Source organism: Mixophyes fleayi, chromosome 11 (genome assembly GCF_038048845.1).
Source record: "Mixophyes fleayi isolate aMixFle1 chromosome 11, aMixFle1.hap1, whole genome shotgun sequence".
Taxonomy (NCBI): Eukaryota; Metazoa; Chordata; class Amphibia; order Anura; family Limnodynastidae; genus Mixophyes; species Mixophyes fleayi.
Window position 1 is genome coordinate 97,436,597 of NC_134412.1, and position 61,703 is coordinate 97,498,299.

Genomic DNA, 61,703 nt, shown 5'->3' on the forward strand with positions numbered 1-61,703 from the left:
CGTGTGCCGCTGAGTCCTGCCGCTGTGGTCAGCGCTATCGTCCATCTCCTGCTGATCCACTCTCCACGCCTTCACGTGTTCCACTGGCCTCTACCCTCCTGTCAGCATTGGATTTGTATCTCTTCTACTACCCTCTGCTGGATCATCTCCATTCTCCTGGGTTTCCTATGAGTCCAGTTCCACGTGTTGCTGACTCCTGTGGATTCGTGTCCCTGTCGGTCTACTCACCTGTGCGCTGCACCTGCTAGACCGCTGCTTCACCTATCCAGGGGCTTCCTATCCAGTCGGTCTCCAGCCGCTCAGGTACCGCTGCAATCCCATCTGACTGCTACTGCTGAACCACGGTATGCATACTTCTCATTGACTGTGCTGTGTATTGCATATCTTGCTGGACTGTGTTTGGTTCTCTCTGGAGTTTGCTGTCCGCTGAGTCTATTGCCATCATTGACTGTGTTATCATTGTGCTGGACTACTTCAAGAGACTTTCTAGATTGCAGACCTGATCAGTCATTTATATATATGTATATCCATATTGTGCATATTACTGTGGATCGTGTATAAGGTGCCTGTGTATATCCTGTGTTGCAGTCTTCCCCCGTGCACCTCCTCACATATATATTCAGTGGTACAACTTGCTGATGTCAGACCACTGACTCCTGTTTACAGTTTCACCTGTTCCAGTATCCTCTCACATAGCAGTGGTACAACTTGCTAACGCAGACCACTGACTCCCCGGATACCTCCATTTGGATTCCATTCCTTCACTCAGACAGCGGTACAACTTGCTATCCGCAGACCGCTGACTCTCATCACCTCCTCGTTTCTGTTGGACATTCCTCCTCACTATAGCAGTGGTACAACTTGCTACCGCAGACCACTGACTACCTTCACGTGTCCTTGGTCCATACAGTTCCTCGTGTATTACTACCTCCATATTGCCAGTGCTGCTAGTCATAGACTTTCCTGAGCATCTCATCATCTGCTATTTCCTGTTCCGTGATCACCCTGCTACCAGAGTACCATATTACCACCTATACTGCTCTGGTAAGCCTATCATCTGGTGATCCCTGGGTAAAGACTCCTAGTGCCCGTGACAGTTAGGTAACATTTATGTTACATTAAAAGAGAAACAAGTGTACATGTACCATTACAATGCTTTTTATATAGGTTTCTCCATGCAAAGTATGGGAAGCTATCGGCGGTAACCCCTTGATGTATAGAGCAGAGCGATAAAAACCCTGATTACTGCAAAAAACAACTAGGAGGGAAAGTGCAAACCAATCATTAAAATCATAAGACGATGGGATCCCTATGTTTAAATATTGTTCCACCCACGATATGGCTCAACTTTGGTTTATAGTTGGTAGCAGAACAACCCTGAGCTTTCTTCCCAATTCACAAGGGTCCCTAAAGAAGAAACGCTTTGCCAGAGCATGCAATTGCTCAGTCACGAAACTTCATAGACAGCATAACCAACAGTGCCACTTTCAGATTAATCAAGGAAATGCCAAACTCCCTGCCATGAAGGAGCATCGTAACGTAACAGAACATGGCGTGGAAAGTGGGCACACTCACCTGAACATTCTGTATTACATAAGGTTATATCAAAGCTCTGTTTTATAGAGTTTAAAACACACTCACAACTCTTTACACAATTTTTACAGAATTGTTGGTGAACATCTCCAGTGCACAGAGAGGATCGGATTGCACAGGTGTTGTCAACCTCCCCCAGAGATTGTGGAAAAAGCCCAGGGGTACCAGTAATTACTGTGGAAGAGATGGTTAGAGGAGCTGAGGAATGACGTATTCCTGGGACACAATCTGCAGGAGCTGTAAGATGACGGAAAGCTGTATACTACATATAGGTCACTTTATTAGATCTATATATTGGTGGTAGTCAGCATATCGATGCGGGCTACCCCGACAACACTTACCCCGACATGATGACACCGAAGGGCTCCTTGCCGGCGAGAATCGATGACAACTGTTGTGTGAGCGAATGGAACCAATTCCGATGAAGCAACAATCCGGCATGACTTGATGACATCACTTACATCTACAACGCTGTTATCGCTGCTGTTATTATTATTATCTTTAATTTATAAGGCGCCACAAAGGGTCTACAGCGCCGGTGTCACGCTGTAGGCCTATGAAGGCTGAAGAGAAATAGACACTAACCGGTATTAGCGCAACTGGTCAAACAGGCGCGGAGTCTAACGTGCCCCTGGTGTTCACCAGGGACCCCCGCAAGGAGGTTTGGACTTCGCAGCAGAGAGCACGCAGGTCGCGGTCCTATTAGCCAGTTACCAGTGTAGCGTAGAGAGGTCAGACGGTTCCGGGTCACAGCAATCAGAGATATCAGGTACAAAAGGGAAATCCAGTAGAGTAGTCGCCAAGCCGAAGTCACGGTACAGAATGGGTCACACAGAGGAAGAGGGTGGTCGCCAAGCCGGAGTCACAACAGGAAGCAGGATACTCAGGGAACACAAGGGAGTGTGGAAGCCAGGAACACTGGTGGTGAACCTGTTACTCTGGCACCCTAATGGCGCCAGAGACAGGTTTAAATAGAGGGCTGACTGCAGTGATTGGCGGAGAGGAGGAGGCGTAACAGGAAGGAGAAGCGGCGTCCCATTGCCTAGCAACGGGACTGAGGACAGGGCGCATGCGCCCGAGTACCCGGAAGTGAGTCCCGCGGCAGCTGACAGAGAAGTCAGACGTCCGTTCCCCGTCTGACAGGGAATCAGCGGGGACGGCGTCTGACAGCCGGACATGACATATACAGAAAACAGTGACTCAACACACATGATACAGAAAGAACAGGAAATGAAGAACAAAAATATATAAACACACACACACAGGTAACATGGTAATACAAATCAAATTATTTCTGGGACAATGAGTGAAAGTGATGGTAGAAATCAGCGAGAAGTAGGCCGAGGCCTAAGAAAACAGGGCTAGGGAAGCAGGCCAAGAGGTACAGGGGGTGATGGAATAGTAGAAGGAGCACACAAGGAAAGAGGGCCCTGCTCCTGAGAGCTTATATCCTAAAGGAAAGGGGGAGACACAAAAAGGGTGGTACTGAGAGAGAGAGCCATGACAGGGTGTTAGGAGGAGGACTGATAGACTTGAATAAAGAAATGAGTGTTAAGGGCACACTTGAAGCCTTTGAAAGTAGATGCCATCCTGATGGAACGTGGAAGATTGTTCCACATCTGGGGAGCAATCCAGGCAAAGTCCTGGAGACGGGAGTGAGAAGAGGTGATCAGTGAAGTAGTTAAGGAGGTAATGTAAGTATGGGCCCATGTAGAATGTACTTTACAAAGCGTTGTACATTCTACATGGGTGCATACTTACATTACCCCCTTAACACCATCGAGAATAGCCTCGCGGTTGTGATGTCATCAAGTCGCGCCGATTGTTGCACTGGTTCCAGTCGCTTTCCACAACAGTCATCATTGATCCTCGTCGGCAAGGAGCCCTTCGGTGTCATCATGTCCGGGTAAGTGTTGTTGGATTAATCAGCATCATTATAGCGTACCCTACCCTTATATATCACGTGACAATATATCTAAGAATACATATATAAAGATAGAAAGTTATGGGTGGCGAGATATGGATTCTTTCTGAACAAATTTCAAATATCAGACTTCACTTATGAAGTTCGAATGGACCGCCCAGTGCGCATCAATGTGTCATATACTCTCCACTAGAAGGAGACACAAAGTGTGTCTATATGTGTGGAGAGGCGGAAATATCTCCACAGGCGCAGTGTGCAAAAGTGTAAAGGTCACATTAAAGTCCAGAAACTGCCAACCGATTCTACTCCATGTCAGCCACAACGCTCCATGTGGGAGAGACGCGGGACACTGGATGATGGACATTATGTCACTCATTCAGTGGTTTAGGTGTTCCACAACTATTGGCAACCACCTTTGTGTGACTAATGGCAGCACCGCCCTGCGTAAGGAGCAAATGGAAGCATAATTAGATTCCTAGTCTATTGGTGTTCTATAATGTCTGTTATGGCTGAAACATGGATATTTAGGACTCTATTACAACCGATGATTCCAGATGGCTTTGGAGAACAGTAAACTTTGAATTTCCCTTCTGGACGTCTGTCTCCTCCATGTTCAGACACCTCAGTGTGGAGAAGGATGTCCTGGTCCTCACTTACCCGTCTTTCACTGTTTGTCAAAGTGCTTAATTTCCTCATTATCTGCACATTCACCTCCTCCTCCATGTCCATGTGGTGGCCAGACAGCTCTTCTAACTACTAAGCATTAGTATTATAAGCTGGTCCTTGCAAATTCTCCAACCTCGGAACATTTTCCACACCCTTTACAACCTTCTATATTCTCTTTGTTTTAGCATTGATTCCCATCCTGTCCATTTCTTAAACCGTTAAGCTGCTCACCCAAAGTTGTTCTGGACAGCAAATCCCTCACCCCCCCAGCAGCCACTTGGCCTGGTCATGGCATCCTCCACCTACACTCCGGATTTTCTGGAGATGTCCTCTGGATTTCTGGCACCGATTAACAGACAGGTGCATTCAGCTGTTTTCTCAGTGCTATTAATCGTATTTTCCAACATCAGGTTTCCATCAGAAACTATTCCACGGTTTTTGTGAAAGCTGGCATTCTTCCACACATAAACACATGTTGTGGACATGGCACAGTCTACCGTGAAAACTGTATCCACAATAACCCATATGGTCAGCAAAACTTCTCAGATCCAGCCATCCTTTCGGACCATATACAAGTTATTAGTAAGAGATTCCAGCAAAACAAATATTCTGAATATACTACACAGAAGACATTGGTCAAGTTAATATTATAAAAAACAAACAAATGGACAAAATTCAAAAGTATAATGAAGGCCAAATGGGTATTAGGAAAACATTGGCCCAGCGCAGTAATGGATCAGGCGTTAAAGACTTTCTTACATGAAAAGTGCAATATTATTTTACATAGAGCAGAGGATGTGAAAAACACGCTTAGTCCAAGTGCTTTACTTGTGGTTCACTGCAACGCTACAATAACTAATATAAATCATTTTTTCAAATAACACACAATTTCCTGTAAACATAAGGTAAAATTGACAACATTTGTGCTCCACAATTCTGTTAATATTACAGAATATTTGTTTTTTATTCTGAATGTAATACTGTATAGCTTTTTTAAATAAAAAAAATAAAAACAAATGGTATCCACAAAATTATTGACACCCCAGACGTAATATTTGGTAGCGCAGCCTTTGGTCATAATAACTACAATCAGCGGCTTCCTATAGCCATGGATGAGCATCTTGTTCCTCTGTACTGACAATCTGCTCCACTCTTCTTGTGTAAACTGCTCCAGGTCTCCCAGATATGAAGGTGTCTTCTCCCAACTGCTGTTCTCAGATCTCTCCTCGGGTGTTATATGGGATTTAGATCTGGACACATTGCTGCCGCTATAGAGCAGTCCAGCGTCTTGTCTTACCTTCGATGGAGACCCAGCTTTCTGACACTGGGTTACACACTGCACTCCCAAATTACCTGGCAATGTCCAGATTTCATGAATCCCAGTGCCAGATGCAGTACGACAACCCCAAACATCATTGAACAGTCTCCACTTTAGACTGTAGGGAAGGTGTTCTTTACCAAAATGCTCTAATTTGGTCTCATCTGTCTAGAGGACATTCTCCCAAAAGGAATTTGTCTTGTTCAGGTGGGTTTAGGCAAACTCTGGTCAGGCTTTCATATGTCTCTGTCACCAGTGGGGCTCTCCTGGGCCTCCTGCCATATAACCTGCTGTCATTGAGTTGGTGATGATGGTGTGTGGTGAAACTGTTGTACCTTGTGTCTGAAGGTCGGCTTCAATCTGTTTGGCAATTGATCAAGGTGGTTTCCCCACCATTCAAGCAATGCTGCCCGGCAATCTTCATACAGGGTTTCTCTTTCCAGGGGGGTTGGCTACAGTGCCATGTGTCCTAAACTACCTAATAATATTACGTACAGAGGGTCCCTGGAGATTGTCCACAATCTCCTGTCTGAACCCCTCAGACAAATCTCTGTTTCTTCCTGCTCTCCATGCGGATATGCGGCCGCGCTGAGGACTCCAGTCCCCTCTAATCTTTTCTGTGAAGAGGGTTAGCATTGGGAGATAATGAGGGGGCCCCCTCATTATAAGGTGGGACCCCCTTATCTCCAAGCCCTGTAGCAGATTTACCCCCTCAACCCATGCTAGCTCCTCCACTGTAGTCAGCATAATACAATTATAGGCACAGTCCTGTGTATTATAATCACTTTGCTAATATTATATGCAGTATAATAATATTATATGCAGTATAACATTATAGGTGGTATAATAACAGTATAGTCAGTATGATAACAGTATAGTTGTTATAGTAACAGTATAGGCAGTAACATTATAGGCGGTATAATAGCAGTATAAACGGTATAACAGTACAGGCGGTATAACAACAGTACAGGCGGTATAACAACAGTATAGGTGGTATAATAACAGTATAGGTGGTATAATTACAGTATAGGTGGTATAACAACAGTACAGGCGGTATAATAACATTACAGACGGTATACTAACAGTATAAACGGTATAATAACAGTACATGCGGTATAACAACAGTATAGGTGGTATAATAGCAGTATAAACGGTATAACAGTACAGGCGGTATAACAACAGTATAGGTGGTATAATAACAGTATAGGTGGTATAATAACAGTATAGGTGGTATAATTACAGTATAGGTGGTATAACAACAGTACAGGCGGTATAATAACATTACAGACGGTATACTAACAGTATAAACGGTATAATAACAGTACATGCGGTATAACAACAGTATAGGTGGTATAATAACAGTATAGGTGGTATAAGAACAGTATAAACGGTATAACAACAGTACAGGCGGTATAATAACTGTACAGTCGGTATGATAACAGTACAGGCGGTATAATAACTGTACAGTCGGTATGATAACAGTATAGGCGGTATAATAACTGTACAGTCGGTATGATAACAGTACAGATGGCATGATAACAGTATAGGCAGTATAATAACTGTACAGTCGGTATGATAACAGTACAGGCGGTATAATAACTGTACAGTCGGTATGATAACAGTACAGATGGCATGATAACAGTATAGGCGGTATAATAACTGTACAGTCGGTATGATAACAGTACAGGCGATATAATAACATTATAGTCAGTATAATAACATTACAGACGGTATAATAATATTACAGGAGATATAATAACATTATAGGCAGCATGATAACATGATAGGCAGTATAGGCAGTAACAGTACAGGTGGTATAATAACAGTATATGTGGTATAATATAACAGGCAGTATGATATTATAGTCAGTATAGTAACATTACAGGCAGTATAATAACATGATAACATTATAGACGGTATAACATAGGCGGTATAATAACATTACAGGCAGTATAATAACATGATAACATTATTACAGTCCCCTGTATATAATATACTGGAAGCAGCATGTTCTGCACTGCATCTCACGTGGGCGTGGCGTCCTGTGCGATGGGCGTGGCGTCCTGTGCGATGGGCGTGGTCTCCCGCTGGCACAGACATGTCTCCCTGTGAGAGCCGCAGCTGAAGGGGCGGGGAAACCTGCGAGCCCGGCCCACAACAGCATTTTACCTGTCATGGGTGGGGCGTCGGTGGCTGGAGAGCTTGTGGTTGGAGCAGCGTGTAGTGGTGTGGGTGTGGCTGCGTGACGTCAGATCCGGATGGGCTGGCTGCTAGGCTGCAGGAGCGGAGAGCCGTCAGTATAGCGCTGGCTGCTGAGGAGAGAGGAGCTGAGACTATGGGGAGGTTCCCTGCTCTGTGCGTCGTACTGGCCGTGGTCATCGTGCCCAGCCTGGCCGGATACATCGAGGTATGTGACAGCTGGGGGATCAGTGGTGTATAGACTGCTGCTAATACAGTACAAGGTGTTCTCTATGGGGTGTTAATACAGTACAAGGTGTTCTCTATGGGGTGTTAATACAGTACAAGGTGTTCGCTATGGGGTGTTAATACAGTATAAGGTGTTCTCTATGGGGTGTTAATGTAGTACAAGGTGTGCTGTGCTCTCTGGGGTATTAATACAGTACAAAGTGTTCTCTGTGGGATATTAATGCTGTACAGACTGGTGCTAATGCAGTATAAGGTGTACTGTGCTCTGTGGGGTATTAATACAGTACAAGGTGTTCTCTATGTGGTATTAATGCTGTGTGGGGCTCCCCTGCGGGGCACCGGGGCTGTGTGGGGCTTCCCTGCGGGGCAGCGGGGCTGTGTGGGGCACCCCTGCGGGGCAGCGGGGCTGTGTGGGGCACCCCTGCGGGGCAGCGGGGCTGTGTGGGGCACCCCTGCGGGGCTGTGTGGGGCTCCCCTGCGGGGCACCGGGGCTGTGTGGGGCTCCCCTGCGGGGCACCGGGGCTGTGTGGGGCTCCCCTGCGGGGCACCGGGGCTGTGTGGGGCTCCCCTGCGGGGCACCGGGGCTGTGTGGGGCTCCCCTGCGGGGCACCGGGGTTGTGTGGGGCTCCCCTGCGGGGCACCTAGTCTATAGATTGGCACTGCTCTGTGTGCTGTGATATATGTGCTATTGGTGTTTATAGAGTGGTACTGCTCTGTATAGTGCTGTACAGTACTACAGGGTGTTAATGCTGTGGTATGGAGTACAGTATAGGGTATTAATGCTACATAGTATTGTGCAGGTGCTGTGGTTGCATTGCTCTAGTCTGCCATCTGCTGGGGGCACATGCTGGAGATATGTGGCCTCTAGGTCTTTATATGTAAATAAAGATGGGGAACCAGGTGCCTCCCCCCTCAGGTTATCCTCAGGCTGTGCGGCTGCTTGGGTGGTATCTTACCCCCTGGGCTGTCCTGCGGGTGCTTCCTGTTGTATAACATGAGATTTGTGCATTTTTATTGATCAGGGAAAGGGTTAAACGCTTGGGTGAATGAGGCTCCCGTATTAATGGTTATATGATCACAGGTGTATTGTTACCTGGCAATCCTTATTCTGTAAGAGTGAACAATGTAAATATAAGCGGTGTTTACATGTTCTCACTCCTGTATAGCTGCTGCTTAATGATGCAGACGGCCTATTTCTGACACAGATTACAGCTCCATGTGTAACCCCTGCCTTGCTGGTGTCTGTGTTCTATATAGTCCATGGCGTTTCTACAGCATATGGAATTTATCTTAGAGATGGACAACTTCACCATCGCTATTATTTATATTGCACCACCAATACTGCAGCACTGTATAAAGAATGTTTGTCACTCACATCAGTCCCTGGCCTACTGGAGCTTACACTCTAAATTACACACAGACAGACTAGTGTTAATTTTGTCATCAGCCAATTAACCTACTAGTATGTTTTTGCAGTGTGGGAGGAAACCCAAGCAAACACGGGGAGAACATACAAACTCCATACAGAGGCCATGTTTGAGAAGTGCTAATCACTAAGCCACTGTGCTGACCAGGCAAATCGTGGCTTTACAGTTGCTGTAGAACTACAAGTTCCAGCACAATCCTCCGCCATGTCTTGGTATTCTACAACAGCTAGAGAGGCCGAGGTTGCCCACCTCTGGTATAACCATTCTGCCGGCAGACTGGTCTGCTGGCCTGTGTGATTACAGGGGCGTCCGGTGAAGATATTTTAATGTAGTAAAACACCTTTTATATAGAGAATACTAACTGCCTGCTTAGTCTGTTTATTTCACCTTTTTATCACGTGTGGCATCTTCCGCTTGCCTGTTGGGGCTCATAACACACATGCTGGGGATATCTGGTGTGTTGACAGTGCACATTAACATATCGATAATAGGGCGTGCTGCTTCGTGACATTTTATGGTAGGAACGCTTATTTGTTTTTGAGTGGGCTTGATGACTAATTGATATCCACTCATTTTATTATTCCTGAATAAGTCCTCTGTATATCTGTGCTTCATACATTGTAGAGCGACATAGACGATGTTCCCTTCCCCCATGATCCTATTGTAATCGGTATTTAATAATTGATATGCTCCAGATTCGCCCAAGGTCGTACATGTCAGTATCCGCGTTTACATCATTCCACTTCAAAGCCTCCTACAGAGTCATTTGTCTGATCCCTCTGTCATCTTCCCGTCTTGCATTGTTCTGTGGGGTCATAATGCTCAGGTGTCTGGGTTGGGGTCCTGTTTCTGCACTGACCCCCTTTAGTCAGGGGGAAGGGGGTCTGGCATTCCACAGCCATTTACTTTGTTTGCTGTTGGAGACATGACCTCTGCATTTTTGTCATGCCACCAGTGTGATAACACTGCTTCTATCCCTGGTACTGAGCGGACAGAGGGCTCCATTTCATAAACTACAGCTAACGTCCAACTATTGTCCGTCGTTCCTCTGGGTGGTGATGGCTGCACATCTTCTCTGGCCCCAGAATTGTAGTAATTTAGTCCACACTTGCCCCAATCTGTGACGTGTCTGGTGTGAACCTTGTGGGGACTGAGCTCTATAATGCTGATAGGAGACTGTAAATGTGGTTTCTGAATTTACCTTTGGAACAAGAGTTAAATACGTTGGAAAGAGCCTAGTACCAGCAGCTTAGGCGTGTACACCTCCGTCATTCTGTGTTTACATTGGGTAATGGGCCTGACTGAGGGACAGGCCCACGTACATAAGAGAATTGAGCAAAACTTTGTTTATTTTCAGTCTTTTATTTTTTTTTTGTTGGTGCATAATTGTTTAACATGGAAACAAAATTAATTCTCATTTTTAAAAGTATATGTAGTAATACTGTTGATATAGTGTACATATTTGAGGCAGAAATATTCATCCTATGACATCACTACAGCATAGGCTGCGCTCTCACCAGTAAGTGCAGTCTCCGCTTGTATGTATGAGACGTACACTTTAATTCTGTTCTACAATAGATTTCCCTGTGTATTTGAGCAGCATCTTGCTGTATATGCAGGTAGCCATGTGCTGCATTGCTGATAACAGGACTGCCTGAGACTACAGGCCAGAGCTTTGTGCTGGGGCCCTCAGTGGCAGACATTTTGTGCTGTATGGCATCAGTCGGAGCTACCTAGTACTGCTGGATAGCACAGGCAGGCGTGGTGGTATTGATCAGATTCCTCTTCCTGGATGACTGCAGTATGGAGGATCAGATTCCTATAAACCACTTATGCTCCTCGCATAGGATAAGGCTGCTAAATGTTCCGTAACCACTGTCAGTAACTGTATAATGGCCTTTTATCTACGTGCGCTCCTGTCGCAGGCGGCTAATGATCCCTTCTGAGGGAGAGCTGTGCACAGTTCTATAATTATGTATCCACCTTGCACACATCTCATGCCAGACGCTTGGTATAGAGACAGATTTCCTCTGCTAGCGGCACTGAGGCAGTCGGCAGCGTTGTAGATGTGAGACGTAGTGCCGGCCACTATCGCTTTGGAGCAGAATAGCAATCTAATTATTTTCCCTTTCCTGCACGTAGTTATACAAATGGTGAGTTTGTTTGGGGTAACATGTCTGTGTTTGTGGAGTCCTGCGATGGACCAGTCCCTGGGCTGACTCAAACATGGATCTATACAGTGTCTGGATGTAACCCAGATTCTGACCAGATTTACACTGCCAGGAACAGGGTGATTCGGTCATGGAGTCTTTCTTCTTGTGACTAAACTGCCCAGACCCTGCTCTATGTATGAAGGTCCCTAACGACCGATACCGGCCTAGTCGGTTCATGCACACCGGACGAGGTAAATCCCAGTTACACCCTGTGCTCTGTCTCTGTGTCGGCTCTCTCCTGTATAGTCCGGACTACTGGGGACTATTTACCATCTGTTCCTGGCACTTACCTCTTGTATACATAACGTTCAGTGCTCTGCACCTCTATTCTTATTGTGGTACAGTAACCACATGACTGGGATTTCCTGTACGAGTATCAGTGTACAGCACCAAATGTTGGGATCCTGTTCTAATCTGTGGAATATGCTGGTCATTCGGGCTCTTTACTGTATGACTGAGCAATCGCTTTCTGGACATTGACCAGTGACTGTATCATAACTTACAATGTATATAACCACCTAGTTTCTGGCCTGTAAATGTTTCACTTCCCGTTTGCCCCCTCTGAACTTGTGGATACTTTCAGTCCAGGCGTGTTTAAGCGTTGACCAGCTCCAGCTCCTGCCGAACACAGGTAGGGCGTGTTGTATACATGTTTAATGTCCCCTGTTTCATTGCAGAGTGACTTACACAGTATTAATATCACAGCTTCGTCCTGGCCTCTGCCATTAGGACAATGTCCCTGCTGTATACATAAGTGGCTTTAAAAAGACATTGTTTTAAAATAGTCCTTTACCAGCTCTTTTGGGAATGTCCTAAAAAGGAAACGGGAACCAGTGTGTTATGACTTCAGGCCGAGCGGAAACGTCGTCGGCAAACGGTCCAGGGGTAATCTTAACCCTTTGTGTCTCTACGTCTCATGCTGCCTAATGGCTCGTGGGCTGTGCAGGTGAGATTGTCTGAAAATAGCGGCTTAAATCTAACATAATACATCAACGATAAAAAGCGTGCGTTAATATTGTTTTGAATGCACTGAGATAATTTATAGGTCAGGTAGGAATATATGGAAATAAAGTCCTACTTGCCGGTAGGACACAGATGTTTACTGCCTAATTTATCTAGGTTTACAGCGGACTGATGACTTGCAGCCTGGAGGTGGCCACTTTATGGGCTGACCGGATGCAGATGACGGTGCGTTTTACCTACTCACTAGGGACTAGTGTGTGTCTGGGCTTCAGCCCACTATACGGCTTCCTCTACGGGATGTACTTATCCTGCTGCATGAGGTTTACTCTGCTAAAAATGGGGCTGGTTGGCTTCCTCTAACTCACTTTCACTACTTTTAAAACTAGAATCTGTTTCAGTAGCGGAAGGTTTGGGCTGCGCTCGTCGCCGTGCGCGGTTCTCTGCGCTCGTCGCCGTGCGCGTTTCTCTGCGCATTCATTTCACTACTTTTCTGAAGTTATTTAAACAGTGTCATCCATACATCAATGTAACATTGGATCCCATGATTTTGCTTTTCACTTGAAGGAGCACTAATTTCCGTACAAGCTGATATATGTATGCACTTGTTCAACCTATCAGTATATAATATACAGTGTTTTGCACAGTCTGGAGTGATTTAAATAACATCTGTCAGTCCCATGTTCTGAGACCTGTACAGGTGACTATTTGGCTGTTTGTTGTGCAGGGGATTGAAATGTGAACAGTATTCCTGATAAGCTGTGACTGAGCGATGGGTGAGATTTGGGCCGTTCCTCAGTATGACTGACAATGTTTATTATACACGGCTTATTCCAGGTTACCTGATACAGGTAACACCTCCCTTGTTTACGCTCCTTCCTCAGTGACTGCTAATAACAGTTTCCTGCTGCTCTTTGTGTTGCTGTTGACTCTGGGAAGGGGCTTTCCTGATGTCTGTTTACTGACTGAGGGGCATTGTTCCTGTGATTGCCTGTTTTCAGGTCATTGTGGTTGGGGGGCACTGTGATGACCCTGTGTTGTGTTTGGATGGGGGTTGGAAGTCCATGCAGATCTAATCTCCCTGGCTTTCTTCATTGCTCCATTCCAACATTATACTTTCACCCCTAACCCTGTTTCTGTCAAATGTACTCGCGTTTCCCCCACTCCAGTTGCCCCCCATGCAGTGGGCATTAGTATGGGGCCTGTAAAGTCACTAGGAGCCAGTGACTTCTCTCTGTTTTGCTTTATGTTCCTTATTGGTTTCCGGTGACTGCATAGGCTGCGTTCTGCCTCCACTGGGTTTGGTCCTTTTTAACTTACTCGGCAAGCAGAGGGGTAGATTTACTATATCTTCTAAAATGGAAAAGTGGAGGTGTTGCCCATAGCAACCAATCAGATCCTAGCTATCATATTCTAGAATGTAACAGATAACAGTTAGAATCTGGTTGCTATGGGCAACACCAACTCCACTCTTCCTTTTTAGAAGACTTAGTAAATCTGTTTTTGTAAAGAATGTTAATTATCTCTTGTATCATCTTGGAAAAAAATCAAATCATTCTAAAAATCGCACTGGTGTGAGGACTTGTCGGTGTCACTGGTGTCATCTAACACGTGGTTTGTACGTGGAATCTCCCACTTGTGGTTTCTTGTGATCTCGGGGAATCGCCCATTTCATACTAGAGCTATATAAACGACGGTTGTACATATGGTGAAATGTTGTGGTAGAACATGAGCTACTTCCCAGGACGTTGATTACAGGCTGGTTGTATCTTGGGTGCTGCCACGTATGTACGTCTGATGCCAACAGGAAGATCTCTTTATACAGGACAGCCTGATAGGTCCTAGATCTGTAGGTGTAGGTAGGTGATTAGGGACACTTATGTGCGGTGCCTAAAGAACCAGATGTCATAAGTAATGCAGGCAATCAGATATTTGCCAAAAATATCCCTTATTCTGTTTTTATCATCTCTTAATCTCAAAGCTCTGAAATAATATTCTTTCTTGTGCAGTTTCAATGATATTAGATGGATTTTACTCCTGTAGTTTGCTGACGTTTTTATAATCCGAGTGTAGACTTATCGTGACTTTATAAAATGTTACACAAATCCAGGATTTCGGGAAGTCTTTATACATTTCTGGGATAGGTTATTTGCCCGATTGTTGCACCCTGGATGTTAAATGGCTTCAAAATGGAATTGTTTTGTAGTTTTGCTTTGTAACGTATGCTAATAAAATAAGATAATATTCACTTGGTGAGATTGATAGCCGTCAATGTCCGCAATAAACCATTTGTCATCGGTAAAGCGTCTGGGTGATTCTTTCTGAATGTGGACGTACCGGTGATAATACCCTTTGTTCCACCTGTTTACCTGGCATTGTTCTGGCGAAGGGGCCGGGTGTAATGATTTGGCTCCTCAGCTGTACTCTCCCACTCCATTGATGGACCTCTGATGTTCCAGTTTTGCCAGACAGGAATAGCCTACAGCAGTGCATCCCAAACTTTCTTAGTTGGAGGCACCCTTTGGGTCTCCATAATTTTTTCAAGGCACCCCTAAGCCAAAATAATTACCAAGTTGTCACCCGCCTTGCTTACCACCAGCTCTGGCCGCGGCACCCACTTTGGGACCCACTGGCCTACAGCATGGTTTCTGGGGGAGAGGAGTCTGGCCTGCTCTAGGTTCTCACCAGGGTTCCAGAGAGTTTTTAAATAGTCTGGAATAGTAAATGTATCTCCTGGTCTCAATGATTTTTTTTATGTCCAATTGAAGAACTTTAAGCAGCTTACTGGCACTTCTCCTCGCTGGGGCTTGCTGGGAGTTGTAGTTGCATCGGGGTCTCCTGGGTTTGATGGGTCTCCCAGCAGGCAGCACCTTAAACTTGGCCCCACTTTCTGCTAAATTATTCCTCTGCCAACAGGATGGTATTTATGCTCCATGTTAACTACAGGTCAAGACCTGGTTTCTGACGTCTGTTTAGTTAGCAGATCCTCAAACTGTTTTTCTACAGAGAGCTGGGTAAGCGTTTCTATTCATATGAGGGGAGCGGATCATGCTGGGAGCTGTCATTACCATCCAGCCAGACCCAGGGGCTGCAGCTACTCTGTACCGCTATTCAGTGCCTGTAATGTGTTCTTGGCCTGGTGGGCACTGGGGTTAATTCTGTGTTTACAGTGAGTCTATTATGGCTTAAAAACACTTATTTATTGTTTTCATAGTGCGGCCCTACAGGTTCCTCTTATTGTCGGAAGAATAATCGGCCAATATTGTGAGGCCTGTAAAAATATGTGACCCTAAGAACCACTGAAGTATCTGTTCTTATTTGGCAGCTGTACTTAACAGACTGCTTATCTGTGACCTGGAATTCAATGATGTTTGTCCTGATGACTATTTGCATCAATCATACGTAATGTATCATCTGAGCAGTGATTTCCATTCACTGTGTTTGTACCAGACGGAGGGAGCTGCTTTGCATCTGATGTGCGCACACACAGCGGCTGCTGAGCAAATCATCGTTATTTGCCTAATCGCACACTCCATTTCTAATTTACCTTATTTGCACCTTTTTGTGGCTTCTATTTTTGTTGACTTGTGTGGTTGTATATATGTCTTTATTTAGTGTGTATGTATTTTTATTTACACACACAAGCCCAGCATCCTGCCATTGGCCATTTAAAAGCAAAATCTGCTATGTTCTATATAACGCAGATTTCTTGATTACGCACACTTGCAAATATCTGATAAGCCTCCACATTATCTGCTGATAGGATGTCCCTAACGTTACTCAATGACCGATATCTGGTCATACGCCTGTGGGTTGTACATTGAGCACATCTGTAGCCAGAAGCCAGCACTGTAGGGATCAGTCCTCATCGTCCACATAAAGACATCAGAAATAAGTATTATACACAATGGAACGTGTGTGTATAAGGAGCACCTGTTACTTACAAACAGAGTGACTTGTATTGTGTATAATGTTATACACACAAGATGATGCCCAGGTAGTATTGTGCGCTCTTCATGCGGTAATATTGGTTGTACTGAATTATTTCTGTCCTGCCTTGCTGCGGTGCCTCCTCTCCTGGGGGGGGGGGGTACTATCACACCGGGCGAGGTGTCACCTTGGAGACACATACACCTGAACACCATCATTAGTGATCATAAGCAGATTAATCTCCACAGGACAGCAGCACTGTCCCCAAATGGATCCTTTCCTCTCATTCGAGCGGCTGCTTTGTAGCAGTGAGTTTGGGAAGACGCCCTGAGATGGGCGGAGGTGTTGTATCCTGGAGGTGACCTGTCCTATGAGCGTTGGGGTAAATCCATAGGGGTGCATGGGAGAGGTGTAAAAGTGAGTGTTACCTTGGTATTGGAGTTGGCGGTATGTGTTGGGCACGGGCACTCACAGCAGTGCCCCATCTGCCACCCCAGGGAACCTTCTTTATATCATTAGTTTTAAACACTTTCTGCTTTTCATGTATCGCACTTTTCGTCCAACACTGCATTTGGGGGCTAATGGGGATGATAGGACGGGTTCACTAATGTGGGTTAATGATTGAAACCTCATGAAATTCTAGTACATCTCTTTGGCCTCACTTATTCTCCTCTGCAAGGCCTGGCCAACCTGTGGCTCTCCAGGTTTTGTGAAACTACAAGTCCCAGCATGCTTTGCCAGTATATAGCCAGCTGATAGCTGTCAGGGCATGCTGGGACTTGTAGTTTCAGAACACCGGTAAAGCCACGGGTTGGCCAGGTCTGATCTTGCTCCTCTAACATGTTTGTGACTCTGCAGCCTCCTGGACTAGACGCTAAACTGAAATCCTCTGCTGGAAGAACCCTGTTTCTCTATACTATATAAACTTTCTCTTCCCATACATGTGCTCATGTGATAGCGGTGTTGTGTTAAAGCTCAGGCTGCAGGTTGTGACCTGGGACTTGTAGTTCCACCGTAGCTGGTAAGAGTTAGTCTGCTGCCTTTCACACTTATAAAGGAGTGTATGTGCATCATATAGCCCTTCCCTAATTCCCCATTTATACTCTACTATATAGAGAACTGAGCTACCCTGGCACTGCCACCTTGCAGTTGGCAGCTACATGTGACTGACGGTGCCTGCAGATTGCTCAGGGTAATGGGTTATGTACAGGAAAATGAGGAAGTGTCTGTTCCCTGATCTCTTCCTGGCTCCTCGGCTTCTGTCTGACCTCATACAACAACCAGCGCCTCTTCCTGCTGCCCCAGGAACACAATACACCCGGCTCCCAATACCTTATCACTGCCTGGAGATCGTTCCAGCCCCACCCAAATCAGGACCTGAGAGATGACATTTTATAGGGACTCTACATGGAAATGTTACCTGGTAATAGCAGAGGTGAATCCTCCCCCTGTCTGTGTTATCAGAATGTCACATTATGTGGCTGATACTGGCTGCAGCACTATCTCTCTAGTTTAATAAATGCAAATACTTGTATCATTTTTATATACAACGTCATTATCCTCAGCTATTTACTTCTACACAAAGCTCTGTTATCTTCTGTATATAAAGTAACACAGAACTGGAGTGTAGTTCCTGTAGTATAGAGTGATTAGTAGACCTAACAACCAGAGCAGGACAAGTGTTATATATAGAATACTGCGGAGCATTGTCTCCGTTCTGGAACCTCTGATATTACAAGGGGAGGGGGGGGGGGGGGGGGGGGGGGTAATGCTTCTAATGAGATCTCAGGAGTAACAGTCCTGTTAAAACCAGATCCTTGCAGGCAGTTACATGACTGTAGCAAACCTCTGGTATAACCGCTGCCTATCATAGGACGGCCTGTATAACGCCGGTCACTGAGGGCTGACTGCTATCCTGGGCTCTCCCTGTCAGTCCTTGTTCTGAGATGTAAATCCCCTCACTCTCCTGGTTCAATAAGTCAATTGCTCCTCGGTTGTAAGGTCCTGGCGGCTGTGTTAGGAATAAGAGGTTGTTATGAGCGCAGTACGTTTCAGGCCTGGAGAGAAGCATTGGAGACTCTCAGTAATGTACAGGAGAAGGAACTAGAGATCTAATACCCGCAGCTGTGGGGGTCTGTCCTGGTGGCTCCCCCCTGGGTCCTGACATAAAACCGTACAGACATCTTCATGTCTAACAAGGGTATACAGACTAGAAGCTGTGTCTGGCAACGAGTTAACGAGGCACAAATGGTGACCATACAAACTATACTAATGTGAGTGAGAAAAACACTCATTACATTTGTATTTTTCTATAAAAGAATGAAATCTATGGAGTATATTCTAAAGATCCTTAACTCTATAATAAAGATCCCTATGTATATAATATAACCTCTTAACATTTGACAGATGACGTGTTGCTGAGCGTTGGAACTTGTGCGTTTAGTCAGCGGTATCGTTGTTTATGCTGTAAATGTGCATCAAACGCTTGGTTTTATGTCCACCAAGTGTTGTTGTCTAAGGAGTTTCCATTGACTCCAATAGAGAGATGTGTTGAACAGCAGTGAACAGGGAATGCTCCTTTTTTTTAAAAAAATAAATAAATAATAATAAAAAAAATCCTCAGACGAAAACCCCCCTCAATATCTTACGTAGTTTATAACACATAGAACCGCCGGTCTGTATTACCAACACGTCTGTACTGCTCAGATGCTACTAGGAAACCCACCCTGTGTACCGGCTTTTAGGAGTATTGGGGAGATCTCACAGAATGATCTGTGAGGATGGAGAATGCTCCATATGTGACGTCCATGAATCTATAAAACTCCACATTTCTCAGACTTGTGATGAGCGGAGTGTTCAGCACAAACCTTCAAAGAGTTTATCACTGTAAATCACCAAAACACTGCAGCTTTGGGGGTTACCACAGTTTAAAGTCTGTTTGTTAGAGGATCACAGCAGGTATCTGAGATCTGCTGCTGTCCCAGCAAATCCAGGCCCCATAGGCTTCCATGGGGACTGGGAAAATGCCCTGTTTACCATGCTCTGGAATTCGGAGCTTGAACCAGCCAGGTAATGTCATCTGAGGACGGCGCTAGCCCTTCTGCCCTACGTGGAGAGCGTCGTAGCAGCGTGATCTCCGCTGAGGATGGCGCTAGCCCTTCTGTCCTACGTGGAGAGCGTCGTAGCAGCGTGATCTCCGCTGAGGATGGCGCTAGCCCTTCTGCCCTACGTGGAGAGCGTCGTAGCAGCGTGATCTCCGCTGAGGATGGCGCTAGCCCTTCTGTCCTACGTGGAGAGCGTCGTAGCAGCGTGATCTCCGCTGAGGATGCCGCTAGCCCTTCTGTCCTACGTGGAGAGCGTCGTAGCAGCGTGATCTCCGCTGAGGATGGCGCTAGCCCTTCTGTCCTACGTGGAGAGCGTCGTAGCAGCGTGATCTCCGCTGAGGATGGCGCTAGCCCTTCTGTCCTACGTGGAGAGCGTCGTAGCAGCGTGATCTCCGCTGAGGATGGCGCTAGCCCTTCTGTCCTACGTGGAGAGCGTCGTAGCAGCGTGATCTCCGCTGAGGATGGCGCTAGCCCTTCTGTCCTACGTGGAGAGCGTCGTAGCAGCGTGATCTCCGCTGAGGATGCCGCTAGCCCTTCTGCCCTACGTGGAGAGCGTCGTAGCAGCGTGATCTCCGCTGAGGATGCCGCTAGCCCTTCTGCCCTACGTGGAGAGCGTCGTAGCAGCGTGATCTCCGCTGAGGATGGCGCTAGCCCTTCTGCCCTACGCGGAGAGCGTCGTAGCAGCGTGATCTCCGCTGAGGATGGCGCTAGCCCTTCTGTCCTACGCGGAGAGCGTCGTAGCAGCGTGATCTCCGCTGAGGATGGCGCTAGCCCTTCTGTCCTACGCGGAGAGCGTCGTAGCAGCGTGATCTCCGCTGAGGATGGCGCTAGCCCTTCTGTCCTACGCGGAGAGCGTCGTAGCAGCGTGATCTCCGCATTCCTCCGCTACAGGCTTCTTGCTGACACAAATTGCACAAGGCCATCAGAACCTGTACGTAAAGGGATCCCTTTACTGTAGAGTATTCACTGGGACAGAGGCCTATTGGAGCCGCTGTTTTGACTAATCCAACTTATCATCATCATCATCATCATCATCATCATTTATTTATATAGCGCCACTAATTCCGCAGCGCTGTACAGAGAACTCACTCACATCAGTCCCTGCCCCATTGGGGCTTACAGTCTAAATTCCCTAACACACACACACACACACACACACACACACACACACACACACACACACACACACACACTAGGGTCAATTTGTTAGCAGCCAATTAACCTACCAGTATGTTTTTTTTGGAGTGTGGGAGGAAACCGGAGCACCCGGAGGAAACCCACGCAAACACGGGGAGAACATACAAACTCCTCACAGATAAGGCCATGGTCGGGAATTGAACTCATGACCCCAGTGCTGTAAGGCAGATGTGCTAACCACTACGCCACCGTGCTGCCCTTAACTTAATGAATTGCCAGAGTGTTGATGTGTAGGAGACCCCCACATCCTCCCAGAGTAGACCCTGCTCTCTACACGCAGAGTCCTGTGTAACTGCAGTGTTGTCAGAGCCTCTGTAATCCCCCATTGGATGACCTAAATTCCAGCCGACAACACAGGACAGTTCACTTTGATTCTTAAAAGCCGAAGATAAAAGACTTGTCCTTTGTTTTATGTTCCTCTTATTCTTCCCCCTCCCCTACATCCCTTTATCAGCCCTCAACCTAAAGCCATTCACTAGTCAACTTCAGTTTATTAAAGGATAACATCAGACTATTAGTTTATGGTGAGTTGTTGTTCTTGGTCAGCTGTATGAAAAAGCAGAAATCCCTGAATATAAAGCTCTTCCAGCTCGTTGTGTAACAATTACATCTAGTGTAGAAATTATAACTGTCACATTATAACCACAAGAGACATTCATACATGCAAGTGTCTTTATCATGTATGTTGGTTCTACCTCTCTAGTGTCTCTGGCCAGTACTATGTGATGTATTTACTCAGACGACCGGCAGTTTATTGATCCACAGCAGTGACTTGCAGTGTGTGAAAGACTCGCAGAAATATGGCAGTGTTCCATATGCAACTTGTAAATGATTCTCTGACTAAGCAAAGTCGTTCTGTTATCTAAGGAAACAAGCACAGCAAACCTCCTGTTTTGTGGATGAGAACATCACAGCAAACATCATAAAACAATCTGCAACATTTACTAATCTCGCTCATCACATTTCACCTGATACTTAGTTAGAGCAGGATGGTCTTCAAGATTTGGTTGTTAAATCCTCTATCCAGATTGCTTAAAGTGCACACACTGGAGGCAGCCATTTTGTAGGTGTGAACATTATATCCTGATTCCTCTTGTTCCTAGTGAGCTGATAGAGAGTATGATTACTTCCATCCATAAACTGGGCACGTTCTCAAAGGAATCTACTTATACAGTGAGGACCTGTCTCTTTACAGGGGGTCTGAGGAACACCCAACTAATGGATAAATAAAATCTGTCTCACCCCAGTGTGTGATCTGTCACTAGTGGCAGGTGGAGTGTAGGTGATTAGTATCCGCCCCACATTGTATAAAGAGACCCAGCTGGGCGATATGAGCTGACCCCTCTCTGTGCTGGGTGTGATATGGGGCGAGCTGGTCATGTGGATGAGAGATTGATGGGAATGGATCCTGTGCACGGAATCGCTGCCATATCTTACATCTCTCCCATTACTGGTTATTACACTTCTCATTTTCTGGCTGGTTAAATGTTGGGGGGGGGGGGGGGGAATCAGTTCTTCCTCTTTAAAATTCATTATACAGCAATCCGAACCCCTAAAAACAGTGGTAGGTGTGAAGCTTATGTAAGTAGCTCCTACCCCTGGTTCTCGGTTCAGCATATGAGGTTTATTAATCTGTTGGCTGCGGTTCCACCGGAGTGTGACCACTTCCTTGTACCAGAGATGGTTCTAATTGCTCAGCCAATCATGTGTCCAGGTATACTCTGTTCTCTCTCCATAGACTGGCACTAGGTGTACTCTGGATGTGGGTGTTGTCTTTCTGATATACCAGTGTCTGGAGATGAATATCACAGTATGTTCTGTCTCTTACAACCAAGTGCTAGAGCAATTGTTCTCTGCTCCTCCCAGATATCCCCTCCAGTCTAGCAGAAGGGCCCTAGGGGCCCCTCCATTAGGGACAAGGCCTGTAGGGTCCTGCCTTTAAGATGGTCACACCAACTCCGTCCCTCAGAGTTTTCCAGCCAATAATGCTTGGGGAATAACCATTGACAGTTGACGTAGTCTGAGTAACTGCTGCAAGATCCCGGCCATCTCTATTTCCTTTAGGGAGAGAGGGATATATGGAAGATGCGGCCCCTTATTTTAATTATCACCATAACCTTCACATTGGGAATACAAGTCTTCAGTTCTGCGGGTACAGCTGTACCTACCCCAAGTCTCCAGTGTAAAATGATGCAGTGCCCAGGATTGGGTGCCTGTCTCGCCCTCCACAGGGCGTCGCTGCATTGCTCACATAGCTGGTTTCCATGGCTGCAGAGAATTTCTAGGACAAGTGTATTCTGGCCAAATACTTCAACCTGTTCATTTGTTTGTGCAGGTTTTATGGACTCCAAATTAATCATTGTCTGTCTGTGCCCCCTCCCCCCCGTCCTCACTAATTCTGCTGCCAAAACTCCTAATTACCCAGATGCTCAGTAGTTTTGTGTTTTTAAACCTTTTATTTTCCCTGTGTTGTGTAGGAAGCCTCCAGCAACCGTGATCCTCCCTGGTTAATCCAGTCTGAGACCACCTACAGCCGGTGGTCTCATAGTCTGGGCCTTGTATTAGTCCCCGCTGAGAGGTCAGGCTGCAGAGAACCCTGTTTACAATCACTGTAATACAGCCCGGTGGTCTTATGGCCCTATAAGGTCTAGCAGGATTATGAGATGATTACAGGTCATTAATACTCTTGCTGTGTACTCACCCTCTGGGGGAAAAGTATCACTGATGCTGCTCTGTGCCCAGGAATGGAGGGAATGGAGGGGGGCGTACAGGTGTCTAGTCCAGTCCATCGTGTTGTATGTTTTTTTTTTTTTTTTTTACTTTAATACCAATGATGGCACAGAATGCCCCTTATTAAATACTCTGTATGTACTATTACATGGCGCTGGCTCTTGTATCGTTTCGGAAGCCCCTGTAACAGTTAAGCATGACCACCTTTTTGCAAAATTACAATGTCTTTAGGAATTCCTTCCCTGTGTCATTTGCTTAATGCTTGAAAGTCTGGGATGACGAGTTGACCAGTGGGACGAGCCTGGCAATGTGGTAAATGGGTTTAATATGTTCCACTGAATATTGCCCCCTCCTGAGATCATATCTATGTGACCGCTGCATGGGGCTGTTCCAGCGTTAGATCTAGGAAGAACCAGAAGTAACAACTGGATGTATCTGGTGTAAGGCAATGAGTACAGTATAAGATGACTGCCTGCATATGTTATAATATAGAATAATGCATTTATCATCCCGTGGGGATTTGTAGGAGCTGGGATTGAGCAGATGAGTTGCTTAATACAGCCTGGAACCAGCTCACGTCTTCCTTTTATTCTCGAGGTTCTTCGGTGCTGATATAACGAACACGTGAATCATTCTTCATGTGTTAAAGTACCGCCATAAATATGAGCATCTGAAACATTGAGAATTGTAGCTAATTTAGTAAATAGTCCACGTATAATCCCAAGGACGGATCTTCAGCTGTTTTGCCAGATATCGGCAGTTACTCCTGAGTTCTTGTGACGCTGGTTTGGAATCTCCGTTATTCTCCTTTAACATTTTAGAGAAGTCTTTTTTTTTTTTTTTTTTTTTTTTTTTTTTTTGAACACTTGACTTTTTTCTAATCATCAGCAGTGGACACAATTTGTCTTGAAAGCTTTCAATCTAAATCTGCCCTTAACGAATAGTTTTACATAAAAAGGTTTTTCTTGGTCCTTTCCCTGTGGCCTCCATGTATATTTTATACAGCCTCTTCATAGTTCATACACTTTCGCTGTATTTATAAAACTGGTTACAGGTATTGTGACTGCACTATACTTAGTCCATGTCTGCTGCCTGGAATGAAGTATATCTATGAATGTGTAGGGTCGCACTGTCTGCGCCAGGTGTTATTGTACACGCTGCAATCATCCTGCGTGTCCATAAAGTAGCTGCTAAACTTCATTATGTAATAAACACAAAATGCACAAGAGAAAGTAAATGTAGCCCATAGCAACCAATGAGGTGTAGCCTTTTAGTGTTGAGATTTAGCATTTTGGTCTAATGATTTTCCTCCGTCTGATCTGCAAGGAGCGTTTTCTCGCCCTAAATTCACTGACACTGGTAACAGTAACATAGTGATATTGGGAGCATCTTGGCAAATCCTATTTCTGTAGGAATAAGTTGTCGCCTCATATTTAAAGTGTACCTATTGCCCAATGATTTGAGCCCCCATCTTCATGAAAATAATCTATATAAAACGGCTATTTTTAATACTAGGCTGATCATTTTGGAGACTTAATGGAGTGAATTCAGCCTTGAGGCATTGGTACGTTGGTACAATGTTGGTAACCTTTGATACAATGATCAGGGCTGAAAGTGCTGACACTTTCCATGAGTGTAAATTATACGTGTTCTGTGAAATCGCCCTGCCAGGAGCGCAGAACAGTTTGTGAGGGCAATTACTTATCAGCGGCTGAATAGTGCAGATTACTTGAGATTTAAAACTCCCGGTGCGCTTAACCAGTTTTTATTGCAGCCAAATTAGTAAACTAATTAAGATTTTCACATTGACTGGCCACACTTAATTAAAAATGCTACTTCAAGCTGTAGCTTCCCCAGGTATCGCTGTGAGGCACTGCGGGGACTGGGCTACAATAAAATTGTGCCCTCTGTGAGTGGGGCCGCGTCCAACGCTGGGAGCCACTTGTGATGGCACAGGGGACCTGGATGGGGGGAGCAGGTTTAATGGTCTAAGGCCCTGTACACAATACAAAGTATCAACATGGAAAGTTCTGATGCACTGCAACGTTCCATTGTTACCATGGTAACAGGAAGCGCAGCATATGGGCAGGAGGGGTTCCTGTAAGCTCAATGGGAATAACCACAGCAGAGTTACTTGATGGGAAGTTGTTCAGATAATGTGTTACCACCAGTGGTTTGTGGATGGTCAGATTGTCACTTATTCTCAGGCTGACTATGTCCCACTTGTGTCCCCTTCTCATAGGCCCCCTCCCTAGTATGGCTTCCACAAGGCATAGGAGCACTTAGCTTGTGAGCGTAGCCCCTCATAAGTATCTTCCTGTCCTACTTTAATCCCCATAATGTGACTAGCTTAGTGTACACACTACAAGGTTGGTGTAAATCTGGTGTGTGGGGGGAGGGGAGACTCCACCTAAATGTAAGACCTATTCAGTATTTATGTGGATGTGGTGTTACATTCTCTTGATTTCTCCCCCCCCTTATTACATAAGTTAGACGCAGCTCTCTACATGATGCCACTTATCTCTCTCCCCCCCCCCCCCCCTTATTACATAAGTTAGACGCAGCTCTCTACATGATGCCACTTATCTCCCCCCCCCTGTACATGAATACACCCTCCTACATGCCAGGACAAGTGTACCTCATCTTCATGGCTTGCTGTCTTCTCCGGCGTGTCTTATTTCCCACTGTTTAGTGTTGCAGGATATGTTTGTACACTATACATAAACTATAATATTCTGGGTCCACGTTCCTTGGCTTCCTGGCAGCGCCATCTGGTCCTTGGCACTCGCCCCGCTGGGCCATATGGTGAGACGTACAGGCTGGCGGATGAACAGACCTTTTATCAATGAGATGTCGGACGTTGTCTGGTCCTGTCTGTCTCCTGAAGCATCGTCCTGTCCCTTCTACCTGTGTGTGTACAGTCTACAATCCTGATATGATCACACATCGGGCCCTCGGTGTCTATCATCTGTGACGTACTGGAAATTTTACACTAAGCTAAGTTGTATTATAAAATATAATTAGTATTTGTGGCTTTATACAGCCTCTATTTCTGTCAGTCTATTGTCTGGCATCGGCTGGGAAATTTGTGGAATGCAAATATTATAGCAATTCTCTTAAATGGCAAGCTTGGTAATCAATACTCGTTACTAGCAGCACCCTCCCCATTAACTGACTGAGCCAATAGCAGTGTTATTGGGGGTGACATTCTGCAAGATCCACAGTAATTTATACCAATCAATTCCAGGGAGACAGAAGAGCAATGAGATCATAATCTACTTTTATAATGAGAGGCCGCAGCACGTTCCAGGTTTAATAAAGATAGAGATAAGGTACAGATGACGCTGGTCTTGTGTCTCTCTCGCAGCGCTGGTATAAGGGGCTGGGATATCTCATGTGATGGATTCTGCAGCCTGTCATTCATGGAGTAATTAAAATAAAACGTGTAATGAGGCAGGAGATTACATTGCTGAGTTACTGTCCACAGGTTCACACCAGAGCTCAGAAATCTAGGAGTGTTTTTGGGGAATCATAGTTATGTGCGCTGATTACACCTACATCACTCTCAAGCTGCTGTGCCGGGGGCTCAGTGCTGCAGAGCGGCCTCTGCCTACTGTAGGGGTCTCCCTGATGCACAGAGATCTTCAGTGGATATAACGGCTGCAGACTCGCCAGCTGCATCATTTAATAATACTGAGTGATGCATGGGGGGAGGTCTGGTGTACATTGATTTTCTTATTCCTAATCTGTGTAAAAGGGGGTTCAGGTGCAGGGTATTAGATGAACAAATTTAGATAATTGAGATGAAACCTATAAAAGGAATTAATTCCACATAATATACAAATATTCAATATCTCTCTGTTTATAAGGTGTAGCCCACCACACTCTTCCACGCTGGCCTATGTCTGCGCATCTGACCACAGGTTTATATAACAGGGAGTGACCATCTCTCTGTACTGTACAGATTTGTTATTCCACCGCCCAAGAGCTACATTACTGGACTACATATGTTGGAGTGACCCAGGCGATGCCAATCATGACTGATATTCCCGTTCATGTCTGCGTGTTGTGATCCGGTAGCCGTATTCCAGGCTCTAGTGGTGAGTGGTACCAGCAGATGACTCAGAATTACAGCGTCTCATGGACTGACCTGGGTCTTACTCTAGTTGTCTTCATCAACCAAGCAGTCAGCCATTTATATGCAGTTTCTTTTTATTACAACTTAAAGCGCTTATATGTGTGTAGCAGCTGTCTCTGTGCTGTAGCTGCTGGATGCTGCTGTCCTGGATGTATTGGTGTAACTAGGAGACGGTCAGTGCAGTGTAGATCTACATGTCTGCTTTAACCATGTTGTAGCCTGCCCGAGTCGGAGGACTTCTCCACCATGCATGGTACTTGGCATCGGTGGTGCAGGAGTTACTAGCCCCTGTAGGACTGGTGGCTGTGCACATTGGAGCCACCAGACTTCCAGGCTCATCCTATCTGGTTATTTATTAAGCTGACCCATGTACACAGATGGGTACACCCAGCCCCATGTGTGGCCAAACTGATCACCATCCAAGCACCATGATTGGGCGATTTGGACACGGAAGCAGATGTTGGTGCTTGTCTGTACAGTACACATCTGACTACAGAATGGAACATCAGATACTGGTTCGTATTTGCAACCCAACGTCAAGAATCCTATGTTCTTGTGAGTGGCTGCGCTCCGATCTATGTGTCAGACATGACTGAGATGCAGGTACCGTCCTCACTGCTTGGGAGGCTACAATGTGACATGAAGGTTAGTGTTTACACCACTTCATAGGCCAGCCGGGGAGAAGGTCTAGATTATAGAAGCTGCATTATATGTCTTCAGGGAGTGGTTATCTTCAACCACACGGACACCAGAAACGATCTGGCCAAAGTATGGGCAATAATCCTGTCGCCCGTCACCCGCACACGTGTGACCAGTTTACCTGACTGGTAAATCAGGATCTTAATGAAGTTGAGGTTTTATAAATTTTGCACCTTTCATTCACCCCATTCTTAAAATGTCTGCTGACCCTCCCTGGCCAAATATTTCCTGTCTAGCTTAATTTTTTTTATATCTCTCATCTCTCATCTCTAAAAATTCATCTTTGTGATGTCATTGCAACATGCATCCACCGGGGGCACTGTTTCATTGTTCTAGTATAGATCTCCATAACCTGCTGCATTAACATTTGTTTATATAGCATCTGCATACTCTTTATTTGGGGTAGATTTTCCTATTAAATGCAAATATATTGAAATTATTAACAGGTCCCACAAGCTCTCATGTGCAGCGTCTGTTTCGTGCATGGCTTACTTAGAGTTTTCTGAGCAGGCTTTGTCTCTACTCATCAGCTAAACCCTAAATCAACACAGGAGCTGTGCACAACAGCATAAGCCTCGGTCTAATGCAGCCTGAGGGTACATCCGTACACCTGGCTCCCTTTGTGTAGCTGTACATACACATCTGCCTGAGCTGTAGGCTGGGTGTACAAGGATCTTCTATACACACTTTAATATGGGATCTCCTGAGCGGTGATGCTGCAGTGTGAGTTAGTTATGTGTGAATAAAGGGATTTTATCCATCCTACCTGCTCACTGGCCTATACTTGTATAAAGACCGGGGGGTCCCTGAAACTGAAATACACCATTCAAATCTTCAATGCCAAATCTGTTCTGTGCCTGCAGGTGTATATCACATTGTACACAAGCTGGCACAATGACTTCTCTCCTTTGTGCCAAATGTCCTGTCTAAGGACTGGTTGGGTGACGTGTCGTCTGCACTCATTATAGATCAGGTCTGGCCAACCTGTGGCTCTCCAGTGTTGTGGTAATGCAAGTCCCAGCATGCCCTACCAGCTATCGGCTGGCTATCTACTGATAAAGGATGGTAGGTCTTCTAGTTTCCCAACATCTGGAGAGCCACAGGTTAGCCAGCCTACACTAGGAGGTAGCGATCTGAGGCATGAGGCATTCTAGATCCTATGGAATATTGGCTATGGAATATTGGTCCAGAGCACACGATGGCTCTTTACTGTGTAGATAACTGGTCCACTTTAAGGCTGGAGCGCTATAACTTTGTGGTGTGAATGAGCCACGTTCTGTGTATTCCACAGTGTCAGATCGGCCATCAGATGGTTGTGTTTAACCCTGTAATGCTGGGATTTCTGCAGCCCCCTCACTTCTCTCCCCTCATTACTGACCTACAATTCAGTGCTAAGGACACAGTGCTTTCTAATGCGTATCAGCCATAGGCTGGGTTCCTGCGAACACCAAGCGGTGTCACCGTGATGGATGAGGCTCAGGAAGAAGCTCTGTACGGTCCGGCTGCTGCCATGGAGAAAACATACTCTAGGTTTCTGCTGCTGTATCAGAAGATGTGAGCTTCAGCGGAGCGTTGTGCTGCCACTAGATCATCCCCCCCCCCCCCCCCATGGGTAGAACATGCTGAGCGTTGTAATCTGTAACCATTCCGGGCTGCGGATCTTCTCTCTGTTACCAGCATCTGAGTTTTCAGAGAATCCACTTCCTGCAATGATTTTATGAAGAGTTAAAATCTGCAGCCTGCAGAGGTCTGTTCCTTTGATCAGGAGGAGCCCCCGGGGGGGTTTTCCTTGTCAGAGTTTGGATACTACCCTTCAAATGCTAAAGAACAAATCTAGCACTAAATCTCTTTCCTCTCAGGCCTGGTGTAAGTCCTTGCAGCTGCCCTTGGTGGAGATGTGCAGAGCCTGAGCTGAATGTTTATTACCTCCAGTGTGATGTGCATCACTCCAGCCATGCTGGTCTGTGCGGTCTCCTACACGTTGGATGGCTCCCGGCATCTCCTGTTACCTGAGAAATGACCTGTGCGGTCTCTGGGTGCTCGGCTCCTCTCCATCCCATTCCTCCACCATAAACCTCTGCATTTAGGGGCTACATCTACTAAGGTGGTCTCAGGATACTTGAGTAATGTTGCATTTTTTTTTCAAATCCTCTCGTTTGATTAAAGGCAAATCATTATGACTGAGGTATAAATTGTCTTGTCTCCTAAACAAAAATATTTTAGCCTCTGTTTCCCAGCAGTCGTATGACCCAAATAGCGCTTCTTACCAGTTGTTTGTTTATTTTTGTGTTTTTTTTGTTTTTTTTCTCTAATTAATCAAATGATTTACAGAAGATATACAATATAGATGCAAGAGGGGTGGGAGAGGCCGGGTGTTTTATGCCTGAGCCAATAATCTTTGATGAAGATGTCAGTTCCCAAGGAGCAGTCTGTAGGCTGGTTACTGGTTCAGGGTGTCTGCCTCCAGGTGGAGTAGGTGACTGGTACACTTTAATGTGTAATCGCTGTCACTACTTAATGTTCTCTAGCACCCTGACAGAACAGTTACTTTCAATAATTCTGTAGCATCACAGCCCCCTCAATTATCAGATTAAAAACCACTGCGGCAAACCGTTCAGCTCAGAAGTAGATCTGCTGGGGCTGTCGGTTACCACACTGGAGGCCGAGTGTGAAATGTCCCTCGCTCGGGTGTTACAGTAATCTGCAGGTTCCCGTCGTGATGTTGTTCTGACAGATGTGTTGTGTGTAAAGCAGGGCTGGATACTTTGATGTAGTTTTCATTAGCTAGTTTGACATATTGAAGAGCTAGTACTGTTTGCACATCAGTCAGTGCGTCTGTCATCTACAGAAGCTAGTACAAATGAGCCCCTTGGATCTGCAGAAGGTAGTACAGGTGTTGATGGGGCGCAGGGCCTTGGATCTGCAATAGGTAGTACAGGTGATAATGGGGCGCAGAGCCTTGGATCTGCAGTAGGAAGTACAGGTGATAATGGGGCGCAGAGCCTTGGATCTGCAGAAGGTAGTACAGGTGATAATGGGGCGCACCCCTGTGGGTCACAAGTTGGTTTGTGATCCAAGTACTTAAGAAATCTGATGGGCTATTCAGTTTTTGGTTTTTTTTCACTTCACAACACTGATAATAATTGTATTGCCACCTGTCAGGCTTCTAAATACCTCATTACCACACTGGATCACTGGAGGGGGACGTCATGGGAACACTCCAGTGATAAACTACCACCTCCACCACTACTACCACCTCCACCACTACTACCACCTCCACCACCACTACTACCACCTCCACCACCACTACTACCACCTCCACCACCACTACTACCACCTCCACCACCACTACTACCACCTCCACCACCACTACTACCACCTCCACCACCACTACTACCACCTCCACCACCACCACTACTACCACCTCCACCACCACTACTACCACCTCCACCACCACTACTACCACCTCCACCACCACCACTACTACCACCTCCACCACCACTACTACCACCTCCACCACCACCACTACTACCACCTCCACCACCACTACTACCACCTCCACCACCACTACTACCACCTCCACCACCACTACTACCACCTCCACCAACACTACTACCTCCTCCACCAACACTACTACCACCTCCACCAACACTACTACCACCTCCACCACCACTACTACCACCTCCACCACCACTACTACCACCTCCACCAACACTACTACCACCTCCACCAACACTACTACCACCTCCACCAACACTACTACCACCTCCACCAACACCACTACCACCACCTCCACAATACTACCACCTCCAACACCATGGACACCACGTGGGCAGCGGAGAGAGAATCTTAACCAGATAAAGCTATAGTCAGGCATTTGTTGCCCACACACCCTTAATGGGGTGTTTCTCTTTTTAGCCTGCTGATCGCCTACTCGTTACTCTTTCTACAGTAAATGTGACTGATGTATTTCCCTTATAGGATATAACTGTCTTGCTCAGAGTGAGGGCAGTGATTTTTTTTTTTTTTTTTTTTTTTTTGTGGACTAAATGAACATTCATGAAAAAATGGAACCTTATTTATTAGGACTGTGACCCAATCCTCAGTAATGGCTCTAGCTTGCCGTGCTCATGATTTTGACATAAACTTTGTTTTGTCCATAAAATCCATCCTATACTTTCCGATGGTGAATTTCTCCCGTTAGTCCCGCAGTGGTCTGATTGATAGGACGCACCTTGGTGAAGCAGAGAAAACTGCTGCATCCACCATGTATCCTGCATGCTGTTGGATCTCTTACCATCATCTACTTCATTCAGTGTTCAGCTGCATTCATTACCCTGATCACAGATCCCCTTGTTGGTTTTACGGAGGGGGCTGGAGGGATTTATACAGTTCTTCTGTGAAATCTGCTCCATTCCTACAGCTGAGAAGATCTGATCCATATAATCACAGCTTCATTTTTTGGGACTCGCTGCATTTTAAGGGTACATGTTGTTCTGCATCCTAATCTATATAAGCTGCTTTTATTTATTTTTTTGGCTAGCCCTTTACATTAGAATGGTAGAAGCTGGATTTGATCCATTGTGAATTTATTTTTGTAAGGTTTGGTTTATTTACACTGTTAAAACATTGTAAAATCAGTTATTTCAACACATTGCGTTGGATATTTTTAGGATAACCCATGTAATCACCTCAAGCTCTGGTAATTACTAGGCTTCACAGTTGGATTTAATGTTTCAGTATCTTCTAAACCCATATCCAATGAGCGTACACTGAAAGCCGGCCGATAACCTGGGTTCCTGGGAGAAGTGTGCGTACAACGAAGGTTCTCTGCTACCGAGATGCAGACTTGGGGCTGTTTCTGGGCTTTGGCAAATAGCCGATTATTTGTGGTTGTATAGTTGCCGTCTCTATTTGAGTTTTTTGAGGGGCTTGAGTAGATTTAATATAGAGAAGGGAACAACAAACCAGAAACTGCTACTCTCTCCGATGTCTTTGAGATTCCTGCTGGGATTGTTCTCCTGCCAACGAGGAGCATCCAGCTTCTTTCAGGCAGAAACGCGCCATCTCTCTTCATGATGCTAACGTGACTTTATGCTCACGTCCTTGGAGGCTCGTCGGCTTGTGGCTCTGTCGTGTTCAGCTACAACCTGGGTTCATCCCAGTACAGAGCGACCTGTATAATTAATGCCACACACTCCTGCTCATTGCAGATGTGATAATGAATTCTCATTGTCTGGGGGTGTTTTGGTTTTGTATAATGTCCTAGATGGTGCATCAGAAAACCAAATAGGAGATACATTTCTTGCAGTTTCATGACCCATTTACTGTGTTCTACAGGCCATAGGCCACCTAAGAGGTTCTGGTAGTCAAGTCGGAAATATTCGCTTATGACTAAATTAAGAGTGTGTGGTAGAGAATTTACTGTAATCACTGGAACAGGAACTGATGTGAATGTAAAGTGCTCCATTATAGGAGGTCCTTATATAATGGATAATAACTATACAGAGTAAATTCCGAGATATGTTTAGTTATTTTTGTATACTAGGGTACAAGTGTGACACTGTGCCAGAGCTTACACGCTGAAAGCTGAAGGAGAATGGACCTTAATCACGTGTTACTGATAGTGTGATCATGTGTGCCTGGATACCGAGTAGTATTGGTGGTTGATATGAAATTCACATTTGAATCGGTGCAATCTTGAGAAGATGGGCATTACAGCGACGGGGGGATTCTAGTTATTGTTTGTGGCATCTACAGTATGTGGATCTGATGGATTTCCGTCCTTCTAGGATTCTATAAAACTTTAAAGGTATTTACGCCTCCCTCTCATGCTGTCCATTCACCCATCACTCCCACACAGGGTCTGTCTTGAAGTCGGACAGACATTGGCTGTCCTTGGCCACCATCATAAAAATAAGGCTACTCTGTGTGATCACTTGTGTCCTAGGCTAATGTCTGGTGTCCCTGTCTAGCTTCATGTGAGAGAGGGGCTTCTTGACTTGATTTTAGGGATCTTATTACTGTAATAACACATCTGAAGTTGAAACTGAATGTAATCTGGTTACTGATCTCCCGATCATGTAAAGATCTGTGTCCGTGTTTCTGTGACGGCTAGAGGTCCATACATCGCAACCACTCTCCCTCGGACCCGAGTCCTGGTGTAAAGGAAGATGTACGGGCTGATGTCTCCATCTTGATGGACAAGGGGGTTCCTTTGACGTATGCTGGTGTTTTTCATGAAGCTGTTGCCATAAGTAGATGTACAGACCTGGCCCAGACTCTCCGCAGGACCAGTTTAATGACCTTTTCTCTGGAATGTGCAGTGGTTACAAGTCCTCAGTCTCAACCTTTCAGATGTTTACTTGAGCCAGAAACTGAGACTACAAAGAGAGCATTGATGAGGCTGGAAGGTGTCTTGTCTGGAGGGCGGATACTCCTCGTCTTCCCCTTACAATCTTATCCCCTGGCTAATTTTCCTGTAACTCTTCAGCCCCTGAAAAGATGAAATTCCAGCTTTTGTTTCTTTTCATGTGGTGATGGCAGGTCATTGGATGGCTCAGTGGGTCCATAAATCCGTCTACCTCTTTGAAGTTGGTTTATGAGGCAGAACAGTGGCAGTCTGGCTGCTCATCCACCAGTATAACAATGTGCCTGGGTGGGTTCCCTTAACTACTAATGGGAGTTTTCCTGGTTGACACTGCTATAGATAAAGTTGGACAATACTGTGTTACTGTCTTTCCTTGGTGGGTCCTAATCCCTCAACGCAAAGTAGAAATTTAAATCAACTATAGTCTGCTCCCTGCGCTTCTTGCAGCACTCAGGAATGGGTTGCTTTAAGGGAATACCTGCAGCGAGTACTAGCGGCATATCTCTGCTCGTATGGTGCTGCTGCCCCCCTCCCTGAAGCATGGTCAGTGTGTTGGGGGGGGGTTTATGACATGTGTCGCAATGCTGCTAGGTCTGCCCACCACTTATGATGGCTTCTCAGGAGTAGTTGTCATACAATACTCATGCACACGCTAACACATTTAATTCTCCAGTACAGGGGAAACGTGTGTTGGACAGTTTTATGTCTGTATGCACGTTGTGTGCGATCCCTTTGCCCACTCTCGTATAGTCAGTACCCAGGTTTCTGGCCAGGTGTCCTAACCATCCCTTTCCCGTTAGGCCTCGGTTGTTGTGTGTTATAAGCTGGTATGAGCTGCTCTATTCATGTGACAATTTAAACCAAACTGGCCACAAATCAGTGTTTTGTGTGGGGACGCAGAACTACCTCCAACTCTGATCACCATCTGATCGGTCATGGCCAAAAAAAACGATGACCCCGATCTGCTAGTGTAATGAAATTGGACATAAATCACAATGACTGGATGTGCCAGTGTATCAGCACTTTACATTCCGCAGGGGATTATGGGGTAGAGGCCAATCATTGGCGTCTGTGAGAAAAAGAAGAATCGCATCCATCTAATGAGACGTATCCCAAAGCTGCATGGATTCTATGTGATCCTTGGGCATGGTGCGTCAGGTGATCAACAGTGGATACTATACCAGCTTGTCGAGACAATTGCCATATTCTTTCCACTTGTATAATGGAAAGATTTAGAGATGAAAACAAAACTAGAGATCAGCGAATGTACCTGTTCTAGCACATTATTTTTATTAACTTAAATAAACCAGTTATGTTTGACTGTATGTAGCATTCAAGATACATTTGTCGGTGTTGTTAGACAATAGCATAACCTGTCTTTATAAATTACTTCAGTGTGCAGCAATAAGTTATAATTTAGACCCAGGCTCTAGTGTCAGATTGTGCCGGTACTTTGGTATATATCGGAGGTGTCCTGGCTTATAATTTTGCCCTGGTGGGCTCCTCACTGGCCCTCTGGGAGGGGGTCATGTGAACATAAGGCTTGAAGGGGGAAAAACCCCAGTTGAGTGAATCGCTGTGGTAAGTGATGGCGGGCAGAGGTATCTAATTGGCATTGTCTGGTTGCTTTGTCTGACCCGCACCACAATCTGTTGTGTTACAAGTTATTCTGTTTGTGCCGTAAGCCGTGACCTTGAGCACAATCGCCACCTTTGTTTTCTCTTTCATGCGTGTGCTTGACATACCATTATCATATGACCACTTTCCCTGCCTGCTCTCACCTGGTTCGGACCTCCGTATTAGCATCCACCCTGGTTTCTTGGCCCGGCTTCCTTTTATCCACATGACAAGTCTGCAGGAAGTCAGGCATTCATTGTAGTTTCATTACTCTGTAAATGTTGGAGCCTACGACACGTGTGAGAAACAGAACCATCGTATCGGGGAACTCGCTTCACTGCAGGCTGAATGTTTGTTTTGGAATAGCTCAATCCCCAGAGTCTTGGGTGAAAGCCAGATCGAAACTAAACAAATATCCCATCCTGCCCTGGCCAGCCTTTGTGTGCTCCAAGCCTGTCCCTCAATTTGGGGGGGGGGGGGAAATCTGCCTGGGTAAAATCATTCTTCAGGCATTAAACATTGAGTCCTATCTTTGTTGATAGAAGGTTCCGTCATATGCTAGAATCTGTTTCCATGGAAAATTGAAATATATAAAGGCATTGCATTCCCAGATCGGCAACAAAGCTGAATTACTGGATTAGATTATTGGCAGCAGAGATCACTTCATCTGGTCCTATCCTGTTGGGCTAATTAATGCTAATTAATTGTCCAATCAGATCTGTGGCAAATGTGAGCTGACAAAACACTTTGTAGTATCGGTCAGAAGGGCAAATATTGTATCCAGTCCCTTTTATTAATCAGATGATCAATAGGATCATTATCGGCATATTTTAGGAATGAGACCAAAATGTGAATTTGGATACGTTGCATAGTGCTTTCTATCCACTGGGATGTGTGATACGAATTGAGACCTCTGGGGGTTTTCATCACTCTGACATCTTAGAAAACTCCATGAATAATGGTCTGTTCCTTGTATGACCGATGCCGTACGGAAACTGTGCAAAATAGGAGATGCTGGAAATAAATGGACAACAATATGTATAAACTGCGCGGTGTGTTCTAGGGGTATTCTAGGAGTATGGAGGACATGTGGCAGTTCTAAAATGGTAATGATCAATTGCTACAGAACAGCTGATAAAGGTTATTAGTACACAGTGATGCTGACCAACTTCTGATGTAGTCATCACTTCAATGTTGGGAAAATGTGTGTGTGAATTAGGAAGAAATGCAGCCGCATGCTCTTTATATGGTCATCTAATCTGGTGATTTCCAGGGGCAATATAATTTACACTTGTTGGTTTATTACAACTTGCATAACAATTTCTCGGCTGTCCATCACCTTGTGATTGGTGTTACCGCCAGATATGTACTTACAGGGCATGTAACTGGGGGTGAGCAGTGAATTCTGGGTCTGGATATTGAATGGTTCAGCCTCTGATCACCAGATAGATCTCTATCCCAGTGAGCCGAGGATTAGAGTTACTGTTCCTCACACGTGAGTCGGCTTACAGAGCTTGAGCTCGGAATGTCAGCACGCAGGGGAAACTCTACAATTTAGGTCATGATCCGAAAAAGGTTTACACTCCGGGGATTAAAACGGCAAACCCCATGTATTTCTCCAAAGTTGATGGAAACCCTGTTTTACTGTGCTGCTCCCACGGTGCTACAGGAACATAAGATGTTCCGTTAATACAGTGATAGTAACCTATGAGGCAATAAGAAAATACCTGGGGGTAATAGTGGGTGGTGGTATAGATGGTGGGTGGTGGTATAGATGGTGGGTGGTGGTATAGATGGTGGGTGGTGGTATAGATGGTGGGTGGTGGTATAGATGGCGGGTGGTGGTATAGATGGCGGGTGGTGGTATAGATGGCGGGTGGTGGTATAGATGGTGGGTGGTGGTATAGATGGCGGGTGGTGGTATAGATGGCGGGTGGTGGTAGAGGTGGCGGGTGGTGGTAGAGATGGCGGGTGGTGGGTATAGATGGTGGGTGGTGGGTATAGATGGTGGGTGGTGGTATAGATGGTGGGTGGTGGTATAGATGGTGGGTGGTGGTATAGATGGTGGGTGGTGGTATAGATGGCGGGTGGTGGTATAGATGGCGGGTGGTGGTATAGATGGCGGGTGGTGGTATAGATGGCGGGTGGTGGTATAGATGGTGGGTGGTGGTATAGATGGCGGGTGGTGGTATAGATGGCGGGTGGTGGTAGAGGTGGCGGGTGGTGGTAGAGATGGCGGGTGGTGGGTATAGATGGTGGGTGGTGGGTATAGATGGTGGGTGGTGGTATAGATGGTGGGTGGTGGTATAGATGGCGGGTGGTGGTATAGATGGCGGGTGGTGGTAGAGATGGCGGGTGGTGGTAGAGATGGCGGGTGGTGGTAGAGGTGGCGGGTGGTGGTAGAGGTGGCGGGTGGTGGTAGAGGTGGCGGGTGGTGGTAGAGGTGGCGGGTGGTGGTAGAGGTGGCGGGTGGTGGTATAGATGTCGCCTTCTACTTGCTGCTCCTCTTCTGTTAACCAGTTAATGAATCCTGTTTTCTTCCTACAGGCCCTTGCAGCTAATGCCGCCGTCGGGTTCGCAGTGTCTGAGCCACAGGTGGCGATGTTCTGCGGAAAATTAAACATGCACATAAACGTTCAGACCGGCAAATGGGAGCCGGATCCTTCCGGCAGCAAGAGCTGTTTTCAGACCAAGGAGGAAGTTCTTCAGTATTGCCAGGAGGTGAGCGTTGTATGGGGGTTATCGCAGGGTCGTTATATATTGGAAGTATGCCGCCATATGGAACGCGTGTGTGCTGAATAACCGGTGGTTGCTGCATGACTGGATCTCTGTTTAACCCTTAACGTTGATGCTCCTGATAACTTCTTCCCCAACTAACTCATGAGTGTCCCCTCTAGGTGAGGTAGGCAGCACCCCATGTTCTGGGGCCTTCTGCTTCATCCATGTCCTGCTTCTCCTCCATCTGTAGGTGTATCCAGACTTCCAGATCACCAACGTGGTGGAGGCCAACCAGCCGGTCAGCATTGATAACTGGTGCAAGAAGGGCAAGAAGAATTGCAAGGGGCACAGTCATATTGTGCTGCCCTACAAGTGTCTGGGTAAGTATCCTCCGCCCCAGTGTGTGGTACAATGGAGACGGATCCCAGCAGATCAGCCCGATATTCTCATCCGTTCCCTGCTAGTTACTCTTTAATATGAGCATTAAAACACATTCCCTAACGGTCACTCACTAAAGTTCTGTAAGGGCGGCACAGTGAGCCCCCTTCTTCCTAATAAGCTTCCACAAAGAAAATACATATAACTACGTTTTTTAGGCTTGTGTAACAGTAAGAGTACTGCAATGACTGATTTGTGATGTGAGTAATATGTAATTTATAATTCTAACTGTAAGATTCTTTTTAATAATCTGATGTGACTATTATATGGATAGTAACCTCTTATGTAAGAGCCCCAGACCCTCCCACCTACCCAAAAACAGAGAGCAGATGCCGGGAGTTTCTTGATAGTTTCCCCCAAGTCTGCCTGTGTCGTGGTCAGTGGCCGATGAGTAATGTCCGCCTGCACTGTGCGGCCATTGATAACGCAGCGCTGGGGGCGGCTTCAGGCTTCCACGGAATTTTTACACTTGGTCATAAATCTGACTCATCAGAATTTGTGGTCTGATCCTCACATGGTTTATTGAACCATCAAGGTCACAGTGATTGGATCCCAGAAGCCGTCCCTGCTAGTGATTTATTGGCGTTGCTCATAGTTTCCTGCCTGTCTCCTGGTATGGGAAAGCCGTTAATTCTAAATGAATGTACGTGCCACAGAAAGGGCCGTTACTGTATTCCCAAGAGATTTATGTATTCAGCCCCAGCACGCTTTATCGCTCTGAAAAATGGAGCAACCTACTCATTAACGTCTTATCCTTAGTTGTACCTATAGAAACTTGTAGTTTCTTGTTTCTTTTTTGCAAAATGAGATTGTTAAATTGAAGGAATAAAGATCCTTGAAACTAAAGAATCAAATCTTCGATCAATCGCTTGAAGCAAACATTTGTGTAATTAACGTTACTGTCAGAACACTTGATAGATCTTTGGCCGGTCACATTCATTGTACCACGTAGGAGAATCTCCTGACCGATGATGGAAATGATTCCTTAGGTTTATTCTTTCAGCCATAAGATTCTAACAATCTTTATGTACTTTGTGGAGAATGTTTGACCTTTTCCTGTGACCACTTTCTCCTTTCTAGTGGGCGACTTCGTCAGTGACGTCCTTCTTGTGCCCGAGAAGTGCAAGTTCTTCCACAAGGAGCGGATGGATGTATGCGAGAGCCACCAGCATTGGCAGAACGTAGCTCGAGAGGTAATATGGAACTTCTATCACTATAGTTGATGGTGTAGGGTATTAATCTGGTGACCACTTTGGTCTTGACCTGATGCCTACTGCTCATCTCCAAGATGTTAAAATGGAACTTTGTATCCTCCAGTTCGGAGACTCTGTAAGACGGTCCTGTAAGAGGTTCTCTGGTCTCCACCCTCGTCAATGGCCTTCAGTCTGCATAGGTCATTGGCTAACGATACAGAACTGGGGACAATTACTAGTTTAGGCAGATGTAGTTCTGAGACAGAGTGGACCCCACGACCGGTTATACACAGATAGGTTGCTGGTCATCTGATGGTAGACCCTTCAACATGACCCCTTCCATCAGGTACAATGACCTCTGTTCCTGACCTTACTAACTTCATTCCCCATCAGTTACCTGGGTTCAATTAATTGATGTTTAGAAAATCTTCACTTAATATCCAGCAACATGAGCTGAATTAAATGAGAAGTTGGACGTTTGAGAGCAGAGCACATTGTAGCAGGTAGGAGTTATGTTTGATCCACCTTGGTGTCATCGAGATGAGAATGATCATTGATTTGATGTAACAAACGTTTTTCATGATTTTAAAGTGTGGTTTGTGGTTTTGAATCCCACCCCAGTCACTGAATCTGGTTTCCCCCCTCCAGGCCTGTATGACAGAGTTCATGGTCCTTCACAGTTACGGGATGCTACTTCCATGTGCTGTGGACCAATTCCGTGGGACAGAATATGTCTGCTGCCCCCAGGCTAAGAAAGTAGAACACCTCTCTAAGGAGGTGGATGAGGATGATGATGAAGAGGAGGAGGAAGAAGTGGAAGATGATTATGACTCTTACAAAAGGTTTGTCTCACTGAAGGCTTTATATTCAGAAATGTAACTTGCACTCAGAGCTGTGTGCGGTTGTACGTAAATAAAGTAGTTGTAGATTATAGATAGTTCTGCAGATAGCGGTAACAATTTATTTTTATTTTTTTATTCCCCCCTCAGTGAATTCCCAACTGAGGCAGACGTAGAGGACTTCACAGCCGCTGTGGAGGATGAGGAGGAAGAGGTGGAGGATGACGAGGTGGTGGAAGACAGAGACTACTACTATGACAACTACAAAGATGAGGACTATAACGAAGAGACCACCACAGAGGTGGTGAATGGACAGACCCTATCTGGGAAAGAAATAATGACCGATGTGAAAGGTACGTAGCTCCTGCACGGTCTGGCGCAGGCGTTAAAGCAGAATAATAGCCAGTTACTTTACTTTTTGTATCGGTCATCTGCATCGCACTGTAGCTTACAGAACGGGCTGTATGACTATAGACTTATTACCCCCTAATACCCCAATCCCGGCAGTATAATCCGTGGTCCTCTTGTTCCGCACTAGTTTGGATCACTATAATTTCTTGTCCTACACGGACTCGGACACTAATTTCCACAGATCTATTTTATCAGTGTCTGCATATGAGTGGAGGAACGTAGAATCTATCTGTAGTGGATACATCGATACATTGTATTTTCATTTATTAATGGTGTGAATAGAAGTATAGATTATACATTCATGAACAGTTATATGTAGAGGAACAAGGGCTTGGTGTTACCAGGCAGATCATTTCCTGAATGTTTGATTGTCAGTTCTCCATTTTTCTGCGTAAAATGTCACATGTTATAAATACAGATTATATGTGATTGTCCAGTGTGTTTCTCCAGCAGCTCATTATCCCCTCTCCGAGGACCGGATACAACACAAACACTTTTATACTGAACACTGAAATAGTCTCTTACTTTGTGGTGTTTTTTCTTGTTTCTGCCCAGTGAGCAGTAGTGATGGGATCAGATTGCTAGCTCCTAGGAGCTATAGTTACTGCGGATCAGGTTTTCCCCAGTCCGGCTTATTTGGCCTTATAAGGGCACGCTGTTCCTCTTGCATTAAACATGGGCGATTCCTCCTGTTTAAGGGGTGTCCTTCCTGTATCCGGTATAGATTGTCCCTGCCCACGGTGTAGCACCCATAAATAAAATTCTTTCTTGCGATTTAAACCGTTGTGTATAAATGTGTGAAGTTATATTACTATAATGTACCAATAAGTGACCCATTGAATAAGAACCGTCTGTATATAGGTTATTAGTGTAAGTGTGTGGTACAGCCTCACTGACGTCACAATGTAACAGCCGTACCGGTCATTAGACGTTCTGGGTATTTGTTTTATACCTACTCCTCTTATTACTTAGAGATTTCTTTAAGATGTCTTCCAATTTCTGCCATATGTTTGTCTAATTATGGTTGGGGGAAGGATAGAAGTTTGTTTCTAATAAATACATTTTATTTGTCGATGTTTAAGAGCCCGGAATTCCTCTGAGTGCCGCGAGTCTATTAATGTGCGCTAGCGGCCGCTCTATGTACAGGAGAACCCCACGACCTAGAAGCCGTTAATGGGGGATTGTGTCCCGGGTGGCTGCGCACTGGCATCTAGTCTCCTGGTAGTGGCTCATTGACTGGAGTCTGTTCTCAGACTGGTCCACTGTTGTAGACTGAACCCAGGGCTCCGAGTTGGTGATTACACACAGGAGCGCAGCAAGAGGGTGGGGAATGTGCCCTTGGAGATGGGTAAGGGTGGGTTAGTGGGCATGCACCAGGGAGCAGCTTTCTGTGGGCAATGCTGTGACTAATGTGCGCACCAATGTATCGGGTATTGTAGAAGTTTGTGTGACGGGGCAGAGACAAGACCATGTAATATTTCTCCCCCGGATCCTCATGCTGTCTGTAACCCATCTCCTCACAGCTGTCTGCTCCCAAGAGGCCGATACCGGTCCCTGCCGCGCCATGTTTCCCCGCTGGTACTTCAACGTCAGCCAGAAAAAGTGTGTCCGGTTTATATATGGCGGCTGTGGTGGGAACAGAAACAATTTTGAGTCCTTGGACTATTGCATGCTCGTGTGTACAGTGACCAGTAAGTCCGCGGCACGCCCTCTGAGAGGCGGTCCTTCCTCCGCTTCACCACGCTGATTATGATGAAGCGGTCTCTGTTTAACCCCTTTCATGCCAGAGATGTTGCTCTTAACCATTCCATTGGCCTCCATGCACTAATATTGCTGCATTTATCTGGCATGGCGCATAGCCCAACTCCTGAAGTGCTTCACTTCTGTCAATGGATTTAAAGGGTTAAAGTCTCTAACATCATGTCTGTTTCTACCCTGTCTTCTGCTTCTCAGCGCCATGTCTGTCTGCGGCCTAATCTCTGTACCGCCAGCTATAGCCTCTGCTGGGTGGGGGGGGCTTCTCTCTCTGTTTTCACTGGTTCTGCTGGGTGGGGGGACTCCTCCCTCGATCTCTGCTGGGGAGGGTTCTTCTCTTTCTGGTTCTGCCAGGTGGGGGCCCTTCTCTCTGCCTCTGCGGGGGGAGGGGGGGGGGTGTATCCTGTGCTCTGATGATTTACATCTCCTGTTCCTTTCCTGACATCAAATGTTGTTTTGCTACATACTGTCCCAGATTACAGAAACACTGGTGGAGACATTAACCAGCCACAAATCCTGCTTTTAATTGGGGGGTGGGGGGTGTATGATCACAAGAAGTCCTGACACTTAACACCCCATTCCCATGTCTCTTCTATTGATCCCTGGCCAGAATTGGGGAGTGATTATTACTGAAGGTGGGGGATGTGCAACCCCCTATAAAGGAAATATACCGTGGTGCTTGGTCGCTTACACAGTGGATGCAGCTGACGTAAGAGGAGGCACACAGTGCCTCGTGCCCCAGTAATGTAATTGGAGTGGATAGGCCCGATTATCATTAGTCTGTCCCGCCCACATAATGGCCGTTTCCACTGTGTAGGTGTCAGAAGCATTAACGTGTGAAGGTTTACACTGAGTAAGCTCAGATTCTAATGATGGGTATTATCCTACGGGAAGATAAAGGGGTCTTGCAAATGTATAAGACCCCAGACCCTTGTTGGTAAGAGCCATAAACATTGTGTCTGGATGAAAATCCCCCGCGTTGTGGCAGCAAGTCCAGGCTGAAACCGCTGCCCATCTGGATGTCTGCGGAGCTAGTGGCATCTTGCCACCTTGTAGTAACAATTGGACTACCCTCAGCTTAGTAGTAATACACTAAGGAGGCAGTGTTACACAGATATAGAGTACATATAGGGAATGATGTACAGCACCCCCGGGGTATCGCTGTCTCCAGCTTCTGTACATTGTGGTACTAGTGGGCAGAATGGAACAATAAGTCACCTGTACCAGGAGGATGGGCAGAGTGGGGCACCTCTGGTATCTGTACTGCGGTCAGCCAGTGTGTGGAGCCACGTCTGTGGTCTTCTGCCTTGGTCCCTCTTAGCTGGGGCGTCGGAGGTCTTTAATGATGCCTGTTGGTACATAGCTGTACTGTGATAGATCCCTCCGTTCTCTGCTAGAAGAATACAGTGTTACTAGGGGATTGCAGAGACCTGATAATACCTATCCTGCTCCGACCCGCTCCGTTCAGCCAGTCTCCCCAGCTTTCCTTCTGCCATGTCAGTCTCTGGCTTTTTACCTCTTGTAGATGACTGTCCCCACACTAATGTTTGAGCCCCCCGACCCCCCGTTACTTACTACCCCTCCGTCTAGCAGTCTGAGGAAGGTGGGGGGTGATGCAGGGACATTGTGCTCCGTCCAGTAATCTTATCTTTGCCCTAATCTTGTAGCATAATTACAGAATCGGTCGGTCCTCATTCTTCTAGACCTTAATTATAAACTGCTCCCTTATGTCTAACCTGTCATGTACCTTATATCTATAAATGGTGAGTGTAACGTACACAGACGCTTACATTACTAAGCTGGATCAGTCATCCAACCCACAGTGAGGGCAGCAATGTTTTGGGCTGAGCCAATAATCGGACGTGTTCCCAGTGACGTGTCCTAGTCACCAGGCTGAGTATAATCCTGCAGCCTGCGAGACTATCTGTCTGATTCCGCGTTTATAATGGTTCACAAAACAAAAATGAGTCCTATTGTGATGACTGTGACAGCTCTTTGGAAGGAACAGTCCACGGAAAACGGGCCCCATATCTGTGAGTGGGTGATAGGAGCCAGACAGCTGATATTGGGGTCTGTTCTGCAGTGATCACGAGTTCTGTCCTCCCCCGATCAGACATTTAATGTCCGCTTGTTGTGGGATGCGGTCTCGTTACTGGGCGGTCAGCATGTGACAATGTAACCTGATGTGCTATATACTCACCCTCTGTCGCTTCACTACGTTTCAGTCCTTCAATGTCCAGATGTGCTGGGTTCATAGATGGCGTTAATGGTGCGGGGTACTGAACCGCTGTCTCTTTACAGTTCCCTCCACCGCTGCTCCGGTAGATGATGTGGACATCTATCTAGAGACGCCCGCCGATGACAATGAGCACGCCCGCTTCCAGAAAGCCAAAGAGCAACTGGAAGTCCGACACCGGAACCGAATGGACCGGGTGAGTCCAGAATCTGAGCAAGTGGGGGGGGGGGGGATCATAGGGTGCTGTGGTGTTGAGGAGGGAGGTGAAACCCTTCACATTGTTTTGTCTGTCGTTTGTTCAGGCCAGGCAAGATTGGGAAGAAGCTGGACGTCAGGCGAAGAACCTGCCGAAGGCTGAGAAGCAAACACTTATACAGGTAAATGACTCTAGAGTGGGGTGTTTGGCCCAGATCCATTAGCTAGGTCTGAAAGAATGACTGTCCTGGTTAGTGGGAGTGGCAGGCAGTCTGATGCCTGGGTAATTAGCTGGTACGGACGCAGCCATAAGCTGCACCCCATCAATGTGGGGGGTTTAGGAGAGTTTCCCGGTAACCATGTATTTGAGGCTGTACAGTGCTTTGTCCCCGCGTGTGACACTCACTCTGTTGGGTGCACAGCGAACGGGAACGTTCTGCCACAAGTGACATAACCGGCCAGGTACAGAACGCTGGAATCATCGACGTCCATCGTGTCCTTCTGAAACCCTTAGAAGAGAAAGGGATTGGCCTGTTTTGCGCTGGGTGACTTTGTAATCATCTACAGTCATGGTTAATGATTATCCGCTATAATGAGAAGTGTTCAGCAGATGAATTTAATGATACGCACCTGAGTTCTGTCTAATGGAATTTTAACCCTGTCCTCGGATTGAGGGTCTGGTCTGCTGTAAAACTGAAGTGTGATGGTATCTGATCTCCTGCCCTCCCACCCATATGACCAGGGTCTCTTTAGAAGAATATAACGTTGTGCCTGGTGTTTTCTTGCAGCATTACCAGGCCACCGTCAAGGCTCTGGAGAAGGAGGCCGCCCATGAGAAGCAGCAGTTGGTGGAGACCCACCTGGAGCGCGTGGAGGCCATGCTGAATGACAAACGCCGCGTGGCTCTTGAGAACTATCTCTCTGCCCTGCAGTCAGACTCCCCCCGTGTGAGTGATCTAATGTCCCACCATGGTCTCTGCATTTGTGTAAACTAGGAAACAGGTGAAGTAACCAGTAATCTGGCCTAGGCCGGGGGCGTCTGTGTCCTCATTGTCTCACGTCCTGTTTTACAGCCTCACCGTATACTCCAGGCCCTGAAGCGCTATGTGCGGGCAGAGAACAAGGACCGGCTACACACTATCCGCCATTACGAGCACGTCGTGACCGTGGACCCAGAGAAAGCTGCTCAGATGAAATCCCAGGTAAATCCAGCTGCTTCGTGCCCCCCGGGACCTGTTTGTTGTTGTTAATCTGCTGGTGTGACAATTGCTGTGATCATTGGTGAGCTGGATGCCTGCAGACGATTCTGGACAGACGACTCTGGTTGTAGAGGAGAGAGGGGGGGGGGGGGGATTATACCAGGATTGTCCTTTTATATAGGGTCCAGTCTCTGCCCCCTCCCCCCAGGTACCACGGAGCAGTAGTGATTTATACACTATTGTAACACAGGGGTCTACCTTGGCCAGCTACATCAGACCTGCAGTACATGTGACGGGGGAGGTGTGTGCAGAGTTATTACGTTCTACTGAACCAGTAATCACATCACAGGTTTTCTAAGAGTAAAATGAGCTTCCAGATCAGCCAGATCGTTATGTTGACCACTCCATCATTTGGGGGTCCTCGAACTGACGGGCGCTGGTCCAGTGTCTTATTTTTTATTCCTTCTCTTTCAAATCCACCTGCCGGATATTGAAACATGACTGTGACCCCATTCTACACTCCCAGCACGTCATACACGGGGTTAATGTTTGCAGGTTGGTTCTTGTGCAGCAGTCTGAGAGGTGTAAACACTGGGGGAGGGGAGATATCAGCCTTTTGTTTCCAGTCTGCCGGTGCAGAGAGATCACGCGTACGGCTCCCCCTGGTGGTGAGACGCTTACTTGCATCACATGGTTCATACACTGAGATCAGCAAAATATATGGCTGCTCTAGGAGTGCAGCACTAATGATCCACCATTGTAGGTTTACTATGGAGGTATAAAAGGCGTCAAATTCCATGTTTATAAACTTCCATTAAGGAAAAGGGGTCATCGCTCGTGTGCGAAGCCCCCCAGCCCCCCATCTCCTCTCACAGATGTAATGATTGGGTTAGCAACGGTGACTATCTTTATATACGGTGAATAAACCGGAATGTTTGTACAATATTATCGGAGTGGCCGTGGGACATGAGGAATCTCCTCTGGGCCACCGGTCGGCCTAACTGAATCCGCCCTCCCCATGGATCTAAGCGCAGCTACTTGTGTAGTTACTAATCTAAATGGCATTGGATCTGGTAGTAAAATCCAGGAATTTTGTTGCTGTCTGGAGGAGATTCCATTGGCCGTGATGTGCCGTCACCGCAGGGTCCAGCCGCACACTGCGGCAATTATGGAGGAACCTCTGCTCATTTATCCTCACTCCAGCGAGGGATCGCGAGAGGAGCGTCCAACCATAACATGCCGAAGACGCCTCACCCAGAGTTGAATCCTGATTCCTAAAGTTTTGTTTGTTTTTGTCTTTTGTTTTCTTGGTGTTCTGTCCTCCACCGTTTGCCGATATGTTCTAACGGTGGCTTTGTTTTGTCAGGTTGTGACACATCTCCGGGTGATTGAGGAAAGGATGAACCAGAGCTTGTCTCTCCTCTACAAAGTTCCTTACGTTGCTGATGAAATTCAGGATGAAATCGGTAATTGTAACACCGTAACTCCTCTGTTCCTGTGTTCGGAGCATCGAGGGTCTTCACTCCTGTTCTCTCCCCTCCATCCCCCCAGATGAGCTGTTCCAGGAGCAGCGAGCGGACATGGACCAGTTCACATCCTCTTTCTCAGAGTCCCAGGGAGACGTCCGGGTGAGCTCAGAGGAGAGTGAGGAGACCCCAGTAAGAGAGGGGACCCCCTTCCGCCCCTTCCAGGTGAAAACCTTCCCAGCAATCGCAGAATCTGAAGGTATTTTACTCCTCGACTATAATCTGTTGTGCACAGAATGATCTGTAACAGAACTGAATCTGCTGCTTCCCTTTATCTGTAGCGTAGAACAGTCTGTTTTTATTTCTTATGTATAAAAGTTCCTGGGCCTGTGCGTGTTCCTGTGTGCAGCCTCTGTGTGTTCCTGTGTGCAGCCTCTGTGTGTTCCTGTGTGCAGCCTCTGTGTGTTCCTGTGTGCAGCCTCTGTGTGTTCCTGTGTGCAGCCTCTGTGTGTTGTACTTGGCTGCTAGAGACTGCGTCTGTTTGTTATATAGTCTTATACATATTTATCCCGCTGTGCGCAGGACATAGCCCTATACACAGGTGTGGGATAGTGCCTGGAAGGTCCTTATTATATAGGTGCTATATAGTAATGAGCAAATCTTGATATTTCATATGAAGCTACCTGCTTGCCCTATAGGAAGTCTCCACATACATTTATTATGCTTTTAGAATGGATAAAGATTATTTGGATTATTTTTTTTTAGGGGGGGGGGGGGGGGTTCTTGGGTAAATTAATTTGTGGGGGTTTTTTTGTTTTCTTTATAAATGTTGTCTGTTTCTTTAGTGTTATAGATGTCGGTATATATAATAATGTCCAGTCTCACAAACCAGACTTAAGTTGCGGTTTTGTTGGGTAACTTCCTATGTTGCAAGATAGTCTTGGTACAATGTAACACTGTCTAGTTAATGATACACTAGCATGGTCTATAAGCTGACACACGCTCACTGTCCCAGAATGCCTGTCTGCACACGCACACATCTATATACACACACGTGTCTACAGCATGGACCGCTACGCCAGCGCGCACAGCTCATCGCTCAGTTCACGAGAATCCTGATGATCACACAAAGCCTTTTAGTTATTTTTAATCTCTTCTGCTTTTTCTATTTTTGTTTTCCCTTATTAACCCTTCCCCATCTCCTCTCACCTCCCCCAAATCTCCTGCTTAGAGTCGCCACGGGACAACTACCTACCAGTGAGAAAAGGTTGGTTTTGCACTGCTCCCCATCCCATCTCTCCGTCTGTCACTTCACATTAATTTCCACCCCTCACCCTCTTACCTCCTGCTGAAGGCAGCAATTCAGAGCCACAGACATCAACGTCTTCTAAACTAATCAGTATATCTGGTGTATTAAATATCTGATTCTGTTTCATTCTTTGCACTTTGTATACTTGGTGAGTTGCTGACTTCTTCCTGGTGACTGGGGATAACTACCGCTCCAATGTTCTTGGTGTTCATTCCAATCTAGCGTAATATGTGGGGTGTAGCAGTGCTAGATCAAGGCTACTTGTGTTTAACTTGTTATCAGAGCTGCAACCACATGAGGGAACTATAGAACGTCTCATGCTCGCCCCCCGGTCTAGGGGCAGTCACTGTAGCATATCGGGGTGTTACTAATCGGATGCGGTCACTATGAGGGTTAATACTTGTTTGGGCTGCACATTAGACACTGGCCTCGATTCTCAGATGGTGTAACTTGGGGTATGGGGGACTTCATGATCTTTAAAGGAAATACAGCCCCAAACACGGCAGTTGGGACAGTCGCCGGGAACTATTCCGGACATTGAGACCTCTTTAGTTTTGCACCTCCTTTGGGGCACTAAGCTTCTGCCAGACCAGCTTTTATCAGCATGATAGAGGTTTCTGTTCTCTGACTCCTGGTGACTTCTTTGCGGATGATACAAAGATATGTAATGGTTACTACATCAGAAGGAGTAACACAAATGCAGAGTGATTTAGAGAGAATGGAAGAATCTTAAATGTAGTAATCGTATTACACGTGTGAGATACAGATCCGAAAGGAGAATGCAGAATAAATGATTAATGTCATAAGGCCTCGGGCCCAGGCTTATGTAAGGTTCTGCATTCAGGCTGTTAGTACATTGTTGGAATCTTCTATGGATGCAGATACACTCTAGCAGAATGTATCTAACTAAACCGATTAGGACAAGGGGTGGGGGGCACAAAGGTGGGACATTTCCTGTAAAATGCTACAGTGATGCGGTCTACACTTGTACTGACCCATCATAAAACATCGTTGTGTTAAGTGTCCTCGATCCATTCACCCACAATATTAGTAATGGCTGAAAATACTTTTTCATCCTGGTTAAATTTACAGTATGTTTAAAAAAAGAGTGAACTTTCTAGAATAAACATCTGTATTATACGAAGCGCAGATCTTACAGCGCTCGTCTGCAGAGGGTGCGTAAGATCTGGGAACGGATTTATTTAGTGTGATTTGGTTGCCTCGTGTGGTAGCAGCTCCAGGAACAAGTCCTCCTCCCTCCCTCTCTCAGCACCCACCTAATAACGTCTGTCCTCTACCTAGGCTCCGGTATGGCGGATAAACCCCTGATTGGGGCAGAAGAGAAGATCATTAACAGCAAGAGCAAGGCCGACAAAGTGGTGAGTCCGGCTCCTCGTTCTCCCTATAGCCGTAAAGACAAAGGTTGCGTTTGTTATATCGGGGGACGGTACGCGGGTGGGGGGGCCGTGGTTAGAGGTCCGGTGGTTCATCGGTGTTTGCACGAGTCTGGTCTATGTCTGATCACAACGTACCATCACCAGACCACCCCCATCTTCTGCTTTCTACCTGTTCCGTTGCTTTACTTATTTTGTGATTTGGGTTTTTGTTTTTTATATTTTTTAATCTCCATGACTGTTTCCAGGTAATTGATGAGACGCTTGATGTGAAGGAAATGATTTTCAATGCAGAGAGAGTCAGTGGACTAGTGGATGAGCCGGTATGTATGAGAACGGTGCACAGCGCGGGCGGCTTCTGTGTGTATATAAGAAACTGCTGTAATAGAACTCATGTCACTTGTCCTATATTACTTGTCCTATGGCGGCTTCCAGCACCGTGACACATCATACACCATATTCCGGCCCAGACATGGTTATAGCCGGGTACTGTGATATGTCATGGAACTGCTGATTGTGAACAGGATCCTGTGTTAGAATCTGTATCGTGCCCTTTATTATATAAATAGTTTTATCTCTATCCATGGTCAGGTCTCTGTTTCTTTAGTTCCTCCGATAAGTGATGAGAGGGAATATGTAATGTAAGAGCGATTTGTCTGTACGGCCGGATGGTAAGGAGAGGGAGGAATACTTCTAGATCATTGGATGCTTCTGGGGCTGGTTTGATTGGCTTGCTATAGAAACACCACCTTTTTTCCTTTGCACCAGCTTCCCATTACCTCCACCATTGTGGGCGTCTGCTGCAGTCTGTGTTGCTGACGTTTAGCCTAGAACATCTGCCTTTAAAACCAATGCGTCTGTCTTGCAGTCGGGGATGGTCATGTGATCCCTGTATAAATGGCTGCTGTTCTGTTTGTTATCAGCGGATCTTCACTTGGCATTAGTCTGAGGCCTGTAATTGATGGGGGTCCAGCAAAGGCCTTCCTGAGGTGGTCAGGAACTAGTCAAATGTGATTCTGCTGCTAGTGTCCTGTGGTGTAGTCCCAGGAGCGTTGGGTATGAGAGGATTTAGGATCTGGACTGTATGTCTTGCGTACCTGCCGCTGTGTCCGGTGGAGGAGGGCCCAGGTCTTATTATCTCCCACCCCTGCTGATGGTGTTCTGTGCTCGGCACAGACTGCCCACCTTGTGGGGCAGAGCAGTGTCATACTCTGAACCCGCCTCCAATGGGCACCGCTGCTGGGTGAGAGCCGTAGACCTTTAGGGCTGATTGAACCAGGTCCTGTGGAAATCGTGTCCGTCCCCCCCCCCCCTCCCCTCCCCCCCCTTCCCCGTTATCTGCCCCTGGCCGAGAGTTCAAACCGCATGGACTGAATGAAGTTTTCTTATAAGCAATCTGACTCTCGTATGTGACAGATATGGTGTGAAAGACAGAAATTGTTTGTAATTGTGTTAAATATAAACATTCAGCTACAGGACGTCACTATCCAGACTAACCTGCTACATGGTCACTGGGTGACGTTGTCCAACACAGAGCGGAAAATCGGTCTCATTTAAGATTTTAACTGAAAACTTTTCATAACTTCCCTCTTAAACTTTGCCTGCAGTGTAAGTATCACTCGCTCCTGAACTCTACACAATGCTGCAAGGTCTATCTCCTGTCCTCTGACCCAGATTTATTTATTTATGTTTTTGTTATAATGGCTGGAAAACATCTGCTGAAAAATGTGCATGAGCTCTGATAATACTTTTGAGCATTGCAGGTTTTCATGATTTCCTTGCATGAGCTCCATTATCCCAAACAGACCTGTTAATCAGAAGTCTTGTGCTCATATGAAGAGTTCCTGTAAGCCTGCACTGCACTCCTGGAGGATCCGTCCTCTGTAAATGACGCTAATTGCAATGCTGTGGCCCCTTACTGACGTGTGATGTATTCCTTGCAGGACATAGACGGCGGACCCCTGCGCAATGAGTTCAGCTTCAGCAGCGGAACGTTAATCGGCCTGCTGGTCATTGCAGTGGCTGTTGCGACCATTATAGTAATCAGTCTCGTCCTTCTGCGGAAGCGACAATATGGAACCATCAGCCACGGGATTGTGGAGGTGAGTGACCGGCGTGATAACGGATATCTCTACGTCTCTATATCCACCATGAATCAGTGTTATATTATATCATGTTATAATAGTGAGCTAAGTAGGTGCACATGGATAGAGCCCATTAGTGATTCTCCTGTGATAGGATGCAGTGAGGCGTTGTCTATAGTCCAGGTAATAAAATATGGGTGAGAGGTGTTACGTGAACAGTTTTCTTTGTGTACGCTTTAAAGTAGTCTTAGTGCTAAGTTCATGTGTTGACGAATGTGACAACTTCATATGTGACGTATAACACCGTACAGCGTGTTCTCCTGTAATTACTGTGGCATTGGCCCAATTTTAATCATACTTTAATTATTTTTTTTAACTTCGGTTTTTATACTATTAAAAAAATTTTTATGGGGTGTGATGGGCTCCTCAAATATTTTGCTCTTCTAGTTCCTCTCAACCACTAAATAAACACATCAGTTATTGCCTTGTCCCTGGCACTGGTCCAGATACTGTGTAACTGGCGCGGAGCAGATAGATCTTGTGTTTCATGGTGGAACCTCTGTGCGCACAGTGACAATGTGTCACTAGACCGTCACCGCATGCGGTCCCGGCTGGTGTAAACAGGGGACAGCGCAGTGTCCGGTTGGCTCCACACGCGTTGGCCGGTCTAGACCTCTGTCCCCTGAGGTCTCGGGTGTGGGTTCCCACCAAAGATGACTAGGATCAGTCTGCATTTTGATTGATCAGTAGGTTCAGTCCACTGATCGTTGGTGTCTTCACGCTGGACAGTGAAATGTCTCCGGTTTGGCCACAGATCCAGATGTCCGACCAGCAGCCACTTTCACTTCTGTTTCTCCCAGTGTTTACTGTACAGATATAGATCTGTCTTGTTCTCTAGATGGAGATGTGTAAATATCGCACCTCTGTGTTTTCTAGGTGGACCCCATGTTAACCCCGGAGGAACGTCATCTGAACAAGATGCAGAACCACGGTTATGAAAACCCCACCTACAAATACCTGGAGCAGATGCAGATCTGAGACGCCTGATGGGGATGTGGGAGGGTTGGGGGGGGGGGGTATATAAGCCTGGTTAGGAGGGTGGGGATATAGTGGGAAATGGGGCCAAAGATAAGGGGCGGGCATTGATTTGGGTTTCACTGGTGACCAATTGTTGGAGCGAGGTCGCCCTTGTTTCCGGGCACTCATGGACTCTAAATATCACTTTCCAGATTTACTTTTCCATTCTTATAAACGGGTGACAGAATAGTTAATGCAGAGTCTTCACTGAATATTTTATCGCTGATCTTTTAAGATGTAGTTTTATTGTTTTGTTAATCAGAAAGTTGCCATTCAGATCACTTGTGTGTGTCTCTTGCATACTATATAAATATATATAAATATATATATAGATAAATGGGAAAATGTCCATGTCTGTTTTCAGTAGAATGTGTGTTTGACGCCTCTTTCTATTCTGCCGGCTTATTTAAAATACAAAAAAAGCAAAGAAAAAAAAAAGTTTGAACGCAAATGAATCAAATTGTGGGGACTTTGGAGATAGAAATGTATAAAAGTTTGAGAATGATTAATGAGTTGCTATCATTATGTATCTTTTCCTGAACAATGGACGGCTGTTTATAAAGGTGCGCCCACCTCTCTTGGGAAATGAGAATCAGAAGGAGTCGCCATATTTGGCGCTGGGTGACGCCTCTAAGCCGCTGTTGCACTAACCTGGTAGACTGGATGTTTTTTTCTTTTTTTTGTTTAATCCTGCTCGTGGGCAGCGACCGTGTACTACTGATGTATTTTTTGGGGGGTTTCGGGGCCTGTTGTGTGTTGTCTTAGGAGGTTAATAGATGGCAATGAGCTCTTGTCCTTGATACCAGTATGTTGAAGTGTCCATTCCATACCGCAGTCATATTCTAACCATTGGGGTCTTGTGTGGGATTGCCAAATTGGTACCGTTGCACTTTACTCACACCCCACAAATGATGATATTGGTAGCAAGAACGAGAGACGGATGGAGCTGGCGCTGTGTCCCGTCTTGTGGTTTTGGGTCCAGAGTCTAACGATCACTGTGTGGCAGACTGGGCGCGGCTTGGTCTCCCATCCTGTGGGGGGCGCTGCAGGTTTCTGGAGTTTAGATCCCCACCCTGTGTCTATACTGCTTGTAATGTCCAATCACTGCCGCATCTCAGATCATTCTATTCCTTAAGGTTCCGGTAACCTGTGGTTGTTCGTCTTTATAATCTTCATTTCTTTCTTTTTACTGTGTTTTTATTTCTCCTTGTCCTTATGATTCCGATCGCACTATGCACAGATCCAACTTTAACCTGCAAGATCCCTTTGTGTGTTCTGTGGGGGATGTAAAAATTGGAAAACACGTCAATAAACACTAACTTCCATAAAATCAGCCTCTGTGTCTTTACTTCCAGTTTTGTGGTGGTATCCGGTATATTGCAGCCACTTGTAGAACTACAGGGGGTGACGTTGTGTCTTCTCCAATTCAACATAAACTGTAAAGGTTCTAATGGTTGAAGTAGCTGCTTGGTGTTTGCTGGTGGCACTGAAATGAATAGATATTGGATAAATCATATTGTTCAACATAAAATGGGTTGTAGAAGTTATTTATTGTCGCCACTTTGCCGTACTTGGTTTATTCTACCAATTAACATCTTAAGGAAGCGCAATGACCTGACAGAAAACGCTGAGTACAGGATGAGACAGGCGCCTGCCCAAGCTCCAAACGACAAGATGCCAACCTGACTTATGGGGCTGTAGGAAGCCCAGTACATGCTGGAATAAAATCTTGTTTATATCATCTCTGATGTCAGACACTGACAGATTTATCAGTAGTTAACATTAGACTAATATTACTGTAATCAAGAAAGTCATATTAATGCCGTGGATGTCGCTCACCTCCACCAATCCCAGAAACATCTCAACTGAATGTAATGTTAAATTATAGGGTTCAGATATCTAAGACCTACCTTGTATAGGTGGTTTCGTACCCACTTAAAAACCAGACTGACACAAGGCAGCTTTTTCTCAAACCAGTCATCTGGGTGCAAAAGAGCTCCCAATTACCCCTGATATCATCACCGTAGCGTACTTAGCACCTCTTCTGTCCAGAAACGGCGGATACATACCGCTAAATGTAATAAAGGTAGGTAGCTGTTATACTGGTGAAAATGAAGACAACTGTTTAACCTTGTGCTCAGTCGTGAGTGCAGCACTGGGCTGGTTTCGGTTTATAGCGTTGTTGCGTCATTACTGTGTACTGACATGCTGTGTACACTAGGGGGCAGCCTTGAACCACTTGAGGTGGATCTGCGCAGATAGATATGGAGACCACTTATACTGTAGCTGATTCTGGTATTATGGGTTCACTAAGCTGTAAGAAGAGGATGTTTCTAGAAGGCATAAGTAATATATAGTACCATTTATGGAAACTAATAGTCTGTATTCATATATTGGCTGATCCGCACGCCATTGGTCCTAGGTGATGTTGCTGTGTAACATTCATCTATATAAGAGACAACATTCATTTTAAAACAAAGCTTTTTGGTTCATAATCCGGTCCTTGGATATCGTTCCACAACACAAGTTACAGGTACACGTGTATTTGAGTAAAACAAATGTACTAATGACTAAAATAAGCAAATGGCCTATAGATTGTAAGCCAGCGAGCAGGGTTCTCTTACCTCTGTCTGTATGTATTACCCAGTATTGTCTTATTAATGTGTGTTCCCAATTGTAAAGCGCTACGGAATCTGCTGGCGCTATATAAATAAATGTTGATGGTAAATTGCTGACTGAGGAAGCCAGACACACTGGTGCAATGCGTTCCACTCATGACATATTATACATCCCAGCTGGTTATAGGATTATATTATCTATAATATCCACATTGGACCCATTTCACTCAGAACATATCAGTGCAGTATTTACTCCGGATGTGCTCAGTAATAGTATATAGCTACACACCCTGCTCCATGTGATACATAGTATTTGCCCATTATTGGACACATTCCCCTCCAAACATAGAATATATACAATATAATTGCAGCTTAGTATATATCCAAACTCCACTGGAATCATGTAATATGTACTTTAGAGAAATTCCCAACTAAGTAAATATCTGGCATATGTATAAATAGTATATAGGAGTAAAATATGCAGGTATAACTATTATATATATAAATTTTTATGTGGTGGTTTTGAGATGTACATAATTGTAATCAGTACCGGGCTGATATATACGGGGAATGTCATGCAGGCACTTCTCCCCCCCCCCCCCCCCCCCCCCCCCCCCCCATCTAATGCACCACTTGGCAATCAATCGTCACTAACAAATTTGTCTCCAATGCAGAATCCATAGTGGATGAGTGATTTCCATAGGCCTCAGTGTATTTTGGTATCCAGAAGAAATGGCTGCAGCCTGAGAAAACTCCGTAAGAGAGAGATACTGAAAGTGTTTATTTCTTCCACATTACTCATTGCTGTGCTCAGATATCATCTCATGACAGACAGGTAAACACGTAGGTCTCCAGCCAGTCAGTTACATATTCAATACCATCACTTCACCATTCATTATATAAAGCAAGGGTCAATTTAGGGGCTTACTACCTGTAAGATAAGGGGACAGGTTTTATAGGAATACAAAGTAACTACTGTAGTCACAGTATAAGGGCATCTTTATTTATTGTAATTTAAGGATAATTATCTGAAGTTTTAGAGCGCAAAGTACTTAAGAATTCCTAACTAAGATAGTACAGTAATTACCCCCCTCCCTGGGCTCAGAAGACAATGGTTGTAGATTGTATCTAAGACTTTATTGTATTTGCACTTTTCCATGTGATGTTTCCCAATTTCCACTCTTCTCAATTCTTTTCCCTGGTACTGTGTAATAAAAGTAATTCTCCTGCGTGTGTCTCCTTTCCTTGGGCTCTCGTCTCTTCCTGGCTGGGCTCTCGCCTCTCTCGGGGTTGGTGGCTCTATGCTGCTAGAAGCCCCTGGCAGCAACATGACCAGAGTATCTATATCGGGTTAGCCTAAGAGGAACCAGAGCAAGAGGTAAGTGACCACGTGAGAAGCTCATGGACCACAGCAGTGTCACATATGAGATCTGCACGTAGACTGTAGCATGTTAGCAGAAGCACATGTATGACGGACGGAGCGCTGACCAGTCATTTGAACTGTTGGAAGGTGCGTCAAAAACAAAACATTAATAAAGGTCCTTATTGTAAGATTACGTAGCGATGGCTGAGAACCATTGTCTTAGATGACAAGGACACGTTACTTCCATCCTGGACATCACAAGAACTTAAAGTGTGAGTTCAACCAGCAAATGCCTAATATTACAGAGAGTTTTCTCCTAATCGTGGCACCAGCTATGGGTGTATAACTGACCACCGTAAACGATGGAAGTAAAACCTTCAAACAAGCGGAACATGAAGAAAAAAAAAGTTATCTGACCCTAGTCAAACCTATCTTAAAACCGCCTACATTGTTGTACACAGTAAACTGCAAAATTGGAGATAACGGTTGTAATATTTGACCAAAGAGGATTCGTTCATCCAGCACCAGGAAAGTATTGTCTATGCTGCAGACAAAGGGCCTCAATTAGAGAAAAAAACAAACCAAACATTTGCTCCTGGACAAATTATGTTGAGATACAAGTGGAGAAAACATTTATTTACGCATGTTACATGCAGGGAAAATACTGTTTGTTTTTGCATGTAGCACAAAAAGCGTTATTTGACACTTCAATTTAGAGATGAGCTAGAGCACTTCTCTCAACTCTAAATCTTTCCACACATTTTATATTGTCCCTTCCCCTGCAGTGTAACGTGATTTTGCCAAAGTGCAAGTTCAGCTGCAAATAGAATCTCGGAACAAGAATAATTAAAATAGCAAATAAAGTATTTTTGATCATTAATATATCTTAATGTGGGGAGGTGTAAACTGGGTCTCAGTTACAGCACTGACAGACTGCATGAGATTCAGTCAATGCGCTGGCTGAGCGTCTGGAAGATCTGTGCAATACATGGAGTGCAGACTTGAGTGGAAACCCAGCGTGAGAGCAGTAGTTCTACTATACACGGAGGGTTTGTATGTCAGGAGAAGCTGTTCTAAGGCTGAAAAACACAAACCGCTACCGCCCTTAAATACATATATCATGTCTCGCTGTACATAGTAAGTATGTACTGTATATTGAGACTTGTTTATACTATGTGAGTAATATGAAGAATAAAATCTACTTTCTGGAGGAGGCAAGTTTCTCATAATCTTTCCTGTTGGTGGCGCCAATTGTTATGTTTATTGGTTTTAATCATGTTTGTGCAATAATATGAGCATGAAACATTATTTATAACAGAAACAATATTACAAAATGAGGAAACCTTGACAAAATGTCTTCATTAGGATGAAACTATTGTAATATAACATTAGCAAACATGTATAATGACATTAGATCATAGTTGACCTATAACCATGTTTATATGTTTTCTTTAAACATTATATCTTTTAAGTTAAACTTACCAGATCTTTGAACTAACTGAAGAGATATATTAAAAAGCTGGTTTTACACAAACCATTGTTTCTTAGCTGCACCCCCATATAGTACATTGTGGGACCCTTCACAATATTCCCATTTTCCCTGATCAATAACCTAATGTTTCTGGGCAGCACAGGGGGATCATTCAGCTCTCCTGGGTGGAGCAGGACACGACTTGTATTCAGCTCTGGATGGAGTTTCTGTTCTACAAACTCACACTACAATATTATTACTGTGTAAGACGCGGATTCCGGTATAAATGTAACCAGACTACAATCGGCACAGCCTTACAAGATCCCTTTTTGCAGAAGCATCTTGTATAAGCGTTACATAAGAATGGTTGGAAACGGGGGAGTATTTAAGATAAAGCTTTTCCCAATGGTGACTATTTCTTTCCATGTACACTAGATTTCCTATCTGTAACTCTGATGAAAAACTTTCCCAGGCTGAAATGTAAAGTACTGTAAGTAAGGCAAATTTTACTACGCTTTATTGAGTTCTAACCTTCCTCCACGTAAACTATTTAACTAATAACAGCCATGTAACTGCTCAGCTAGCTAGCACTAGAACATACAATTTCTAGCATCCTGATATAGAAATGTATTTGTGAATGTTACATGATGTATTTATCTAGTGTCGAAACTTGGTTTTAAGGTTTTGTGCCCTTTAAGTCGCCCCCCCCCCCCATCCTGTTGTGCTATTTCCCTCATTGCACTCAGACAAAACACAGCTACAGAATGAAAGAACAAAGTTCGGTGCTGGGCACGAAGTGTAAACATAGGAGGAGACTCCCACAAAAATGCAGCAACTTGTTTGCAGCTGAGACGTTTTAAAACTTTCACCCATAGAAGTTTAACGACATGAGTGACTGCAAGTCACATTAATATGCCCATTACGACACTGCGTTACAGGATGTGAAAAGACTCCCACTTCCTCATTCTATAATTGTTGGTAGAAATAATTACAGATGACCACAATGAACATAGATGTAGAAATAATTTTACTATCAGCTTCCAGTTGGGTTATTGGTGTCATCAGTCACTGAAATTCAGACAGAATATAACTGAGCAATCACTATTAAACACACTGTTTAAGTAAATGTTCTGGTTATTATGAATGAGCCCAGCACCATAGATATACAGATATACAGACAGATGAGGTTTCAGATTTGTCCTCCCCGACGTTGGCTTCTACTTCCTATTTCGTGCGACTTAAATTCAAACAAATGTGTCTGTTAATGAAGATTGATATAAAGTGTGTTCTGGAGTTTAGATCATTTATCTCACTCAAAAGCTGGATACACATGGCCAATACCAGGGGTGACACAGGGTATCATAGCAGAATTTGGGTAGGGGCGATGCTGCTCTAGCCAATTGCTTAATACTACGGCTCAGACCAGGGGAGGGCTGGCAAATTTCAGCCCGGGTGGCAAGACTCTACTCACCAGCCTATTTTAAAGGAAAACAAAATAGTTGGCCCAGTGACCCAGCCCAAGATAGCCCTCTATGGGACTGGCCCGGGGGACAGATGACCCCCTGCCCCCCAGCCCAGCCAGCCCCTGGCTCAGACAGAGCACAGAACAACAGCACACATGACC

The 61,703-nt window shown here is 45.5% G+C and overlaps 1 protein-coding gene across 7 annotated transcripts; it reads left to right on the plus strand.

The window, feature by feature from the left end:
• Positions 1-7,762: 7,762 nt before the first annotated feature.
• Positions 7,763-55,957, plus strand: APLP2 (amyloid beta precursor like protein 2). 7 transcript variants are annotated; one of them, XM_075190547.1, is made up of 18 exons: positions 7,763-7,908; positions 38,861-39,034; positions 39,282-39,411; positions 40,550-40,662; positions 41,311-41,504; positions 41,652-41,854; positions 43,436-43,603; positions 45,969-46,099; positions 46,206-46,280; positions 46,887-47,045; positions 47,172-47,300; positions 48,664-48,763; positions 48,849-49,022; positions 49,995-50,030; positions 51,375-51,451; positions 51,715-51,789; positions 53,410-53,568; positions 54,487-55,957. In XM_075190547.1, exons 1-18 carry the CDS (start codon positions 7,837-7,839, stop codon positions 54,586-54,588), a joined length of 2,271 nt encoding a protein of 756 aa, XP_075046648.1. In that variant the 5' UTR covers positions 7,763-7,836; the 3' UTR covers positions 54,589-55,957. The 7 variants fall into 7 exon arrangements, with proteins under 7 accessions (XP_075046648.1, XP_075046651.1, XP_075046649.1 ...); XM_075190550.1 differs by lacking the exon at positions 51,715-51,789; XM_075190548.1 differs by lacking the exon at positions 49,995-50,030.
• Positions 55,958-61,703: the final 5,746 nt, after the last annotated feature.

Bases quoted from the DNA above. Each gene is read 5' to 3' on its own strand.
- APLP2 (XM_075190547.1), top strand. From the start codon at position 7,837: ATGGGGAGGTTCCCTGCTCTGTGCGTCGTACTGGCCGTGGTCATCGTG. The intron at 46,100-46,205 runs GTGAGTCCAGAA...TCGTTTGTTCAG, and splicing joins ACCGGAACCGAATGGACCGG to GCCAGGCAAGATTGGGAAGA. The intron at 50,031-51,374 runs GTTGGTTTTGCA...TCCTCTACCTAG, and splicing joins CTACCTACCAGTGAGAAAAG to GCTCCGGTATGGCGGATAAA.